Raw genomic sequence first — 60,948 nt, forward strand, 5'->3', positions numbered from 1 at the left:
ATATCACTGACAGGGTAAAGTCGTATCCCCTAATCAAAAGTAATATCTAAATCCTCTAACTAATGTAGATAGGGAAATAGGGTCGAACTCCACAGGGAAACAAGTCTTTTTACTCCTAATTATTTATTTTAATCTAAATTATCTAAGTAACCAATATTTTTGGGAATAAATTCTATACTACGAAGAATAAGTTTAGGGAGAAAAGAAACAATAATAAGGAAGCCTAGGGTCACAGGTTCACCAATAATTAATATTCCGGGATAAAACGAAGTAATTAATAATTAACAATGCACAAATAACATGATTAACAGGCTCTCGCAATTTATTAATCAACATAGATCTAATAGGCTCTCGCAATTTACTAGATCTAAGTTCCTATTGAAAATAGCCTTTAATATTAAATTAACATCTGCTCGATTCATCAATTCAATATTGCTAAACGTTCACAATCAAAATACATCTGCTCGATTCATAATCTAATTGCAAAGAATTAAAACAATTCAATAAGAAATTATCATGCAATATCAACAATCAATAATAACAAATTATCCCTTTATATTAATTATGGATCCCCATAAACCCTAGAATGAAACTACTCACGCATCATCATAACTAAACTAATCAAATAATTAAATAAAAGCATAATCAAAGAAGCAAGTAAAATAGCTGAAATTAAAAGGGAAGAAATTGTTACCAAAAGAAAACTGGATTAATGGAAGCAATTAAGAACAAAAGTTGAGAGAGAATTTAAGAGAGAGAAAATATTCTAAGTAGAGAGAGAAAGTCTAAGAAAGAAGGTAATCTAAAATTCCGTACAAAATCGTACTTAAACGTTTTCTAAAATAGAAATTAAAACTAAACTAATCAGGTCCTATAAAAAACGCGCGCCCGATCGGGCGAAGGGCCGCCCGATCGGGCCCGCCTTTTTCTTCGCATTCCTTTTCCGCAGCATCGCCCGATCGTGCTAGACGCTCGCACGATCGGGCGCGCTATAGCACGCACAGCACCAATGCCTTGCCGCGCCCGATCGTGCTAGAGGTTGCCCGATTGGGCCCTTGCTTCACTTTGAGGCTCGAAATTCGATTGGGCTTGATTTCTCGGCCCAATCCAGATTTCCTCTTTGGGTCTTGAATACTCGGTCCAAAGCCTCGGGATTCTAATTACTGAGCCCTTAATCATCGGCTCTCACCGATCCTGGGCTTCAAAAGTGGTTGTGTCCTTCTAGCTTTCGTAGTTGATCCATAAAGCCCGGGAAAATGCTCCAAGAGTGCACTTTCCTGTAAAATACAACTAAAACTACGAAAAAACTAGAAAACACAAATTAGTAATAAAAGTGGCCCGAAAGAGCCGAAAACACTACTAATTACGACCAAGGGACGGGGGTAAAATACTATATAAAATAGACACATCAAACTCCCCCAAGCCAAACCTTTGTTTGTCCCTAAGAAAAGATCTCATCAATGAATCAATAAACATGCTTCACCCCAAAAGTAAAAATCAAGCACAACGATCCAGGGTAAATCAAATAAACATGTTTCAAAATCAACCAATCAAATCCATCTAATTACCAATCTTCCCTAACAATTTTCAAACAGAGCAAACCACAAGAGCATATAGAATTCAAGACTAGTGCTCACGCACTCAACTCTCATTTTTGTGGCGAGTAAAATATGTACTCGATCGCTCTCCATCCAACCCCTTTATGTGAACAATGCCCTCCCAACTCACACTCTCGTGTGTATTAAACAATGAACGCTCAATCCTACTAGTCGACTCGAAATATGTCAAATCATAACTTGCATTGATAAATAACACTTTTACATTCATACAATTTTATGCACAAAGGTCGGAAGGTCTTTAAAGCTTGTAATGTAAGGCTAGGGTAAAGGGTAGGATAAATTTGGGAATAAGTGAGAGAAAAGCTATGCTTAAAGGAGCCATATCCTAATAAAACCCATGATCAAAATAAATAATGATCATACATCTCCTACATAACCAACTCTAACATCAACCAAATATACTCCAATCATAATAAATAATCCCAACTCTTACAATTTCACTCATAAGATATAATAATGAAGAAGTAGAGTGAATAAACAAACTTTATTTTCAAACTTGAATATTTTTTTCATTGAAGCTCTATTTTTCTTTTGATCAACCTCCAACTAGAGCATTTGAACATTTTTATTCTTTCGAAGTTCACTTATTTTTTTCACATTTTTTTTTTCTTTGAACTTCTCTTTTTTTTCATAATATCATGCTTCATTTTTTCAAGAAAATATAACTCTCAAACTCATCAAAAATAAACATGATCAACAACAAACAACTTCTCAAAAGCCCACCCAAGTTGTGCAAATAATAAGCACACTACAAGCTCCCTCACCTCACTCACTAATAGCTCCCCCAAGCCAAGCCTGAGACTAGTAACCAATGGGGCAAAAATAGGCTTGTAATGTGGCTAATAAAACAACAAAAAGTCAAGGCCACAACATGGGTAGCAAGAAGGGAACAAATGTATCTACAATATCTGGAGGCTACCTAAAAGAACAAATGCCTTCGTCCTCCTCAATGTGCATAATAATGAATCATATAAATATTACTAATAGTTGCAAACCAATACTCAAATTCATTGACATACCAGGAAATATGGAACTATCACACATTCCTAACCAAATCAACTAGTCAAGCACTATATTCACAAGTAGTTGGACAAAATTGACGCATGTTAAGGTTTCAAGGCAATCAAACATCAAATCATGATCAACTAATCAACAATGCCCATCATCAAATACCAGAATCAAAACAATTTTCTCAAGTAAGGGGCACAGGGAAGCATAATTTACAATTCATTGGAACGTATTTTTTATTTTTTTTATTTTTCAATTTTTTTATATTTTTCATATATAAGAAAGCAATAAAAACTACGCTAGGAAAGCAATAAATAGAGAGAAGAGAAAGAAAGTTACCATATATACAAGAAATCTCCCCCCAAGCCAAATCAAGCAATGTCCTCATTGACTTGGGAGGGTAGCTAGGAGGAGCTACTCCTCATCGTCATCCATCCTCTCATATCCTCCTCCATGACTCGAGTCGGCACCACCCTGGCTCGGTCCAGCACCACCATAACCCGAACCACCTGCAAAGTAGTTAGAGTCCACATTCCCCCCCCATACCCCCAAAAGGAGCATCACCCCCATAACCATGGACTGAAGAGTAGTCCACATAAGTACCATACGCACCGGGGTGAGAATACCCTCCTTGGGGGTATTGGAACCAATTGGGAGCAAGTGAATCGGGCATAATTATCATACATGGGGTATAGGCCCCTCCCGAGGTTCCTCTCTATGTGTCCTACCCGCCCATCCAAGGTGCTTAACCTAGAATCTAGGTTTTGCATCATACCCTCAACTCTCCCTTGCCCCATCTCGATATGGTCTAATTGGCTCCTAAAAGCCGAAAAGTCATAGGGGGCATTGGGGTCGACGTTATAGTAGACCGAGGAAGTGGGTATACCATAGGTGAAGGGTGGAGGTGGTGGGTAGTATGGTGAATGGTGATGAGGTTAGTGGTCAATGGGAGATTGGTGGGGTTGAGGTGAAGGGTGAGGTGGTTGAACCTCACCTTGACCGTTAATCTCGAAAGTGTAAGAAGGCTTCCCCTTCTCAAATTTGGTCAAGGTGGGGTTGGGTAAAGTGAAAGCATTATCCCTCCTACCCGATTCTCGTTGAATCACCCACCAAGTCTCCCTTCCCATGACATTAATGCAATTAAGGCCACCTAAATAGGGTAGGTCCATAATAGTTGGGTCGGCTACCTTACCGTCATCGTTAGGGACAAAGCTAAGGTGTTTGACCGCTATGTGTGTAACTAGGCCACCAAAATAAATGGGTACTCTAGACCTACCCGCCTCGGCCGCATTGGCCACCCGTTGGAAGTGGTTGGCCATTTTATGGACTATATTGAGCTTTTCACTCCTAGGGATCATGTACGACCCTAGTAATTCAAGCTCATCCCACCTAACATTGGCGGGTTCATGCCTTCCAAAAATGGTAAGGCCAACAAACCGTTGCCAAATCTTTGGCACGGGATGTTGTATCCAAGTGCCCTTGGCATGTTGGAGGTTCAAATTAGGATCCCCCGTAAGGGATTGATAGACAACGGCAATGTTGTCTTGGGGCGGTTCAAGGGGCCTATCCGATTTTAACTCAAAAAGTTTACCAAATTCTTTCAATGTCAATCTAACATCATTATTGAATAATCGAAATTGAACATGAGAAATTAAAGCATTAGATTTTATGAGATTAAAACTAGAAACGAATTCTAAGGTTAAGTAATCATAAGTATCATAATGCATGTTAAAGAAACCACTCATGCCAACTCCCTTGAACAACTTTTCTACATGATTATCAATTCCTAGTCTAATGAGGGTGGGGTGAAGAATGAAACGAGTGGGAATTACCTGCCTCGTAGTGAGGTTGATCATCCTTTGTTTTTGCTCTTGGGTGGTGATGACCACCCTCTCCCATCCCGGAACTTGCAAATCCGGGTCAATTCTGGCCTTTTGTTGCCTCGAGCTTTCCCCCCTTACGGTTCTTGATCTCTTGAGAGCCATTTGTGAGTAGAAAAGATAGGAATTGAAGACTTTCTCTCTCTTAGGGTTTAGAAAAAAATTGAGAGAAAGTGGTAGAAATTAGGTGTAGATTGTAGAGAAAGATGAAAGGATTAAAAATATGCAAAAAATTTTGAGTTCTAATGGAAGGATTGGAGAAGATCTTGAGAATAAGTGAGTTTGAAGGTGTAAAAATGGAGGTTTTAGAGAGAGAAAGTAATGGTGAAGAAGATGAAAGAAGAAGAAAGTGAGAAAAGAAAGAAGAGAAAAGAATTAAAAGAGGACGACCATATAGGCGCGCCCGATCGGGCAAGCCTCGCCTGATCGGACGGATAATGCTGACATCCAGAACCTTAGTTGCGCGCCCGATAAGACGAGCTCCGCCCGATCGGGCGCGAACACGAACGAAAATTTTGCCCTTTCACTCGCCCGATCGGGCGAAATTTGCTCGACTTCCAGCTCTCTTTTCGCGCCCGATCGGGCAGCCACGCCCGATCGGGCGAAATTAAAGCTGAAAATTTCCCTTGGTTGCGCACCCGATCGGGCAACCTTTGCCCGATCTGGCCCGTGCCCAGTCAGATGTCCTTAGCTCTTCTTCGATTTCTTTTCGTCTTCAAATTTTTCTAAGTCTCTTGACCTCTCAAACCTATGCCTGTACAAAAACACTTATAAATGATAAAATTTCACTCTCCTCGCCTCTCTAAAATAAAAACAAAAATAAAGAAAAAGTAAAACTAGTCTAGAAAGCAAGTAATACGAGTTGCCTCCCGCAAAGCGCTGGTTTATCAAGGTCCCGCACGACCTTCTTACCAAGTACAATAACTAGGACCCTTGGCCTAACGCTTGATTGGGTGGTTTCTCACCCGGTCTAGCGGTGTTTAGGCTGTGATGCGGCTTTCTGACATACCCTGTGGGACGCCAAATCACCTTATCTGGTGGATCCTCCTTAACTTGGATTGGGGGATCTTCAATGGTACGCATCAAAGATCCTTCTTTGATCGAGGATTGCTTCAGATTGTCATTGTATTCAATACTAGCAACTCGATTTGGCGGAACACTTACCGCAGGCTCGATTCGCACAACTTGCTCGATCGGTTCCAGCTGTTCATCCTCGAAACCGAGACCAACAGTGTAAAGCGCTCTTTCTATTGCATCGACTTCCTTCTTCCATTTGTCTATCTCATCTGAAAAGGACGCAACACAAGGTACCGCCTCCAAGAGATCTTTTTCAAGAGCTTGGGGCTTGTTAGAATAGTTTTCAACCATATTAACACTGAAACATTTCTCCTCAGTCATGGAGCTTTTAGGGGAATTATTCAGATTAAAAACAACTTTATCATCCCCTACTGATAATATTAACTTACCACTTCTTACATCTATGACTGCTCCTGCAGTGTTAAGGAATGGTCTACCCAAAATAATTGGGGTTTGCATATCCTCAGCCATATCAAGAACAACAAAATCTACAGGTATATAAAATTTACCTACTCTAACGGGGACATCCTCTAAAACACCTAAGGGGTATTTGAAAGAACGGTCGGCCATTTGTAGAGTTATATTGGTAGCGTTTAATTTACCCATATTCAACTTAGAACACACAGATAGTGGCATGACACTAACACTAGCACCCAAATCACATAATGCATTATCAATCAAGAGATTGCCAATATTACAAGGGATAGAAAAACTACCCGGATCTTTTAATTTAGGTGGAGATTTATTTTGAAGTACGGCACTACACTCTGCAGTGAAAGCTACTGTCTCTACCTCACTAATAGACCTTTTCCTCGTCAATATTTCTTTCATAAATTTTGCATACGAGGGGATTTGTGTGATTAATTCAGTGAAGGGAACTGTTACCTTCAAATCTTTTACCACCTCCAGGAACTTACCAAACTGCTTATCCAAGTTTGTCTTCAATTGACGATTGGGGAATGGAAGTTTGATAATTGGCTTTAGGGCATTAATGCCCTTATCTGGAGTAGCCACCTTCTCTGGAGTCGTGCCCTGTAAGGTAGAATTAGATGTGTTAGTACTATCCTTTAGCCCTGCAGGGCTATCAACTACATTGTTTGGTTTAACGGAATGAAGATTAGCATTATTTAATAAAACAGGTTCATCAACTCTAGGCATAGGGGGCCCTTCATAGTTTGAACCACTCCTTAGAGTAATTGCAAATGCTTGATCCGTAGGCCTGATCGGCTGTGCCGGCAGAGCTCCCTGTTGGCGGGCTTGTAGAGTAGCGGAAAGTTGCGCAATTTGATTGTCTAAAATTTTATTATGTGCTAGAATTTGATCAATTGTCGCATCTCTACTCTCCATATGCTTTTGCATATTAACCAACATTGCTCTAATTTCCACCAGAGAAGGGTCAGAAGATGAGGAGGGTTGTTGTGGTTGGTTCTTCTGGCCAGCATTGGGATGATAATATTCTGCTGCTGTTGCTGTGGCGCCTGTGGTTCTTGTGGTGGTGGATTTTGAACATTAGTACTCCGGTAGGAAAGGTACGGATGATTTCGATACCCAGGATTGTAGGTGTTGGAGTATGGGTTATTCTGCCTATAGGCTTGAAAGGCATTAACTTGCTCCACGGAACTCCTGCAATCCTGCTCCCAATGACCTACAATACCACAATTTTCACAGAAAGCCTCATTAGAATTATTATTAATCGCAGAATTATTATTAATAGCAGCAGTGCTAGTGCTCAGATTATCTAATTTTTGGCAAATAGAGGTCAGTTGAGCTTGTAAAAAGGATACAGAGTCAACACTATGTTTCCCCTTGTTCGCAAATCCTCCACGGAACTCCTGCAATCCTGCTCCCAATGACCTACAATACCACAATTTTCACAGAAAGCCTCATTAGAATTATTATTAATCGCAGAAACATTAGCTGCATTAGCAGTGCTCAGATTATCTAATTTTTGGCAAATAGAGGTCAGTTGAGCTTGCAAAAAGGATACAGAGTCAACACTATGTTTCCCCTTGTTCGCAAATCCTCTAGGATTCTCATATTGGGAATTGTGTATTGCCATATCTTCAATAACCTGACCTGCATCATCAACATTAAGATTCATAAATCTCCCACTAGTTGTAGAGTCTAAAATTATTCTAGAGGAATTTCCAATGCCGTTATAAAAGGCTTGGATTAACTGCCATTGCGCTAAATTATGGTGAGGGTATTCTCTTTGTAAGTCCTTGAACCTCTCCCAAGCCTCATATAAAGACTCATCGGCTTCTTGGGCGAAGTTCTGAATCGCACTCCGTAGTACGGCTGTTCTCTCTGCAGGATAATACTTGTTATAGAAATTCAAAACAAGAGTTTCCCAGTCAGTTATACCAAGTGCAGTTCTATTTAAGCCATTAAACCAAAATTTAGCTTTTCCAGTTAAAGAGAAGGGAAAGAGAATCTCCCTGATTTGGTCTTGAGTGACCCCGGCTTGCCTGATGGTGTTACAATATTGACAATAGTCGGCAATTTGAAGATTCGGGTCTTCACCCTTGGCTCCACTAAATTGCTTCCTCTCTATCATCGTTATAAATTGAGGCTTAATTTCGAATTGAACCCCATCAAGAGCCGAAGTGGGGGTGAGATGTGGAAAATCCGTAAGCGTTGGTTGTGAATAATCACTAAGCTTCTTTGGAGTCGTCATCTCTGATTCTGCGTCTGATGATACCTCTGAATCGCTAGAACCACTTGGAGGATCTCGGTGATTATTGTTATTATCACCAGAATCCGCCAGGATTTGCTTGTAGAGATTTTTCTGTCTATGGAAGGAACGTTCGATCTCAGGATCGAATGGGATGTAACCTGATCTGGAACACCTGGGCATAAACAAAAACTAGAAGCAAATATGAGATTTTCCTCAGAGAACTAATGTTCTCTGAGACAAAAAGAAAATAACCTAGACTACAAAAATAATCAGAAATAAAAATAAAACCGTCTCCCCGGCAACGGCGCCAAATTTTGACAGGGTAAAGTCGTATCCCCTAATCAAAAGTAATACCTAAATCCTCTAACTAATGTAGATAGGGAAGTAGGGTCGAACTCCACAGGGAAACAAGTCTTTTTACTCCTAATTGTTTATTATAATCTAAATTATCTAAGTAACCAATATTTTTGGGAATAAATTCTATACTACGAAGAATAAGTTTAGGGAGAAAAGAAACAATAATAAGGAAGCCTAGGGTCACAGGTTCACCAATAATTAATATTCCGGGATAAAACGAAGTAATTAATACTTAACAATGCACAAATAACATGATTAACAGGCTCTCGCAATTTATTAATCAACATAGATCTAATAGGCTCTCGCAATTTACTAGATCTAAGTTCCTATTGAAAATAGCCTTTAATATTAAATTAACATCTGCTCGATTCATCAATTCAATATTGTTAAACGTTCACAATCAAAATACATCTGCTCGATTCATCAATTCAATATTGTTAAACGTTCACAATCAAAATACATCTGCTCGATTCATAATCTAATTGCAAAGAATTAAAACAATTCAATAAGAAATTATCATGCAATATCAACAATCAATAATAACAAATTATCCCTTTATATTAATTATGGATCCCCATAAACCCTAGAATGAAACTACTCATGCATCATCATAACTAAACTAATCAAATAATTAAATAAAAGCATAATCAAAGAAGCAAGTAAAATAGCTGAAATTAAAAGGGAAGAAATTGTTACCAAAAGAAAACTGGATTAATGGAAGCAATTAAGAACAAAAGTTGAGAGAGAATTTAAGAAAGAGAAAATATTCTAAGTAGAGAGAGAAAGTCTAAGAAAGAAGGTAATCTAAAATTCCGTACAAAATCGTACTTAAACGTTTTCTAAAACAGAAATCAAACTAAACTAATCAGGTCTTATAAAAAACGTGTGCCCGATCGGGCGAAGGGCCGCCCGATTGGGCCCACCTTTTTCTACGCATTCCTTCTCCGCAGCATCGCCCGATCGTGCTAGACGCTCGCACGATCGGGCGCGCTATAGCACGCACAGCACCAATGCCTTGCCGCGCCCGATCGTGCTAGAGGTTGCCCGATCGGGCCCTTGCTTCACTTTGAGGCTCGGACTTCGATTGGGCTTGATTTCTCGGCCCAATCCGGATTTCCTCTTCGGGTCTTGAATACTCAGTCCAAAGCCTCGGGATTCCAATTATCGAGCCCTTAATCCTCGGCTCTCACCGATCCTGGGCTTCAAAAATGGTCGTGTCCTTCTAGCTTCCGTAGTTGATCCATAAAGCCCGGGAAAATGCTCCAAGAGTGCACTTTCCTGTAAAATACAACTAAAACTGCGAAAACACTAGAAAACACAAATTAGTAATAAAAGTGACCGAAAGAGCCAAAAACACTACTAATTACGACCAAGGGACGGGGGTAAAATACTATATAAAATAGACACATCAATCACACCAGATAAGTACACATTAGATTAAATAAACAAAAGTAACGTGAACTAAACAAGCCCTAATTAAGACTCTAAAATTTGAAAATGTTCATGGGGTTTTCTCTGCAGTTGTGACGTGCATAAATAGCCCGACTCGGTTGATTATATGCCAATATTCTCGAGTTGAGATACAACCTAATATTTTATTAGAACAAACCCATAACTATTTTCTTTATTTGAAATCAATTGCAATAAATTTGTTGGTAGTCTGATACCCATAAATTAATATTTCTCCCTTTTCACAAATGTTGTAACAATTATCATTTTAAGAAGTTTTACAAATATTGTGACATTTCTTTATTTGCACCTGATTTCTTTTTTTCTCTACTCATCACATGAGTCTCTATCTTTATTTCACTTTATCTATCTCCTTTTCTTAAAATTCGTGCCCCATCCTCATGTTGTTATATTTGGGGAATGGAGGATGTATATGTTTTACTAAAAAGCATAATAAGTTGATATAATGAACTTATACATAAAGTAGACTAATTAAAAAAATTAGTATGACAACAAGTCAACAACTCTCTCTCTCTCTCTCTCTCTCTCTCTCTCTATATATATATATATATATATATATATATATATATATATATATATATAGTAAAAATTATAATTAAAGTAAGTATGTGAATAGTGCAAAAGTCAACTAAAATGAACTAGTTGCCAAGTTGGGTCAACCAAATTCAGTAATATTGAACACTCTAGTCTCTAAATACCCTCAACATGGAAACCCTCAACATGGAAGCCATGCATCCACACAAATTCTAGCATCCAAATCATCCAAAAATATATATCAATGAACGCATATTCAATTCCATAAGTAGTAGCAACTAACATTAATCAGTTTTGGGGATAGTAAGTGTTGCCCTAATTTCTTGTTTGTTTTCATGCATCTGATAACTTATACTTTTATCCTCGTGACAATATTTTCTCTCATCCACTGATCTTCCTTTTCTTCTCTTTCAAAGATTAGGTATTATTATTGGTTTACAAGATTGAGTATTATTAATGTCGGACTCTCTCCTCTCCCTCCTCCTTCCTCTCTCCAAAACCCTGGCCTCCATTCACTACTACAAAAATGGCCAAAGAGACCTAAGATAAGAGACCGCTTAATTAAATAACTGGTCTCTTTGTTTCAAGAGACCCAATATTATAAATAACGGGTCTCTCTCATACTACCTTACGAAAGTGAAAATTAATAAAGACCCTTTACCAAAGATAATCGGTCTCTCTTGAATTTTTTATTTGTAATTTTTAAAATGGAGAGACCCATGTTCTTACAAAAGCGGTCTCTAGACTCCACCTTAGACCGCCTATTTAAGTTAGGCGGTCTCTGCATCTAGCACATTAGACCACATATTTATGTTAGGCGGTCTCTTGCTATTTTTTCAGGCTTACACGCTACTGTTTTTTTTTTTACTTTATTATTTTCTTTTTTAATCCCCTTTATAGCTTTTGGGCTTTACCCCAACCCATTTTTTATACTCCCTCCTCATTTAAAACCCTAGATTGCTTCCAGCCTCCTTCCTTCTAATCCCTCCCCTGATTTTCTCTCTCTATTTTTTTCAATTCATGCAACCACCTCTAACCTTTGCACTTCCATTAATCTCACTCACATTCCTTCACCCGTACTCTCTCCTTCTCGATCTCAGCCCCGCCAACATAACTCCACCCTATACATCCCTCATCATCGCTTGTCACGCAGCGGTGCTTCAGCAATCAACTCGTCATTCTCCTGCTCGAACACTCGACACTCTCTCTTTGGGTTCAAAGGTTTGTCTCTCTCTCTCTTCTCTTCATCTTTTATTTTTGTATATTATTTTTATAGAATGAGTTGATTTTCGATTTGAATGTGTGGGTAATTTTTCTTGAATTTTGTTTCCATAATTTATTTGATGTTTTCAAAAAATCTTGTAGTTTACAATCTTTAAATTAGATGACAATATATCTCAAAATCACAATTATCGGCTCAAAATCACAATGAATAATTAGATTTACTCTTGAAAGGTTATTTTGAAATACTATACGAAAGATCTCGTAAAAAAAAAACAAAAACAACCAAACGAAAGAGTGTGTTTAAACTAAAAGTCAGATCTCATTTCACAAAGAGGATTAATTTTAGCGAACTTGTTGTAATTTTTTTTTAATAAAAAGTTTCTGTTTAGCTATACTTTTTCTTTCATTTTTCGTAGGTTATTAATGATTTTATCAACTCAATTGGGGTATAATAGTTTTTTCTGGGCACTCCATTTGAATTCTGTTTTTTTTTTTTTTTTTTTAATTTACTTTTGAAATTCTGGATTTGGATTTTTTTTTTTTTTTTTTTTTTTTTTTTTTTTTTTTGAGGTGGAGGTTGTGGTTAACTACATTTTTTTCTGGGTTAAGCTAATGCTTATATGTTAATTGCATCTTATAATCAAATGGATCAGTTCATATTCAAAACTAAAGAAGAAGATCTACACGAATGAGTTGTTGAAGTTCGGGATGAAGAAGCATTTTATAGGATTAATGATTTTTATATATGTAATTATGGATTTTGTATAATTTTGTACTATATATTCTATACCATGTATAAATTAATTAAATGTATAAAAATCAATTAGTTATTTTGATGAAATGTAATTTTAATTTACGATTTAAAAATCAAATAAAATAAGTTTTTTTTTTTTTTTAAATGATGCCCAAGAGACCTGTGAAGTTAGATAAGCGGTCTCTGTTTTCAAAAAACAGAGACTACCTTAGGTCAATAGGCGGTCTTAGTTTTCCCAAAAAAGAGACCGCCTAACATCAATAACCAGTCTTAGTTTTCTCATTCTAGAGGCCGTCTTTCAGCAATAGGCAGTCTTAGTTTATTCATTCTAGAGACCGCTTCCATCAAAGCAGTCTCTTTGCCAAAGAGACCGCTTAGCTAGAGACCGCCTCTAAAGCAGTCTCTTTGGCTTTTTTGGACTGGTCTCTTTGGCCATTTTTGTAGTAGTGATTGTTGAATTTTAAAAGGGCTTCCATCGGTTTTAACCGGTGAAAAGCTCTAATCCTAGTTTCTTTAAAGTTTTTTTTTAGGTTTTTATAATAATGCTTCCTCCTTTTGGGAGGAACTTTTCTCCCTCGAAAAAAAGAGTTTTCGATCTCCTTCGAAAGAGAAGGCTTTTTCGACCTCTTTTGAAAGACAAGGTTTATCTCCTCTTTTCGAGGGAGAAATTTCTTAGTTTTGAATTCATAATGTTAGATCTAATGGATTGTCATGAAATTATTTCGTTGGTGAAAAAGTTATCAAGTTTTCGAATGCATACAGAAGAATTAGATGAAAAACATCCTCACAGCTACAAAGGATCGTTAGATTGTCTCTCTAACAAGACTGTATTTTCCAGCGATATAAGCTGGAGATGTTCCACACCGCAAAATCTACTCGACGATCGTAGTCTTTATGAAGAAAATTTTTATTTGATTCAATATCTTATGTATATTTGTTAACGTTGAATCTATAGTGTAGATGTCGTATGACTTTTAATTAATGAAATATTTTTGCTATTAAGAAACAAAAATCAGTATTATTATATGATTATGTTATCAATTAATTCCACGTAGTTAGATGAGTTAATACAAAATATTTTTCCTCATAACGGAACTACATATCCACACATGGAAAATTGTATTAAGACAATTATTCAAGAATTTGCCAGAATTTTAAAACTTAAGTTTTAAGATTCATAGATGATTTTTGTATGTCTTTGTTAGATTTGTTTTTATTGCTGATAAAAACCAATTGCATACGTTGTGTGGTTTTGATTATTGAAAGTGAATCCCACTTCCTTACAAACATAGTCTTAATGAGCAGCTTCAATGGAGAACTATTCAATGGAGGATAGAGAATTTCAAGCCGCTTCAGTAGAGACTAACCACACAACCATTTTCGGTGGCTTCGTCGTTGAATTAATTGAAAATTTAAGAAATAATGGAGAAATAAAGAGGCACGATTAGCCCCAAACCCAAAGGGTAAGTTCATCACCCTTATCCATTGAAGTTGCTCGTGAGCTTTGATTTCTCTATTGAAGTTAGGGGTGTCCATTATTCGGATAAAAACCGAAATCCAATCCAATCCATACCGAATTATTAATTCGGATTGGATCCAAACTTTAATTCGAATCGGATCGGATTGAATTTTTTTTTAAAATTCGGATTTTCGGGTCGGATCGGATTAACCTTGTTTGGTTGGATCCAAAAAATCGAATTAACCAAAATATGGAATCATACTTTACCTAATGTTGATTGTTTATATTAATCATGTAAAATTATATTGATAATTACATTAATATAAATTATGTAAAACTATGTTTTCAATACTTATATTAATAATGTACAAGTTTATAATTGCTTATTTATTTTTTTAAACCCTAAAAATTGACAATATATTTTAATTTGGATTTTCGGATCGAATCCAAATAACTGAATTGTAATTCGTATTGGATTGGATTGGATTGATGAGAAATTCGGATCGGATTGGATTTGAAAATTAAAAATCGAATATTATTTCAGATCGGATTGGATTTGACCAAAATCCAAACCGAAAACCGAATAGACACCCTTAATTGAAGTTGCTCATGAGCTTGTAATTCTCCATTAAAGCGGAAATGGTCCTTCTTTGACATATGAACATTCCTCGCCTTGAAGATCAAGAATTCCAGAGTAAGGTGAGTGATTCTAATGAAAAACATATTATTGAGATACTTTGTGAACAGATAAAACCAAGGCATATGGTAAATTACATTTCTTCCTAACATCTAAAAAGACCAATATAAAGCATAAACCTGACACATAAATACATATTTACCCCAAAACATTGTTTTTTTTTTAAAAAAATTTAATAATTTTTTTAGTTAGGGGGTGTATTCGGTTTTCGATTTGGATTTAGGCCAAATCCAATCCTATATGAATTAAAATTCGGTTTTTGATTTTTAGATCCAATCCGATCCTAATTTCTCATGAATCCAATTTGAATTAAAATTTGGTTATTTGGATTTTGATCCATAAATCTGATTAAAATACATTGCAAATTTTTAGGGACTAAAATAATTATAAAAATAAATATACAGTTATAAAAAGCTTAGTCTTAAATACATTTTTGTACACGATTAATACAAATATTAAAAACATAATTTTACATAATTTATACAAAGTATTAATGTAATTATCAACCTAATTTTACATGGTTTCATATTTCGGTTAATTTGGTTTTCTGGATCCAAATAAGGTCAATCCTATCCGATCCGATTCAAAAATCCGAATTTTCAAAACATTTCAATCTGACCCGATTTAAAGTTTGGATCCGATCCGAATTAACGATTTGGATTAAATTGAATTTTGATTTTTACTCCCTCCGTTTTTAAATACTTGCTCCATTTCTCCATGCGCAGAGTTTTAGGAGAAATTAGTAATAAAGTATGAAAATAGTGGGGTTAGTGGAAGAATAAAAAATTGTAAAAAATCAAAAGTAGTGGAGAGAATTGAAGGAGAAAGAATATGGAATTAATATTGTTGGGTCTACTTGGTAAGAGAAATTAATTAAATATTATAAAAGCTTTCCAAATAAGGAAATTGAGCAAGTATTTAAAAACGGCCGGAAAAAGAAAGTAGAACAAGTATTTAAAAACGGAGGGAGTATCTGAATAATAAACACCCTAATTTTTAATTTCACCATCATTTGTACTTTATTTATAAGCACCTCTTAATATCTTCCGAGTATATATAATAAAATAAATATCCTGTACATTAATACGAAACCGATTAAAATCCAAAGTCATTCGTGTGGCCTTGACCACTCTCTCCTTGGATAATTTTGTTAAGAGTCCACTTTCTCGTTTTCCATTATCATTTTTTTTTTGGGTTTAATTTGTTCTCTCTCCCTAACCAAACACTCACCTTATCAATTCAAAATATACCACCAACACCAAACAACAATCTCCAACTCCTTTCGATTTTCCGCCATAACTCTTCTCTCTCCTCCAATTCTCTCTTCCATGTCTGCTTCAATTCCTCATGCTTCGCTCTAGAACATGGCGTCTTCTCCTTCGATTTCAGGTACCCCTTCCATTCTCAATTTCGATTGTTTTTCCAGTTCAATTTTGAGTTCAATTGAATTTTGATTTTGAGTTGTTGTTTTCAGTTTTTTCGAATTGAATTTTGAATTTGGAAATTTTCAATGTAATTCGTGGTTTTTATGGTGAATGTTTCAGTTGAATGTGTGAGTGTGTGTAAGTTGAAGTTATGGAGAGGAGAAGGAAGTAATGGGAGGTTTTATTGTAGTGTTGTATCTTGTGCTTGGAAAGCTCCTAGGGCTCTTACTGGTTCTTTAGCTAGTACTACTCAGAGTTCTTCGTCGTTGTCGTCGTCGTCGTCGCCGAATTCTAATGGAAGATTCAACCGGCATATACATGTGAGCATCTTCCTGATTAATTGTATTGTTAAAATGGAGAATTAGTGTTTTATAATTTATTTATTTATAATTGAACAGAGATGTAGGGTTCCTGATGCTAGAATCAGTCATATGTCAGAGACTTCCTGCTTAATTGATTCTGAATGGATGTTAAAGGGTAACTTGCAGCATTCGAATTCAAAAAGATGGAGATGGCATTGCACGTCATCGTCTGGTGCTAATGCAATTGATGATGTTACAGCTGAAAGTTTGTGGGAGGTATGCTCGATTGCTCGGAGTATGACATGGTTGAAATATCGTTTTTTTAATGAAGCTCTTTAGTATCATTTTGTGTTTATCTTTCGTACGAACGTTTGCAATTATACTTTCTAGAGGATTGCTAGTTCTTGATGATAAACGTCTATATGAGAATGTACATGTGTAAAATTATTTGCTTTAATGCATTGAGAATCTATTAAAAATAAAATGAAGAGATGGAAAAGAGGTCCAAAGAACTTTTACTTATTGATTTGGCATTGTAAAATTTATTTCTTTAGGTTCAATATCTATTAATTTAATTTGACATGGTAGCTATTAAGGCCTTTTTTTGTAATGAGCTAGTAGCTGATTGACAAAACTAGTTAACTGGTTTGACTAGCTCGTTGCATTTGATCTTTTTAAACCATCTATTTTACAAAAAACCAAACTAGTTTATTGCAAGAATTGCAACAACTCTAACAAAAAGCTGAGTTAAGCAGCCTTTTTGAATCGGCTTATTGTACTCCAACCTTTTAAATTATCTATATTCCAAATACTAAAATAGCTAATTTTGTGGTCAAACCATCTGATTGCATACAAAAAGCTAATATCTCATCAATCATTACTTTATCAAGCTAGGCCTAATACTTCTTACTTTTAGTACTCATTTATTGTTATCTAATAGAATATATAATTAAATTATAAATACTATACTAGTTATTCAATTAATTTTGAATGATTGGTATGCGTCGATTTTTTCTTACGAGAAATGAAAGAAGCATTGTCTGGTCTAATAGTTGAAATATTAATGGTCTAATAGTTGAAGTATTAATGGCTGGGCTAATAGGTGTTTTTTTCCCTCATTGGATATGTAAACTGAAGTTGAGGAGAAAAGTAAGGCAGTGAGTTGACCTAGTCAAGAATTAATTGTAATGGTTGTTTGAAAATAATGAAGCTAACTGACACACTATTTGTAAAATCCGGGCGTTGGCTGATATATTTCAATGTAAATATTTCATAAGAGGTAGGCCAATTCTTAATGCTATAGACTAAGATATACTTCCATTTTTTTTAAAAAAAAAAACTGCAGTGTGGGGGGAAACTGGTAGAGATAGAAAGAGTAAAAAGGACTTGTGATAAAAACATAGATAGAGAGAATCATAATTCAAATAAACTAAATTTGCAATTAATTTGCCACTTCCAAAATGGAATATGCTGCGATTAATAAAGATCGGGGGAAGTATGTTAATGAGACATGTGTCATAAGATTATTCGGTGGTTATGTTTCTCTTGATTAGGGCATAATATTCATGCAGATGGGAACACTTCTTTGATATTTTTCCCTATATTTTTTTTATAGTGCTTTTCAATGACTTTTGTTGTATAAATTAACCTAGTTAGCCTGTAAAAACATGAAATCCGAATTTTTCTAAAATTTGCTTGGAGGATCTAGCTTTTTATGCAAACCTCAGCAAGGTTAGCTCATTTCAAATAGGTGTAGCAGAGAAAAGTAAAGGACCTATTGAGCTTCTAAGAATAGTATAAAATTTTCACTTTATGTTTTCTGGCTTTATTTGTGTAAAACTGAATGCCTTTCCTATAAAATTTTGGGGGGCATGGTATGACCATGAGCTTTAGCTGATATGTGCATGTTTAATCAGTTACTTATCCAGAGTTTGTAACTTTGTCTATTTCCTTGCTGCCCCTCAGGATCTTAAACCCAGCATCTCATACCTACCTCCTGGTGAACTCGAATTGGTTCAGAAAGCCCTAAAGGTATCACTTGCCTCATTGGTGAATTCTGTATTTTAGATTTGGGGATTCATGTTTATTGGCTGGCACAGCTTGCTTTTGATGCTCACGATGGTCAAAAAAGACGCAGTGGGGAGCCCTTCATTATTCATCCAGTTGAAGTTGCACGTATCTTAGGAGAACTTGTAAGTTGGCATAACTTTAATCTATGTTTTTCTTCAAGTTTGTGGTTCTATTTTATAGATTGTGATCATGATTTTAGGAATTGGATTGGGAGTCTATTGCAGCTGGGTTACTGCATGATACTGTTGAGGATACAAATCTTGTAACTTTTGACCGGATTGAAAAGGACTTTGGCTCTACTGTTCGTCACATAGTAGAAGGGGAAACCAAGGTGCTACTTCTAAAAGTTAGAGGTGATTAGCCATTTAGCCATTTTAAGTCATTGTTCTGAATCTACATCTGTTTCTTCTTTTGTTAGGTGTCAAAACTTGGAAAACTCAAGTACAAAGATGAAAATAGCTGTGTACAAGATGTAAAAGCAGAAGACCTACGACAGATGTTTCTGGCAATGACAGAAGAGGTAATTGTGCACATTTTGCAGATATCTCCTTATTATTTTGTCAATTGTTATTACCAGTTGATGATTAAATTTCTGATTTAGGTCCGTGTGATCATTGTCAAACTAGCTGATAGATTGCACAACATGCGTACACTTTCACACATGCCATCTCATAAGCAGGTAATGTTGAATTTAAGTTCAATGCATTGTTGTTACATTACTAATTTACTGCTCTTTCCTATTTGTTACATCCAGACAAGTATAGCACTTGAGACTCTACAGGTGTTTGCCCCTCTGGCAAAGTTGCTGGGAATGTACAAAATAAAGGTATTTTTGTTCACCTTTTATCAAAAGCTTTTTTGTGTCACAAATTTATTTGAATGTAGTGTTGCCTTATATGAGTTGGTGAACTATTTTTTATGTCTAAGATAGATTATCAAATGAACTTAAATGAGTAAATGAAGTTGTTGCCTTTCAATACTGTGAATATATCAATATATCTCAGAATTAGTAGCCACTTCCTTTGGTTAGAGTAGTTGTTGCAGTGATTGGGCCAGGACTTTAGGCCTATTTGTGCTTGCCATTAATTCTCCCTTAATGGGCAGTAACCGCAACGGATCTCACTAGTTTGGATGTAAAACCAAAATAAGGTTCCTTATATGTTGATGGCGGTATTGTAGTTAAAATCATGTCACATAGAAATTAGGATTTTGTTCAAGTAGCACATGATTCTTGTTTAGGTATGTAATTATAGGCGATTTTGTGGTTTTGAGAAGCACAAGATCTAACACGTGGCCTATGTAATGCAAGGAATTAGTACACGGTGTTGAACCTAGGGCATTGTGCAAGGGAAATCTTTGAGGGTTAATTACTCTTTCCCTGCATCTCATCTGAAGACTATTTCAGCTTGGGCTCAAGAGCTTTCAGATCAGTGGTCAACTGGTCATAGACAGGCATTCTAAAACGAGCACTTGAGCTGCACAGGCATTTTGCACAAAAATCTTTTTTAAAATTGAAGTACGATTTCCTTACAAAAGTTGTATCTCGAAACATGAGTACTAAATTGAGCTACAGTGTTCTAGAACTGTCTACAAGTATCAAGACTGACTAGATATTCCACATTCAGCTTGTCATTTTGATGCCTTTACCTACCCATCTGGGCATGCGCAGTTGCCAACTTATTTTGCTGTGTGATTTTTTGGGTTATTATTCCTGATCTAGTGGTGTATCTCATAGAGTTTTCATGAAAGCCTATTATATCAGATAAAGTACTTTATGCTTTTCCATTTGGGATCTAATTGGTGGGAATGTCTTTTCTGTGTTGCAGTCTGAACTTGAGAACCTATCATTCATGTACACAAATGCTCAGGAGTATGAGAAAATCACCAAAAGAGTTTCTGAGCTTTATGAAGAACATGAGAAAGAGCTAAGTGAGGTAATAGTTTTCTTTTCCTCCATGTAAATGTGTGATGATAATGTCTGCTAATGCTGTTGGATTTTTGTATGTAAGTGCCAGACTGCTCTGACATTGAGAAAGTCTATTATTTCCTGTTAAATTCAGTTTGGGGTCGTAACTTACTAGTTTTGATTGATCTATAAGATTTTGTTGAAAATTAAATTTGTTTGTATTACTTGTTTATTTCTTTTGCTTACTGTGCCTTTCCTTCTTTACAGGCAAACAAAATTTTGGTAAAAAAGATTGAGGATGATCAGTTCTTGGACCTTGTGACTGTTAAAACTGAAGTGCGTGCGGTACTTAAGGAACCTTACAGGTCCAGCAGTTCTTTGTCTTTATTTCTTTTCTTTCTTAATTTAAATTGTTAAGCCTTGTTGAGTTTGCCAATTTTTTATGTGAAATGCTGTTGCCATAGTAGTGTAGTACTTATATATGAGGGACTCTAGTGCCCGGATTGGCCTGATATGGATAGGGAACATATTATTTTTGTTTCCGTTGTTTGAGATTTCATATTAGTCTTGTGGATACAACAATCTCATGTTTGTGGTTACAACCAAATACCTGTGAATTTATTGTTGAACAAGAGATGCAAAAGTAGCTTTTAACAGATGCACTTTGTCAGGATCTATGGCTGTTGCATGACATTTATTTTAATAACCTGAATTTTTGAGATAATCAATCTGTATCACATATTCACTAATGCTGTCACTTTTATATTGAGTATTATACTTGGAAACAAAAATGAAATATTTTCATCTTCTGGTATCTGTTTTTATAAAGAATTTTGATATTGAAAATGAGAGAGTCTGTAAAGCTGATTGATTTTGATGAATTTGCAGTATCTATAAAGCTGTAACCAAAGCAAATGTTTCTATAAATGAGATCAACCAGATTGCTCAGGTGCTTTCACCTTTCTTATTCTATTTTAACTATCAGAACAATTCTAAATGTATATTTGGTGAGTCAACCATTTAGCGCCATCTATCTATTATTATAATTTTAGAACTTGCTGGCTGTTTTCAGCTTCGTATCGTTATCAAGCCTAAACCTTGCAGTGGAATCGGGCCTCTGTGTACTTCTGAGCAGGTGAAAGTATCATTCTTTGTCATATTTCCACAAAGTTTTTAACTGGGGATTTATATATTGTTTTATTTTTACTCTGTATTTTGATATTTAATTTCTTCTGATTTTGTGCCTTGCAGATATGCTACCATGTTCTTGGGCTTGTACATGGCATATGGACCCCAATTCCTAGATCTGTGAGTTTCTTGATCTCTTACAATAGGGTGTGTTATGGAAATTTAAGGAGTTCCTCTTTTGGAACATGTATCTTTTCTCCTTTTCCAATGCATTAAATATCTTAAAGCCAATGGCAGATGAAATCTTCTAAATTTGCTCTGTTAATGTCTTTCCTTCTGTGAACAGATGAAAGATTACATTGCGACCCCAAAGCCTAATGGTTTTCAAAGTTTGCATACAACAGTCATCCCATTTCTTTATGAGAGCATGTTCCGGCTGGAAGTTCAGGTTGCTAAAGAATCTCTTTCTCATTTTAATTGTCCGCTATATAAATTACGAGGGTCTGAGTACTCCATATAAACACATAGCTCTCTCAATTTCTATTGATGGTCTTCCCATCAATGTTTAATCACAAATTCACAACAGTTGATCTTGCAGGCCTTTGCATATAGTAAACTATTGATATGTGTGTGTGTGTTAAGTATATAATTAATCTTGAATTTTGCTGTTAAATTATATGCTCTTATCAATTGTATCATCTCATAATTCTCAGTGGCCCTTTTCTTCAAAATATTCAATTGTTTTAGATTAGAACAGAGGAGATGGATCTTATAGCTCAAAGAGGGATTGCTGCTCACTATTGCGGGAGAGTCTCTGTTGATGGTATAGCTAGGAATTCAAGAGGGAAGCCAGTCTGTTTTAACAACAGCAATGCAGCACTAAGGGTATCTTATCTGTCATGTATTTTAATTTGTGTTTATACCAGTCCCTTGTGAATTTTATATTGTGTTGGCTTCTGCTTCTCCTTCACCACCTCCTTTTTGTCGTGGCATTTTTCGCTAATTTTATGGATAAAGTCTTTTCATTCCTCTAGATTGGCTGGCTCAATGCAATAAGAGAATGGCAAGAAGAATTTGTTGGCAATATGAGCTCTAGAGAGTTTGTGGATGTTATCACGAGGGATCTGTTAGGCAGCCGTGTTTTTGTATTTACTCCCCGTGGAGAGGTAAAGGATGCTGAATATCTATTTGTGTTAGGGACCCTATAGTCGATAAAAATTATAATAATCGTCGATGTTTCAACAATGATATTGCTTCTTGTTCTTGACAGATAAAAAATTTGCCAAAGGGAGCAACAGTTGTCGACTATGCATATATGATCCACACAGAAATTGGAAACAAGATGGTGGCTGCAAAGGTATATATTAGTTATTAAAGCAGGCGTCTTTATCTTCGTGAATTTTTTTGTAATCAGATGGGCACTTTTCCTCAGGTTAATGGGAACCTTGTTTCTCCAACGCATGTACTTGCCAATGCTGAAGTTGTGGAGATAATTACTTATGATGTAAGTGCTTGGCTGTCCTATTTTTTGTCTAAATCTAAATTTATTATCTGAAGTCTATTTTGCTGAGATTTCATATCTTTTTATTCTGTCTAATTCTTGTCCCGTAACTCCCTTTAGGATTGGAAACCTTTAATTTTGAATTATAGCTGTTGTAGTGATGGAACTTCGAAATATATGGTCTACTGTAATGAGACTAATGACTACATCTTTTATGATATCTTTGGGGATTCATCTCAATATAGTATGTGTGTTAAGGGATTGTAAAACTATTATATGTAGGAAAGATTATTATGTCAAGGCCCATGCCCCTTATCCCTTAAAAAGGTACCTCTTCACATAATAAGTTACAGGCCTTGGCTTTACGATAAACTCTTCTCATGCATCACCTTCTTGTTGTTGATTGGGTAAAGTCATAGTGTCTTCTTTAATTTCCTGATCACAAAGCCTGGCTTGCTTGTTCTTAGATAACTTCTGTAATTTTGTCAAGAATCACTTGCAGAAATTCCAAACTGTAGTTTTTGCATTTCTTTTGAAAGGCAAAGGTTCATATAAAGGTTAAGCTCAAGGTCATTGTCTGGACATCAATTTGTAAGGACACTCATGATAATTTGTAGGTGTAGTGGCCAACCGGGGCTTTGTCTGCAAATGTTTGTGAAATGTGCTACAAAGGTGCAAAGTATGATCCGCATCATTTCCTTCGTTGTGTGGTGGCTGGTGTTAAAAAGCTTTTTTTATTATTATTTAAATATAGAATAAGGGTGTTTTGGTGTTATGCTTCTTTGATGGGCCAATTGTTGGTGTTTTTTTTTCGGTCTAGTGAGGAGAAAGCAATGTAAGTTGCTTTGGAGTTGCACATCTAAGGAAGTTATTGGTTGCTTTGGTTGAAGAGTTGATAATCAATGACATCCACCGTAGAAAGGTTAATGGAACAATGGAGTTATGAGGTGGCAGTGTTGTGGGATTCTTCTTTTTTCTATATATTTATTTTTTATTTTTACCTTGTTCTGCGGCGTCCAGTGTCTTGCCCACAGTCCAAATATTTTCTTCCCAATGTCCAGTGTGACTGGCGTTTTTTAAGTAATTTTTGGAAGGAGGATGGCTTGTCCTTCCATTTATATCTTCGTTTGTTACAGCAATTAGTATTTAGTATTTATGTTTCAGCAAGTAGCTGCAAATTGATTTTTGTATTCTCATCTTTTTGATTTTCCATGCCCTAGGCTCTCTCGAGTAAATCTGCTTTCCAGAAGCACAAGCAATGGTTGCAACATGCCAAAACTCGCAGTGCTCGTCATAAGATTATGAAAGTGAGTTTTTAGTGATTACCAGCTAGATTAATGGATTGATTTGCTGATATCTATGTTAACAGCATTTTGTTTGCACAGTTTTTGAGGGAACAAGCTGCATTGTCTGCTGAAGAAATCACTTCAAATTCTATCAATGACTTCATCGCTGATTATGAAAAAGATGTACGGGAGGAGACCTTGGACTTTTCCAGAGCGAGCAGGCCAATTTCAAATACAATGTTTGAAACTTTGCTGCTTCCTGAAAATCCTGAAGATCTTCAGCTGTCAAATGGTGCTCTTTGTATACCAAAGGTTAATGGGAAACACAATAAGCTTATAGAGCATTCAAGTTTAGATAAGGGGCAGCTATTATCACAAGATAACGATATTGCCAAGTTGATTATTGCTAATACTACAAGGCCTAGGGTAGTCCTTCCAGAGCTGGAAAGTTGGCAAACCAGCAAGATTGTTGCTTGGCACAGCATTGAAGGGAGATCTATTCAATGGCTCAGTGTAGTTTGTGCTAATCACCAAGGTAATTTTCTGGTTTTTTTTTTCTTTGCTTTGGCTTTTGGATCATAATGTGCTAAGTTCATGGGTCATTAAGATGTCTTTGCTCCTTATCTATTGTGAAGTGGACATTGATTGTGCATATCGGTTCAGGGGTCAGCCAGAAACAACCTGTTCTGGAAGGGGGTAAGGTTGGGTATATTTGATCCCTCTTACATGCCTAGGGCGGGATCCTATTAACAGGCATTTGGGTAGTGTTGATAGCATGATGTTGATATGGTTAATATTCATTGTGGAAAAAATATGCATTAATTTATTGGGCTGTCAAATTTAAATTACTTCCAAGGTGTGCTAGATTATTTTCATGGAAATATAACTCCAAATCCAAATGTTTGCATAATTTATCAGAGGTGTGATTGTGATCATTTCTGTATACAAGTGAAATTATAAGAGGATGATCAAAGGCTTGATTTATAGATGTATTATTAGAAGTATCAGAGTTTGAAGCCTGTAAACTTTGACTCTAAAATCAATATCTAAGAATTATAGGAAAGTATGTATAGAAAAAGCTTTTGAATGAAAGATGTCCTAAACTTTTGGCAAGGTTCAACTTCTATTTGATATTTTCGTTATTGAAAGCTATATATAACATTGACTAAATGACCATAGTAATTTATACATTAGTTTTTTCCACTTTAGGTGAACCTTACTAGCCCTATTAAGGCTATTATGTTGAGAGCAGGATTTTTGGTGCAGTTATATTCATGAGTTCACTTGCAGTCTGCTAAAGAGTATGTCAAGTCTTAAGTTAACTTGGGTAGTCAGATAAAGGAGATGGATCTATACATTTATTCAGTTTCATGTACTCTGAACTCCTTACTAAAGATTTTTTTTTTTTTTTTTTTTTTTTTTTTGGGTCCTACACTCCTCCTACCCAGTGTCCAGTGATACTCCTTTCTCATGGAAGTGATTTTCTAACTATAGGACTAGATTTCAGTGAACAACATATGCAGAGAGGACTTGAGAATTTCTCTGTTTATAATATGGTCCATTCAAGTGAGAAGTCATTGGTGGCTAATAAAAATAAATAATTTGACTCATTAATTTTGTTTTACATTATCGATTATGCATCAATTCCCTCGTGCTGGTTTCTGAACTTCTGTACACCATAAAATTTCAGGTATGATGAGCCAAGTCACAACAGTCTTGGCGTCTTTGGGGATCTCAGTGTGTTCCTGTGTGGTGAGATGAAGCAATCAACACGTTTTATATTAATATGAATCTTTTTAAGGAGTGTGAGTGACTTATTTGCTTTTTACATATTTCCCAAATAGGCCGAACTTGACAGAGGGAAGGGTATTGGAGTAATGCTATTTCACATTGAAGACGCTTCAAATAATCTGGTATATTACTTTGTTTTGTCTTGAATTAGTCAACTTTTCAAGCTTGTAACAGCTAACAATTTCTAAATTCATTCCTTTTCAGAATGATGCTTGCGCAAGGATTGATCTCATACTTGGTGTTCTGGGATGGTCCACAGGCTGTAGTTGGTTGAGCTCCCCAGAATTATAGGAAATGCTTATATTGAGCAAGTTATATATGGATGATTCAGAAAGAGGAGGGGGGATGTAAAAAGAAAGGCGTGGCTGGTTGTTGGTGCCACATAATATATCATTATCCGGTGTTCTTCACTGCAACCCACTATTTTTGTTCTCCAAGCAATTCCTGCCTTGCAGGCTTGTGAGTGGAAGTTGTGTGAAGAGACAGAGACAATTTCTGATGATTGGTTTGTTAAATCAGAATCCTGAATATTTTTGGTTAAACATGGCAAAATAGATAGCATGAGCCGATTTGGCTCATATACTAAGTCAGGGTAGTGTATATACAGAGAAGAGTTGTATAGTTAGGAATAGGTGTAAAGGGGGAATACAAGGCTTCATCCGCTGGGAAAGACAAAGGGAGAAGCCAACATATCCATGTGTTAATTTCCAGAGTACATTAATGTATTTACTTATCTATTCATTTTCTTCTGCTTAACTCTTGGAATCTTGAAGTCTGTTTCGAACTGGCGGTGATTGTGGTGTAAACTAGTTATGCTGCATTCTTTGCTCGGGAACTTGACTGTAATTCTTTGTTGACATTAATAAAGGGACAATGATACATTGATCCATATTGAAGGATTTAAAACCCACATCATGATTGATCATTGTACATTAAATAAGCTACTCTTATGGTCCCTTTCTCACTCTCTCTATAGGGTTGGTGAGCCTATTGGGTTAACCATTTTTGTTCCACATAAAGATGGAACCCATGTCATGATTGACCACTGTACCGGTTTAGCTCTTGTCATCATGTCATGGGATGTAATAACGATTTACACTGGTTGTCATTGGTGTACTTTAACCCTCCTCCTTTATCCAGGCTTGTGACTGGTAGCGAAAAGTCCATTGGTGGAGGGTTTTTTTTTTTTTTTTTTTAAATTTTTTTTTTTTTAATAATAAGACTAAGTCTTTGATTGATTGATGATGTTAATTTGGAATTAAAACAGCTATTTGGTAGTTTTTTTAAAAGGGGGGAGGGGGGGAATGCATGAGAATTGAGAGTTTGGGTTTAAAGTGCCATAGTGAATTGAATACTGAAATATTCTTACCTCTTTTTTTTTTTCATAGTTGACACGTATTACTTTTTAGGATTTTTTTTTTTTTTTTTTAGTTGACACGTTTATTTGTTGAGTAAGTTTTATGCTGGGCATTTACTAGCTACCCCACTTGCTTTATCATTATTTCTCACTCTTTTTCTCCTTAATATGTGTGCCTAAATTGAACGCGTTAACTAATGCTTTGCTTGGATAAAAATAAGGAAGGAAAGGAAGGGGAAGGAATTATGAGGAAGGGGAAAGAAAGGGAGGGGGAGGTGAACTCCATATTCCCTCCAAATCTCTCCAATTTTGAAGGGATTAGAGCACCAGTAGTGGCAAGGATTGTAATCCTTTTAGAGCCACTTTAGAATACTTTTTGGTATCCTTACCATTGTTGGTTCATCTAGGAGGACTCTTTTACACAAAGGAATACACTGTTTCCTTTCCATGGAAAAGATAACTTCCTCGGCCCAAGCGAAAGATTGAGCAAATAAAGACAAAAAGTGGGTCTTGTATTTGACAAAAAGTGAACGAATTTTACATTGCAACGGTAACTTAGCTGACATGCAAGGCATGTGAATTCATTGCATTGCAATGGTAAATTGAAGTTGTCGTGTCATGATATTATTGCATTTGAATTTCTTTTGCTTCAATTTTGTATAACGGCTATAATATGTAAACGGTAACTTATTTGGAAAAACTAAAAACACAACGGTCATGAAATTTTTTTTCTCTTTAAAATGAGTATAATTTGTCCATATTTTCACAAACTTTTATTTTCAATTAGAAATTACTCTCCATATTTCCAATTCATATTAGTTCCATATCTCCAAGTCATTTTTTCTCCATAACACTTCTACCGCTAGTTTCTTTTTTTCTTACCAACATATCACTTCCAATTTAGAAAACCCTTCAATATGGATCGTAATAATTCAAATTACGGGAATAATATGAATTTTCCAAATAATCCAAACTATCAATATAATCAAAATAATCCTCCTTTTGACCCAAATTCATTGAGTAATCCTCATTTTCAAGCTGCTTTGCAATGGTTTAATAATCAATCAAGACCAATAAATGTCAATAACACAATGTCAACCTTCTTGAGTTCTTTCCCTTTTCCTTAAAGTAGCTCGTCATCTCAACAATCTCTTGGTAATATGTCGGGTTTTCCCATTTATGAACATTTCACTCATAACATGAATCAATCACCGTGAGGTTTTGGTGGTAGCAATGCAACTCCAATAGAGGAGAGTGGTGATGAACATGTGGAACAATTAGTGGGGGCGCAACATCTAAAAGACATTGACGATGTTGATGTCGAAATTGTTGTCAACACCACCGGGCAAAGGAAAAACCAGTCATGGAGCATAGCTGAAGACAAAGCACTTGTATCGGCCTACATAAACACAGGGGGTGACGTAGTGAAAGGAACCAAGACAAAGAGAAGTGGGTTATGGGTTGACATCTATAACCGTTAGAACGTTCTAGAATAGAAAACCCCGATGAAATAAAGGTAAGAAACATTAAATCTATGAAAAAATCGATGGGATCATATCAATTTACATTGTAGTAAATGGGTAAATGCATATGGGTATCATTATCAAACCAAGGGTAGTGGTGAGTCCGAGCAAAAATTTGGAGAAATTTGCTGACAAAGATTATTACGCAACTAACAACAAGATGTTTTGTTTATTGCACTATTTTGAGGAATTGAGAAAATATCTGAAATGGGATCCATCTTTGGCCAAAGATCAATTAAATATGTTACCCGGTGGCCAACAAACGTCAACTGAAAGTTTGGGAAGCGGTAAACGATTACAACCTGATTCACCATCCGATGTTGGAAGAGGAAGTAAAAGACCTGCTGGCATAAAACAAACAAAGATGAAAGGTAAAGCATCTAATACTTCATCTTCAAGTATAAATCTTGAAGCGTTAAACACAAATTTTAATGAATTTGGTGATAAGTTGAATGATTTGGGTGGGCGACTACTGGATCAGTTGAAGGAAAAAGATGAACTTAAAAAAGCAAAAGTTGAAGAAAAGAAAAGGCAAAAGGACGAGGCATGAAGTTTAGAATGTTAGAAAGGTTAATGCAGAAGCCCGTTCTTGATGAAGTTGAATTATAAATGTATAAGAAACTTAAAGATGAATTCAGTAGTATATTTTCGATTTGATTTAATTTACCTGATTGTACCGAGTAATCATGATTTGTTATTACGATTATGAGTTGTATGTTTTATTATTATTGTAACTTTGCAGAATTATTGTCAATGTACCTTTTTAATATGAATGTAATTTCTATGTATTAATATGAACTTTCTGTTTACTAAATTGAGTTAAAGTCTGTTAATGTTACTTTATATTATTGTGATAATGTATAAGATTGCTACCCATGGCATTTCATCTAACCAAAATCTTATCTTCTGACATCCTTTGTTTTATGACCACATATCATTATCTGAAATCTTATCTTCTGACTAACCTTATCGTTTTTTTTTTCTAGACAATTTATCAGATTGCTCCCATGACATTTCATCTAACAAAAATCTTATTATCTTCTGACATTCTTTACTTTATGACCACATATCATTATTAGAAATTTTATATTCTAACTAACCTTATCGTTTTTTTTGTCTAGATAATTTATCAGATTGCTCCCATGACATTTCATCTAACCAAAATCTTATCTTTTGACATCCTTTGTTTTATGACCACATATCCTTATCAGAAATCTTATCTTCTGACTAACCTTATCCCATTTTCTATCTATAAAATTCATAAAATTACTCCCAATAACATTACATCTATTAATATCAACCTTATGTTCTCTTTAGCGTTTTTTTTTTAAAAAAAAAAACCCAAAACCTTCTATTTCAAATATTGTTTGGTAATAAACATAATATAAATTTCGATTCAAACTCTTCAAGTTCTTCTTCTTCATCTACAAGTTTAACTGATGAAATCTATGATCAAATGGTCATGAATTTTATCAACAAGAGTCATAGATTACAAGTAATGCAAAATGCAGTATTTGTAGCTGTAAACAATTCATTACAGCAAAATGAACAAAAAGAACGAAGAATAAATGTGCCGAGAAATCGTGAAGCAGCTCACGACAATTTAGTTTCAGATTACTTTAGCGACTAACCAGTATACGATGAAACCACATTTCGAAGGAGGTTTCGAATGCGAAGAGCCCTTTTCCTTCGCATTGTCAACACATTAAGTGCAACTAACCGTTACTTCCAACAACACCCAGATGCGACCATGCGTCTTGGTGCTTCACCCCTTCAGAAATGCTCAACAATATGTTAGCTTATGGTTGTTCTGCTGATCAAGTAGATGAGTATCTTAAGCTCGGTGAAAGCACTGCTAGAGAATGTCTTGCACAGTTTGTCAATGGAGTAATTGCTCAATTTGCAATTGAGTACCTTTGCAAGCCAACATTGGAAGATATCCAACGCTTCCTTAGAGAAGGGGAGGATAGAGGTTTCCCTGGCACGTTGGGCAGCATTGATTGCATGCATTGGGTCTGGAAAAATTGTCCAGCTGGATGGAAAGGAATGTATCGAGGAAGATCTAAAACGACGACTATTATTTTACAAGCGATTGCTTCCAGGGATTTATGGATTTGGCACGCCTGCTGTAGGACGCCTGGATCCTGCAACGACATTAATGTACTTCAACGTTCTCCGGTGTTTGATGATATAATAAATAATCGTGCTCCACAAGTTATGTTCATTGTTAACGGAGATAACTACAACAAAGGATATTATCTCACAGATGGGATTTATCCAAAATGGTCGATATTCATAGACGTTATTGCAGCCCCACAAACCTTAAAGGATAACACTACAAGAAAACAGCAAAATTGCGACGGAAAAAGTTCGTCGTAAACTATGTAAATTCCGTCGTAAAGTCGGTTTACGGCGGAATTCCGTCGTAAATGGTTGTCGGAAATCCCTTTGTAGGAAAATGACCATTTTACGACGGAAATTCCGTCGTAAACCGACTTTACGACGGAATTTACGACGGAAATAATATCGTCGGACTTGGAATTGGCCTTTGATGAAGTTCCGTCGCAAACTTCCGACGGAAAAAGTTCCGTCGCAAACCTTAGATTACGACGGAATTTTCCCTCGCAAAATACTATTTACGACGGAAAATTCTGTCGCAATATATATTTTGCAAGGGAAAATTCCGTCGCAAAAAATATTTTGCGAGGGAAAATTCCGTCGCAAAAAATATTTTGCGAGGGAAAATTCCGTCGCAAATTATATTTTGCAAGGGAAAATTCCGTCGCAAATTATATTTTGCGAGGGAAAATTCCGTCGCAAATATGTAAATTACGACGAAATATTCCGTCGCAAATTGTATTTCCAGCCCAAAACAAATTTTTGTAATTTTCTGCATTTTCAAACCTGAATTTTTTTAATGATAAATCGACGAAAAAAAAAAACTGAATATTGAGTCCTAAAATTGTTGTTTTAAAAAAATTAATTACCGACCTACGAAATTAGGGTTATGTACATATATATATTATAATTATGTCCTAGTACAAAAGATAGTCCACATTTTGGTATCTATACCAAACAAAAGCTAGGTTAGAGTGATTCTATGCTAGACTAAAGCTAAGCTACGCAATCGCCTGGAAACCCTAGCCTGCTCCACCATCACCCGGGTTGTTCCTAGGGTCTCGATGCTGAGGATGAATGGTGGAACATGAGTCGTTGTTGTTGAGACGACTCATCATCTCATCGAAACTCTCCTTATATCTCCTCTCCATTTCAGCCATTCGGGCTTCCATTTGAGTTTGGAGAGTTTGCACCCTGTGTTCCATCTGGTCTTGCATTTGAGAAATGACAGACGGCGTGTATTGCTGTGAAGAACGGGAACCTCGACCCTGTTTGCCATAGTAGAGCTCTGCACTTTGGCCAAGTCCCTTCACACGCCCCTTCTTATTGCGCCCACCCACCGACTCCCAGTACAACTCATTGGGACTCTTCTGAATCCCCTGACTCCTTGTTTCTTCGAGCTTCTTCTGGTAGGTGTCCTACAAAATATTGAAGATAAAAAGAAATATTGTTAAAAAAAACAACCAACAATATGGAATTATATTGCATACTTTTAGGTGCCTAAGGATAGAAATTAAGAAAATTAAGCACATAAGTCAATTTTCAACCCTCACTCATCCAAAATCATCCAAATTTGGGCTATATCGCTAAAACCATGCCTATTTTCTAAGTTTTCAAGCAAATGGACTCGTTCTTTCTTCTAACATTCCAATATCAATTGCTTTTAAGTGCCTAAGGATAGAAATTAAGAAAATTAAGCACATAAGTCAATTTACAACACTAACTCATCCAAAATCATCCAAATTTGGCCTATATGGCTAAAACCATGCCTATTTTCCAAGTTTTCAAGCAAATGGACTCGTTCTTTCTTATAACATTCCAATATCACATACTTTTAATTGCCTAAGGATAGAAATTAAGAGAAATAAGCACATATGTCAATGTTCGACCCTAACTCATCCAAAATCATCCAAATTTGGCCTATCTGGCTAAAACCATGCCTATTTTCCAAGTTTTCAAGCAAATGTAAGGTTTGTTTCTTCTAACATTCCAATATCAATTGCTTTTAAGTGCCTAAGGATAGAAATTAAGAGAAATAAGCACATATGTCAATGTTCGAAATTAGGGTGTGCCATTGTGCCTTGAACTCGAGGATTTTTAGCATGCCATGTCATTTCCTCAGAAATGTTTTTAGTTGCAAAAAGCCTTTGCAACCTAGGTGTGATAGGGAAATAAAATAGAACATTCAAAGGCACTAATCTACCTTTAGAAGTCTTCTTGTATCGGTCGCTGCCACACAACCTACATGTAGATAATTGAGCATCATCTTTCCAAAACAACATACATCCTTTCGGGCATGCATGAATCTTTTCATGGGGCAGCTCTAACCCCTTAACAATTTTCTTGACCTCATAGAATGTCTCGGCCATGTGGTTGTTGTTAGGAATCGCTTCATTAACCAAAGAAGCAAATCCATCAACACATCTGTGCGGCAAATTATACTCACACTTTAGGCTAGTGATTCTAGAAGCCATCTCTAACACAGACAATGAACTCCCTTCGTACAACGGTTGTTCAGAAGCCCTTAACAAATCAAAAAATGGCTTGGCTTGTGCATTAGGCTCCTCCTCTAATGAAACAGGTGGCTCTTTGGAATGGCCTTGATCTTGAGACTGACCAAAGGCATCCAAAACCATTTCACGATATTCATTTGACTCCCTTCTACGAGTTCCTGGAAACCCTTCCCCATGACACATCCACTCGTAGTAATTAGGTAAAAAACCGCTGCGATACAAATGAAGTTTGACCGTATCTGGATCCCAGAGACGTTTGTTTTTGCATTTAAAACATGGACACCTAACTTCATTCGGGTTGCTACTCTCGGGATTATCTTCCACATATTTAAGGAATTCATCTACCCCCTTCAAGAACTCAGGATTAATAGAATTCCCAACCTTCCTTTCGTACATCCAGCTACGTTCTTTTCGTTTCATGATTACAAGTTCTACACAACTAACACATATGCCATTAATCACATTAGTCATAAAGCACAATATATATTCATTATAGATCAAACTGTTATGGAAATGCAAATGAGAAGAGAAATGATTTCCAAGGGTCCTTATCACTCCAACCTAACCCATCCTTGTACGTTCAATCTCACTAGTGAATGTATGCCAGAATTTCAATTCTATGGAAAATCCGGCAGCATCTCCCTACAGTTCCCCGAGTACACAATATAGGCGATTAGAAACACCTATATATGTACCTAGAGAACATTGTAGAGAAATGACAAGCAAGGATCTTCCTTAGAATTAAAACAAAGGAATACATTCACCACCTAAGTGAGAATAAACGTACAAGGACAGTCCCAACCGGGGACTATTCAAGACATACTCCTAATGTGTATGCCTTGAACGGGTATCTAGGCATATGATTATGCAAATGATTTTTTTAAAGATATTAAAACTAAACTAACATACAAAAAATTATACAAATACATCATAATTAAACTTAACATAAACAAACATATCATAAAACCTTAACATTAATATAAACAAATCAAACCAAACTAAACCAAACTAAACTAACATATCATAATATTAAATATAGTAACATGCATTATAAAAAATTAAACTTAAGTAAGAAACATTATATTAAACTAAACAAAACTAAACTAGATTATAATGAACTAAAGTAATCTAACATACATCATATTAAACAAAACAAACAAAACGTACCTAAAGTTTCATAATATTAAACTAATCTAATATACTTTAGTAAAACTAAACTAAATTAAACCACATTATATTAAAATAAACTAAACTAAACTAACATACTTACAAAAAAGTAAACTACACTAAACTAAACTAACATACTTACAAAAAAAAAAAAAAAAAAAAAAAAGAGTAACTAAACTAAACTAACACACATTATATTAGAATAAACTTAACGAAACTAAGTTATGTTAAACAAAACCAAACCAAACTAACATATATACGTTATATTAGGGTTTGTAATGTGACTAACCTTTAGATCTGCACTTCTTTTTGACAATTAAACCAATTGTACAAATCCTACATACAAAATATTTAAAAAAAATAATTAAATTAAATAAATAAGGGTTTATTATTAAAAAAAAAAAAAAATTGGGGAAAGGACAACTTACCAACTGCTTCAGCCACGGCGAGGGAAGGGAGGAGGCCGGAGGTTGCGGTTGTGGTGGTCAAGGGAGGCTGCATTGTGGTGGTTAATAAATCAAATCATTATTACTAGTAGTAGTGCCGAAAAAAAAAAAAGAAAAAAAAAAAACAAAAACAACTTACTGAATTTTAAGGGGGAAGTGGCGTCGCCGGAAACAACCACCACCAGTCGGTTCAGTCACGGGTAGGGGACGGAAGTGCGCCGCTAGCTAGGCTGCATTGTGGTGGTTAATTGTTAGCCGGTGGTGGTTTTTTTGCAAAATTAAAAAAAAAAACTAATTTAAAGTTACCTAGACGTGGCAGCGTTGCCGGAAACCACCAGCGCCGTTCTTCTTCCTCGACGGCTCTCTCTTCCTCCTTCTCTTTCTCTTTCTCTTTCTCTTTCTCGTTCTCCTCTCTCTTTCTTTCACCCTTCTTTCTCTCTTTCGTTCTCGGCGGCGAGTGTGGGTCGACGGCCGGTGTCACCGTCGCTGATTACGGTCGCTGGAGAGCCGCCCTCTTTCTCTCTCTCCTTCTCTTTTTCTCTCTCCTTCTCTTTCTCTCTCTGCTGCTTCAATTGCTCTTTCCCCCTTTTTTTTAGGTTGAGCCAGATTGTTATTTTTCAAAAAAAAAAAAAAACCAACTTTTGCGACGGAAATAAATTCCGTCGTAAACATAATTTTCCGACGGAATATTCCGTCGGAAAATTATGTTTACGACGGAATTTATTTCCGTCGCAAAATTTACGACGGATACAACCTCATAACTCAACTTTTCCGTCGCTAAATTGCGACGAAACAAATTCCGTCGTAAAATGTGAACTTTGCGACGGAAAAAGGAGTTCGTCGCAACAATTCCGTCGCTATTTAGCCTATTTCTAGTAGTGTAAATTGTTCACTACACGTCAAGAGAGTGCTAGAAAGGATGTTGAGTGTGCATTTGGGGTGTTACAAGCTCAGTTTGCAATAATTAGGAAGCTTGCTTTGGCATGGAGTGCTAGAAAGACTTGCATCATCATACACAACATGATAGTTGAAGACGAGCGTGATACATATTTTAACTATAAAGATCCACTTGAATTCGCCCAAGAACAGCCTGAAAATATGTCAGGGTCGTCCTCAACCAGAAATGCAACAACATTTACCGTAACTCCTGGGCCGTATGATCCTGATAATTTTAGTAGATTGATAGCTTCGAGAGGGGAGATTCGTGATAGACAAGTTCATGAGGGATTAAAGAACGTCTTGGTTGAGCGTTTATGGGCAAAATCAAGGAGCTCGGTTGAAAATTAGCATTTTAATAATTTTGAATTGTGTGTGTTATTCTCGTTGCTTATTTTCATCCGTATATATCATATTTTTAATTTATGTCTTTTAATTCATATATTTCGTATTTTACTAATTTTTTATATTAATGTGAAATTGTAATAGTTGATGTATTTTTGTTCGATTAATAATAATAATAATAATAATAATAATAATAATAATAATAATAATAATAATAATAATAATAATAATAATAATAATAATAATAATAATATCATGTTTGGGCCAGACTATGAATGGTAAGACATACCGTAGTGTTCTTTGCTACCGGTTGGGTGTTCCATTGTTCTCCGTTTCAAGACCGTGTTCTGCTTGCTCAAGGGTTTTTGATGGGGATATTTATGGGGATCATGCAATGTCTTGTGTTGGGATTGTGGGTATTAAGCATCGGCACAACATTGTTCGTGACACCCTGGTTGATATATGTTTTCGGTCTGAGATTTCTGCTTGAAAGGAGGTTAACGTTGGGTTGACTGGAGGGAACGACGGGGCTCTTCGACCAGCAGATGTGTTGCTTTATTCCTGGGATAGAGGCCTTGATGTATGTGTTGACTTGACGGGGTCTTCACCTTTAACGCAATCGGGGTTGTCTGACTTTGTTCCTGGTCGTGTTGTGTCGACAGCGGCTCAGCGGAAGCGGGACAAGTATGGGGCGCGTTGCAGGGCTATTGGCTATGGTTTTCTTCCTTTCTCCTTTTCTTCGTTGGGGGAATTAGAGAAGGATGCTATTGCGTTGCTAAAGCGGGTTTAGGCATTCGCTAAGGCTCAAGATATTGGTGCTCGTGCAGCTACTCATATCTTAGAGGGGTGGGGGCCCAGATTGTATCTCGGCTCCCCACCAATTTCTTGTAAATTGATTGACTTTGTAGGTTTTTTGCAATTTTTATAATAATAATAATAATAATAATAATAATAATAATAATAATAATAATAATAATAATAATAAACATATTTTCAAACTTTAATAATAATTAAGTGTGTAAATAGGAGAGAGAATATATGGTAGGGTATATGTAAATAGGAGAGAGTAAATGGGAAAGGATACTCATTAACATTGGAAATATTTAAGAAAGAGGATAAGTAAAAGGATGGAGATAGTGGGAAGTGATGTGAAAGAAAGAGAGTGTGATGTGTCAAGTGGAGGAAAGGAGAGAGAAATTGGGAAAGGATTATAGCTTTCTCTTGAATGTTGGTGCTCTTATACTTATTAAAGAAAGAGGAAAAATAGATCCCTCCCTCTCCTTTCCCTTCCTTCCCTCAATCCTTTACCCAAACAAGAGAGTTTGTCCCCCTCTCTTTCTCTTCCCTTCTTTCTATCCAAACAATATATAAATAGAAACGAAGGAAGTATAATTTCCTGTTAAAACAAAATTAAATTCCATTACATCTGTACTATTATTTTAAATTAGGAATCCGGAAGGACACATGTCCTTTTTTTTTTAGAATATTTAACAAAATAATAATAATTATAATAACCTCATGCCTTTACAAAGATCTTAATTTTCAAACTAACTTTATACATGAAAATTGATCATGCCTTTACAAAACAAAAAAAAAAAAAAAAAAAAAAAAAAAAAAAAAAAAAAAAAAAAAAGTACACTTTTATTTTAAAAAAATTGTGTGGAAAAATAAAGTGTCATCTAACCTACAAAGTGTCATTTCAGTTCGTTTTAAAAACGTAAATATTGGGGATGTTAAGCCTAAAATTAGTTTTTTATTATTATTATTTTTTAATGAAAGATTAGTGTTTTTTTATAAAGCGAAGTTAATTGTTTATAAACCCACCCTATTGAAATAGTAAGTTCCTTTCTATTTTTCATTCCACTATATATATGTATGCATATTTTAAGACTCTTTATGTTATTAATTATTATGTATGATCAATTTATTTTTCAAATTTAACAAAATTGTTTTTTTTTTTTTTTTAATTTTCATAAATGTGATTGTGGGTCAACATTGAAAGTGAATATTAAAGCAGGCTACAAATTATGTGAAAATTATACCCTACATCCTAGTGTAGGATGGTTTACCTACACCCCCTGATGCTACGTCGTTTTGTAGCTTGCGGGGAATACTCACGAGCTACTTCATGCTTCAATTCTTTCCTTTTTTTTTAATTTTTTAATTCTTTCCTTGTTTCTTATTATTCAAGCTATGTATATAAATGATTTTAAACCCAATATTTTCTCTCTCCTCAATTGATCAATTTCCATTTTTGTACCTACATTCTCTCTGGTTAATTCATATTTTTCATTTGATTTTATACTAATTTTGCAGTTTATTTTTCCTACGATTTTGATAATTGTTGTTGATCATCAATGGCTAATTCTTCCTCTGCTAATTTCGATCGTGATTACGAAAGTGTGTTTCCATCTTCTAGAGTTCAATTGATTGATTCGTTTGTTCATCAACAATGTGAGTAATTACAATCATAATTTTGTAAATTTTTATCATCAATACATTGTTGTGTTATAATGCTCTGTTTATTTCAACTTAATTTATGTATTATTATTCTTTTCGTTGCTTCAATTTTCAAATTTTGATTATGATTATGATGAACGTTTTTGGATTGTTCATACTTTGTTATGAATATTTCATTGCTTCAATTTATTTCATTGCTCTATGTTTGAAAATTGCGTGATTTTGTTTGTATGCTTTTAATTTTTTTTTTTATTTTTTTGGATCATTTTTATATTTTAAATTAATCAATTATGTCTTATCATTTGTACTTATTAATTTTTTTATGTCATATATGTTTATTTATTTTTACCATTTTTTCTTGATAATATTATGTGTCAAAAATTTCCATATTGATCATGTGCAGTTTTGTTATTGAACATTGTATTTGTTAATTATTGTTCATTTTTGAAACTTGTTATGTTCATTTATAATTGTATATTAAAACTTTGTGCAGTGGGAAAAAAAGTTGATATTTCATATCTTGCTAAGGTTTTGATCTTATCTGTTTATTTAAGTGTTTGTAATTGAACATTTATATATTTTAATATGATAATTTAACTTTTATTTGGAGGCGAAGGATTTAGTGTTTAAAGGATTTAATATGATCATTTTTGAAACTTGTTATGTTCATTTATAATTGTATATTAAAACTTTGTGTAGTGGGAAAAAAAGCTGATATTTCATATCTTGCTAAAGTTTTGTTTTTCTTATCTGTTTATTTAAGTGTTTGTAATTGAACATTTATATATTTTAATATGATCATTTAATTTTTTTGGCAGTCAAAGGATTTAAATATTCCTATAAATAAAAGTGTTGATGGTGTTTCTGCTGCTCAAACTCAATGTAATGTTCCTATAAATAAAGGTGGTGTTGGTGTTAAAAATGATGCTTAAGTTAATCCAAGAGTACTAGTGCGTCTACAAAATCTCAAACTATATATTTTGTTCCACCCGTAGTTCTTGGCATTGTTCGAACTTCAACTCAGGATTGTTCAAACTTCGATCCATAAATGTTTAAACCCCATTCCAGAAATGTTCAATCAACAAATGTTTAAGTTATTCCTCCCACGGTTCCAATAAATGATCAAGGTGCTCTTGTTCAAAGTTCTTCAAGTGTTAAAGACATAAGAATTTGTTTCTATATAGTACCTTTTTTAGTATATTGTTTTTTTAAAATTCAACATATGTAAATGATTATTTATCAATTTGAAAATGAACAAAAGTAAAGAAGCAACAACCAATTTATAAAATCTAAAAAATATATATTTTTTTCATACAAATAAAGATTAAAATGAAATATCAATTACAATAATTTATTTAACAAATAAAATCTATAAGTCTATTTTCCTCCAAAAAAAAAAAATCTATAAAACTATATATAAGATATGATCATATACACATTCATAAATGAACATATACACATTCATAAATGAACATATAACATGTACTATTCATTTGCAAACTTCCTTGCTTATCTTCTATTTAACCTATATTTAGTGTTTTTCTTCAAATAACATCAGTTCCGCAACCTTGCTTCCTAATTTGGTCCACCTGTTGAACAAAATAAGTTAACAAATGTTAATTATTATATAGTATATACATTACTTTATAAATGAACAATATATCTTACATTATTGAACATTTATCACTTTTACACTATTTGGTTTCAAATCACAAATCTAACTCTCATTAAGTTTAGTAGTGAAGGTTTCTATATGCTTCATAATGTATACTCTGCAGTTTGTATAATCAGCGTTGTTAAGCCATTTTATTTTCTCCAAAACAACTACATATTCTTCAATTCCATGTGCAAATTTATATCAAATGTGTAACTTTGGACATCACTACAATATAGCTAGATTGGTTGTAAGATATTAGTTTTAATGCATACAAATGAACATTATTAATATTATACATGAGCATAATGTATAAAAGAAATGAACATTCGTTATTTAGGCATATAAATATATATGTAAACTGAAATGAACCAATATTAACATATATTTTAAAATGAACATTACTTTATATGTAAATGAACATTATGAATTTCATAAATGATCAAAAGATTTGATAGAATGAATAAGTCAGTTTCTCAACTCAAATGAATGATTATTTATGCATTTCATAAATGTGCATAACGTATCATAAAAATGAACATTTTTTATTTAGGCATATAAAGTCAAATATAAACTCAAATAAATTCAAATATACAAATGAACATTTATAATTCTATATATGTTCATATATTAACTCGGAATCGTAGAAATGTTAACATCTATACCATAAGACTTTTTAATATCTTTTAAAAGTTCTAAATCTACAACTTGAGACTTTTGTTCGCTGTTTTTTTTTTAAATTTTTCTACTCTTGTTTAAATAGGTTTTTGAAATAATACTTACGTTTCTTCAGAATCTGCCTTGTTGTGATCAACGAACATGATTCTTCTATGAATCATCATTCTCTTTATCTCTCTACTTCAAAACATATTTTTTCGATTCTACAAAAACAACACCAAAACATAGTAGGTTTTAATGATTTTTGCATAAAATAGTTCTAATCAAGTTAGATTATGTTTCTGAACATGTAATTTCAAAATGAAATACGTAGTAGAAAAAATAGGGTTCGTACAAAAAATTGTCGTAAAATTACTTACTCTTTCTGTGAATGTTGTTGCGATTGTTGAATTTCTTCGCAAATGTAGACATTTGAAGCAATTTAGCAGTATTTTGAAGCAATTTCGTAGTATTTTTGAGGCAATTTCGTAGTATTTTAAAGCAATTTTGGTTCATATTTTCTGGTTTTGATGAGAGAGAAAGTCTAGAGCAATGAAGAAGAAGGTTTTAAAGAGAATGGTGGGTAGTTACCGCAGGTTAGTGGGTTATGGGGTGTGGGTAACATAATAAACGCATCGTTTAGAGGGGGGTTTAGGTATCCCTACCTACACTAGGGTCTAGCGTATACCAATTAATTATGTTTAGGTGGGCTTGTTTCTTCAATTTGAAGTACATTTTTTTGAAAATTTTTAATTTGTAGCCCTCTTAGGTATATTGTATTAGGGTATACATGTTTGTTTATTTATTTATTTTTGCATGGTGTAGAAGAACGATATAGTTAGAGGCTGGAAACTTATATGCCCTTATAAGTCACAATATTGCTTAAGATAGAAGAAAAAGAAAGTTAAAAGAAACGTTACATATATGCAATGCATATTATACGATACTAATAGTTAGAAAAACTTAAAGAATATTACTATTGAAAAATAAAATTTGCAATAATTTGCAATTTTGGCTAAACAGCTAGAAGATGCAGTTTTAAAATATTGAGTAATTATTTAACACTACTATTAAAATATTTTTTTACAAGTACTATTCTTGTATGAAATTGAAAAGAAAAAAACAATTATTATAAAATGTTAAATAATTGTGCATCACACGAGTTTAAAGCTAGTTGTTTTTTTATTTTAAAAAAAAAAAAATAATAAAATAAAATCCCTAAACACCCATGTAGGAATGTAGGATTGGTGTTGGGCTTTAATTTTTATTTATTTATTTTCTAAACCGCTATTACCATTATTGTTTTAGACCGCACCTAACTAATAATAGATCTCTTTGCGTCCTTGGTTGATTAATAAGTTTTAGCCTAAAGCAAGAAAAGTGAGCATTGACAATTATACTAACAAGTTCAAAGAGACTGCCTAAAATTGCAGATTCACTAATGTTGTTAGCGGTTATAAGCTTAACCTAAAAACAAATCTTACTTCCTACATGAGAGAGGTTGTTATATACATCCAGGTGTACCGTACACCCCTAAATATTTGTTCTCATTTTGATGATTGTTTTTCATTTTATCATCAAATAAAGATAAAAAACTAACCTTAGGTGAGGTGGGTGTACGATACACCCGAGTGTATATAACAAATTCTGCTCACGGTATTGAAAATTTGTTTTTAAGACAAAGCATAATGGAATTTTTTTTTTTATATATATATTTCAACAATATTAAGGGAAAATCATTCGATTTTAAGCAATTTTTCCAAAAAAAAAAAATAATTAAAAAAAAATCCCAATTGATTAGTTTAGGGAGTTGTACACTTGTACTTCCATAACCGCAATGTTGAGACCCCACAAAAGTGTCTAAACTAGGGTCTCTCTTACTATAATAACAAGCTAAGAGACGCACACAATGCGTGCGTGTGAAACATAAGTATTCTACCAAGCTCTATATTGAATTATTGATGGTGTCATGTAGGCTAAATAATAAAATTAGATTTTCCTTGAAAAATATTTTTAAAAAAAAATGGAAGGTTTTTTTTTTTTTTTTTTTTTTTGAACCAAGATGGTAGTTACATTTTTAAAAAAATGGTAATTTTTTTAGTTGAGAAGGGTATTTTGAGAAAGTAAAATTTATCACCCAAAACCCCCTTTCACTCTATATATTACTCGTACTATAGATAGATACATGAGTAGTGTATAACTGTATAATCTTCTTTTTCCCTCCTCAAAATACTTATTTAATTCCTTCTTTTTCTTATTCTCCATTTCCAAAAAGCAACTTATAAAAAGCACCAAAAACAATCATTATTTCCTCTTTAATTCCACCACACCAATTCTAAGTTTCTAACCCCCCAAACTCCAAAATACGCTCCATTTCTAATTCCCAAATTATGAGATTATTCCGAGGCAAAGAAACCGCCGATTCCTCCCCGTCGCCGGAAAATCCTCCACAACCGTCGCCACCACCGCCGGCGCCGTCGGTAACTGGCCCAGCGCGGCCGATTAGGTTCGTTTACAGCGATGAAGATGGCAAGTTTCGCATTGATCCAGAAGCTTTGGCTGTTCTTCAGCTTGTTAAGGAACCAATTGGAGTCGTCGCAGTTTGTGGTCGTGCTCGTCAGGGCAAGAGCTTTATTCTTAATCAGGTTTCACTTTCTCTCTCCTCTTGAATTTTGGATTGTTAAAGTGGTTTGAAAATTGGAGCTTTTGATTTTGAAGTGGATTTTACTAGGGTTTTGTAATTGTGGTTGGTTGAATTTTTGTTGACCTTTTCTTTTTTTGGGAGTGATTTGATTATTGATGTAGAATGTAGTTTGTAAATTGTGATTTAGTAGCATGCAATTTGACAATGTGATAGTTTATATGTGCTTTAAGAACTGAATTCGACAGTTAGTTGTAGAGTAATTTTCTTGAATTGATGCTGTGGATTTCTAGTTTAATTCACGCGATTATAATGGATTGATTTTGACTAAATGCTATGTACCTTCACACCGTTTGACTTTTACACTATTCACACACTACACTTTGACTCGCTTTTGTGATTTATAAATATGATAACTATAGTCATGTATGATCTTGTTTGAATCGTATCCACTTTTTATAATTTTACAATGTTGATAATTAGAGATATTAAGCGTTAAAAATATGCGTTGGCAAGTGTGATAACAGAAAGGTATCAACTAAAAATAACACAGCTAGTATATGTTAGCAATATAGGATCTTGAAATTGAAATTCTAGATTATTTTTTTAGCTTGGAATCAATGTTCACTGTTTAGGGTCTTGCTACCAATAGGTTTTCCCCAGACCTGATTATTGGGCGTGTCGCGTCAGGTCACATCAGTGGTGTATTCAGGAATTCAGAAGTGTTGGTTCGGAATCGTCAAAAAATAACATATAGGTTTGCGTTTGTTTTAATTACAATATTGGTGATTTCACGCTTGCCAATACACATTCTACAAGCTAAATATCTTAAGTTATATCAATTTTGTAAAAATTATAAATAGTTGATATTATAAAAATACTTTTTGAGACGAATCTGACAGGATCCCACTTGACTCTATATATTTTTTCCAATGTATGAATCACAAAAAAAAAAAAAAAAAAAAAAAAACGATCAAAGGAGTATGTGTATATATTGTAAAATTATAAACGTTGCCAAAAAAAAAAAAAATGAAGTATAAATTAAATTTTAATAGATACTTTTGAATTTCTGATTACAATGGATGACATATAACTTAATACAATACAATACAATTAGAAAAAGGATGTATAAAAGCATTTGGATTTTTATATACTTTGGAGAAGAAAGTTAGGGGAAAATAAGTTAGGGTAAAGGGGTTTGATGTTTGAGTCTTTGAATGAGTGTTTGGAATATTGGGAGTTTGGAGGAGAAATTTAAACAAAAGGGAGAAAAAAAAAAGGCTAAAATAAAATTAATGTTGCTGGGATTCGAACCCACGACCTTGAAGGTCAATCGCACAAAGTAAACTCCATTCTACCACTGGGCTATGCTACTTGTCCTATCTTCACTTATGCGGACAAATTGGTTTTATACATTTTTTTTTTCGCTTTTTTGTTTTTTAAATTTTTTTTTCAAAAGATCAGTGGGTTCAATGAACTCACTTGAACCCACAGGTCAAGTCAGGTCAATGTTGGTCATAAGTGGCAGAGAATGGTCCTGTTTCTTGTTAATAAAAATCTTTTGAAAGAATGATTTCTTCATATGTGTGGTGCTGTATTATGATACTGTATAAGTGAAGCTTACAGTATTTATAAATGGTTCTAGCTTCTTGGGAGGAGCAGTGGATTTCAAGTTGCATCAACGCATCGGCCATGTACAAAAGGACTTTGGTTGTGGAGTACGCCTTTGAAGAAGACTGCTCTTGATGGAACAGAATATAATCTTATACTGCTGGATACTGAAGGAATTGATGCTTATGATCAGACTGTCAGTGCTACTTCTGTTTTTGATTTATTCTCTATATTTATTTTACTTAACCATTACTGCATGGCATCTTTTTTGCTGTCTGCATGTTCCATGCTTTTCAGTGAGGATGTCAATAATGGATGACTTATTTATGATTTATGAGTAATTGTGTTTAGTTCACTTCCTTGCATTTTATTTACACAATATTTGTACAGGGAACATACAGCACACAAATATTTTCTTTGGCTGTTCTCTTATCCAGCCTGTTCATCTTCAACCAGGTAGGAAAACTTTTTAGAGATTGGTCGTTGTTCTTGGATTGCATAATCAAAGTTTATGCAGCTTTATTTGTTTTTTGAGTATTGTGTTAGCGTCGTTATAATAGTGGCTATTGGTGATTTCTTTTCTTAATATAGATGGGTGGAATTGATGAGGCTGCATTGGATCAACTTTCCCTTGTGACTGAAATGACTAAACATATACGTGTCAGGGCCCCTGGAGGAAGGACCACAGCTTCTGAACTTGGGCAATTTTCGCCAATCTTTGTTTGGCTGTTGAGGGTAAATTGCTTTGTGTCCTTGAACGTAGGCTCTTGGTTTCTTTGATTTACATGTATATTATCATGCAGGACTTCTATCTGGATTTGGTTGAGGATGGTCGAAAGATAACACCTCGTGATTATTTGGAGCTTGCGCTGAGGCCAGTTCAAGGTAGTGGGAAGGATATAGTTGCAAAAAATGAGGTATGTGTGGCAAGGTTCTTCTTGTTGGCAGTGAAAAAAGGTTGATATTTTATTTTTCTATTCTAGAGAATAAAAAATGATATTTGCTTTCATATATTTATGTCAACTTAATCATTAGAGAATTGGTTTATCATGTTTTTGATGCAAATTATACTAGTGTATTTGGCTGCACTGATATAATACCTCATGACTATTAGATTCGGGAATCAATTCGTGCTCTTTTCCCTGATCGTGAATGTTTCACCCTTGTTCGGCCATTGAACAGTGAGACTGAACTTCAGCATCTTGATCAAACACCAGTAAGTATCTTTTTTCTCCAATAAACTTTTTTGAGTGGACTATTCTTGCTCTCTCTCTCTCTCACTAACATTTGCAGATTATGTTTATTGTACACAGCTGCACAACTTTAGACCAGAATTTAGATCTGGTTTGGATGCATTAACGAGGTTTGCATTTGAAAGAACGAGGCCCAAGCAAATTGGCGCAACTGTAATGAATGGACCGATGCTTGCTGGTTTAACACAATCATTTCTTGATGCATTGAATAATGGTGCTGTTCCAACAATAAGTTCCTCTTGGCAGGCAAGTCTTCCACAGGATACTCTTGAGCAATTATCTTATAATTTTAGTTATGATGCTTGTTAAATTGATGATGCATTGATGTGTAAGAGGGGAGAGGATCCTCTTAAGGAGAGGAAATGGTAGTTTCCTCGTAATGGAAAGGATCCTCTTCTTTGGCTCTTGTGCAAAAAGTTTTATTATTTTTAGTTTTTGTTTTTAAAAAACCACTATATTAAAAAATAATCATATTTATGGGAAAGAGAATATGTGGTGGGGTACATGTAAATAAGAGAAAGAAATGGGAAAGGATCCTCGTTGTTGGAAAAATTAAAGAAAGAGAAGGAGGGAAAGGTTAGAGATAGTGGGAAGTGATATGGAAAAAAGAGAACATGATGTGTCAATTGGAGAAAAAAAAGAAAGGAAATGGGAAAGGATATATTCATCCTCTCCATTGCTGATGCTCTTAACCCACCATACACACTAAGGATTTTAATTTATTATTTATTACGTGATTAAGATAACAGTGTAGTGTAATTACCAAAGAATTGTTCTCAGTTTACATCCTATCTAGTAGCACACAGCCACTAAGACTATAGAACTAAAATGCTGAGCCTAAAGCTTGCCAACCATTATAAATGCATCAGTATGTCAAGATCTCCACCATACAAGAAGAATTAAAGCAAGGCACCCTTCATGTGCTCAGGTACAGCTAACACAAAAGAGACAGCTCCTTTCGTCAATACCTCCAAGCCTTCCTTCTCTAATTTTGTTGACTCAATTTGAATGACACAAAGATTTAGGCAATTCTAATGTTGTTGTGTGTTGTGTCAAAAAAAAAAAAAAAAAAAAAAAAAGTTGTGTGATGAATAGTAGTGGTATCTTTATTATTATAGTTAGTGGGTATCGGGAATTCTTTATTATATTTATTAAGTAGTGGGTAAAAACTAAAGAGTGAGGTGAGAGAAATATTTTTAAAATAAGTGTGGATCCATGCCATTTTTATGAAAAATAAAGAGAGCAATTTGTCAATTACACAGGGATTATTTTTATAAGGAAAGTGTGACAACTTAAGGGACGGAAGGAATATGTTTTCTTTAGGTTTACATTTCTAAATTGTTTTCCCTCCCTCCACCCCCGCCCCCCTGAAAGACGTCACTGAGCATCTTAATAGCAAAAGAAATTACTAAGACATGGAAGGATACAGGAAATTAAATAACTACTACTTTTTTGTATAAAGTTTTTCATCAGTCTGTAATGCTCTGTGAAATCCTATTAGACACTTTTGTTGCACCAATAGCCAACCCCATGAAGTTTATATACTACACAGTAAACCCCCACTCAACAATTAAGTAGAATTTTGATAGTTTACGGAGTTTTACCCAATGTGAAGTTACTTTGAGCATTTCCTCATGGTAGTTAACATTAGGTTTAGCCTATAACATAAGTCCAGTTTGTCAAATATATTACAAAATTATCATCATCATAAAGAAGATTTATAATGTGATTCCAATCCTTATGGCAGCTGCTATAGTGGTTTTTCAACACATGACAATTTGTGTATCAAGACTATCAACTTCAGGTTTCTAGAGTTAAGACCTTTCCCAGTCAACTTTGAGTTGGTAAAGAAAGTAGCCTATTGATTACACTAATTGCCCCCATCATTAGAAGTTAATGAGTAAGTTAAATCACAGATTGAGCTTTAAGAACACCAATGCAAGTAGGTCTTTTTTGTTTATTTTATTTATTTATTTATTTTTTTTTTTTTTTTTGTGAGGGAGTAGGCCTATTGGTTAGAATCCCTCAAGTAATCTTTTTTGTCTTTTGTGCCCTGTATGCATACTTGTTGGGTACCTCATGCATTTTAGGTTTTTAGGATGCTTGCTTGCGCTTCTCTCAACTCTGATTCTTCTTCCTTTCCATTTTGTAAAGATCACTACGTGAAAAAATGAAATTGGCACCGGTTCAAACCCGGCCTAAGGCACCGGTTTGAACCGGTGCCAATGTGGGGGGTGCCAATTACCCCCCTTTTTGGCACCGGTTCAAAACCGGTGCCAAAAATACTAAAAAAAAAATTTATCCTCCTTTTGGAACCGGTTAACCGGTGCCAAAAATGTCCAATTTTTTTTTTTTTTTTTTTTTTTTGGTTTTTTTTCACTTACCAATTAAATTTATCAATTGAAAAAAAATAAGAATCACAACAAAAATCGAATTGGTTTCAATATATATAATCCAAACTTTACAATACATAATCAAATCCAAAATTACAATATAGATCAATTACAACTAACGTATAAATAAATAAAAAAAAATTACATTATAAATCATAAAAAAAATTATAATATACTAGTAAATCAAAAAGAAAATTACTATATGAACATATCAATATTCTTGCATAATCTGTACCTGCACTAATTAAAACACAAAAAAAAATCAATTGGTAAAATCGAAATTATCGGAAAAAAATCAAAATCCAAGTTGAAATCGAAATAATTAAGAATTAATAAAAAAAAAAAACCCAGAAATTCAAGTTGAAATTACTAATTAAGAATTAATAAAAAAAAAACCCAGAAATTCAAGTTGAAATAAAACTCGAAATTATCAAAAACGAAAAAAAAAAAACCAATTAAAAATCAAAATCAATATCGGAAAAAAATCAAAATCGAAATTATCAAAAACGAAAAAAAAAACCAAAATTGAAATCGAAAAAAAGAAACCAAAAATTACTAATTAAAATCCAAGTTGAAATTACTAATTAAGAATTAATAAAAAAAAACCCAGAAATTCAAGTTGAAATAAAAATCGAAATTATCAAAAACGAAAAACCAATTAAAAATCAAAATCAATATCGGAAAAAAATCAAAATCGAAAAAAAAAAACCAAAATTGAAATCGAAAAAAAGAAACCAAAAATTCGAAAAAAACAAAATCGAAATCGGAAAAAAAAAAACCAATTAAAATTGGAACCCAAAAAACCAAAATCAAAAACAAAATCCCAGAAATCGAAAACAAAAACCAAAATCAAAAATCAAAATCAATATTGAAAACGAAAAAACCAAAATCAAAAACAAAATCCCAGAAGTCGGAAAAAAAAAAAACCAAAATCAAAAACCAAAATCAAAATTGAAACCCAGAAAACCAAAATCGAAAAAAAATCCCACAAATCGAAAAATAAAAAACCAAAATCGAAAATAAAAGGCAAAATCGAAAAAAAAACCAAATACGAAAAACGAGTGAGTCAATCTTTAAGCAAAACCCAGAAAACCAATCTTAAAATCTTTAAGTCAATCTTAAAATCGAAAAAAAAAAACCAAACCCAGAAAACCAAAATCGAAAAAAAAATCCCACAAGAGATTTTGTGGTGGTGGCGGCGGCTGTTGTTGTTGGTGCTAGAATTTGGTGGTGGTGGCGGCGGCAGATCTAAGGGAGAATATGAACGAAGAACGAAGAGAGAGAGAGGAGAGAGAAGGAGGAGAGAGAAGGAGAGGAGAGGAAATGGGGGACGAATGGAGGCGGATAGAACTAGGGGGAATGGAGGAGAGAGAAGGAGAGGAGAGGAAATAGGGTTTAATAATGCTTTGGTTTTTTTTTTTAAAAGGATGGTCCGATTCAGTGGCACCGGTTCAAACCGGTGCCCTTTGTATTTTTGGCACCGGTTCGATCTGAACCGGTGCCATTACTCTTGGTCTAAAATCCTGCCCATTTTTAGGGCGGTTTTTGGCACCGATTTGGTCTGAACCGGTGCCATTTGGGGGTTGCCTTTTTGTATTTTTCTACTAGTGGATGGTGCACTATAGCAAATAATAATTTGCAATGCACCTAAAATTGTATCCCTATTGCTATGGAAGAAAGCTTTCTTATTTGGATAATTTGAAAAAATGGTCTATATAAGCTACGTTGTCTGTCTGTCTGTCTTTTTTTTTTTTTATTTTTTTTTTTATAAATAGAGGACACAATTTCCTTAAACCTCTCTTTTTTTCTTTTTTTATTATTATTAAGAGTAAGTGTTACTTTCCATTTTTGGAAGCGTCCTACTATTTTTATTTTATTTTATTTATTATATCTGTCTCTCTTTTGGTCCCTACAGCTACATATCAAATATTTTCTCTACATGGTCCCCATTCCTACACCCTTTATTATTTCTCTCATCTAACATCTAAATTTTTAATTTTCTAACAAACAACCCTACCTTTATATCCTATACATATCTCATTAAACTCTGCATAGAAGCTAGTTTTTCACTTAAAAAATCCGGAGGGAGTACTTAGTAGTTGCATTGCTACCATTAATTTTTAATCAGCATATATTGAATAGTAATAATGCATTAATGCATATAACTAGGAATAATAATATTGGGTTAAGCTGAAGGACGTTGAGGAATGGTGAAAGTAATAACAAGAAACTGAATGAAATTTCGTTTGTGTTCAGGCTGATAAAAATGGTAATGGCCTGGACTCGGTATACACACTATATTCTTTGTTGGTGAGAATTGGGTAAAATCCAGAATAGATACTCGTTTATCTCAAGATATATGCTTTAGGAACAAGGAAATTAGGGAATTATCTAAAGTTCTTTTCCTGTCTTTGAGTTGCCTGGTTTAGTTACATTTCTGCCTTAGTATAGGATTTAAACCTTTATAATTCGACTTTGTTTCGTGCAAAAGATTAATTTCTTTCTTTCTTTTTTTCTCTTTTTTTATTTTTTTTTATATTTTTTATTTTTTTCCCTTTTTTTTCAGAGTGTTGAAGAAACTGAATGCAGAAAAGCATTCAACAGAGCTTCTGAAGAATATACATCTTCCTTTGACAAGTCAAAGCCACCTGAGGAAGTAAGGGTCTTTCCTGTATTGTACTTTTGTATTATTGTTTTATTTCTATTTATATTCTTATGCCTCATTGCCTTGTTTTGTAGGCAGCACTTAGAGAGGCCCATGAAGATGCAGTGCAAAATGCTTTGAGCATATATAATTCAAATGCTGTAGGAGCTGGTTCAGCAAGGCAGAAATATGAGATGCTTCTGCAGAATTATTGTAGGAAGGAATTTGAGGTAGTTAACGTTTGTTTTGGTTCATTGACATTTGCAGAATTAAAGTTTTACTCCGTTGAATGCAGGGTTTGAGTTCTCAATGTTATAATATTTCTCAGTTTTCAGTTACTAACTTACCATGATTGCTTTCCTTCACATAGCTCTTTGTTATATATTTTCTAATGCAGAATTATAGGAAAAATACTTACATGGAGGCAGATATACAATGTTCAACTGCAATTCAAAATATGGAAAAACAACTTAGAACAGCTTGCCTTGTCCCTAATGCAGAACTAGTTCAAGTGCTTAAGGTTAGAAATCTTTCCTTAAATTCTTGTTATTGTAAGGTCCATTTGCAAATTTCCAGAGCTTTAGGAACAAGGAAATTGGGGAAATTTCCAGAAAGATGTTTCTTTGACCATAGATGCCATTTCTGAACTGTGGTCATAGAAACATCTTTCCGTAAAAGGAGTTACAATGACATGAATATAGTGGCTTTGCGAGAGCATGTAGAATTGGTTAGACGTAAATGGAGGAAGAAATTCTTTGTGGATGATCATAGCAGACCTCCTCCCCCCCCCCCCCCCCCCCCCCCTACATACCTAGGTTACTGAGTAATTGATTGACTTGAGGAGAGAAGCTTATGGGAGAAGCACTAGCAATTATACGGCTTCCATCTAGCAATATTTTTTTTTTTTTTTTTTTTGGCTATGGATGCTGACAGTTATTCTGTATTAAGAATTGCTAAACAGAAAACAATGACATAATGGTCAACAGTAATACCTAGTATTTGTGTCTCTTCAGTATTAATTGTGATCTGAACTGATATATATAATCAATATTATCATAAATACTCTAATCTTGTTCAACGTATCTTTCTTTATATTTAAATTGGTATATGATAGGCATTGCATGTTCTGACTAATGCTTAACTAATAAATGTTAATGTACACGAATCACTATGCGACAAATCAACAAATATCTTGGGCAATGTACTCCTTTTCATGGTAGATATATATGGATAACTCAATAAATCCAAAATAAACAGAACTGCAAGTCCGGTTATTTCTTGAACATTGTGGCTTATGTGCGCAGGTGCTTGATGATCTTTTGTCTAAGTATGAAGCATCATGTTATGGCCCTGGGAAGGAAGAAAAGAAGGCTGTTTTTCTTCAGAGAAGGTCAGTGTTGGTTTTTGATTATGCTTTCTTCTCCCGTGGTAATGATTTATCTAATGGTGTGTAAATTTTCCCAGTTTTGAAGATCTAATAGCTGAAGTTGCTAGAAAGCAACTTGATAAGGTTGGAACGGAGCGAAGTGCCCTTAAACTGAAGTGCCAGTCCCTTGAAGAAAATGTGGTTTTGCTCACCAAGAAATTAGAAGCAAGTGAGAAGCAAAAGTCTGAGTACCTGAAGCGCTATGATGATGCTCTAAGTGACAAGAGGAAAATTGCTGATGATTATACAAACCAAGTATCTAACTTACAAAGTAAATATAGCTCTTTGGACGAGAGGTATTCCAGCGTATCAAAAACGCTGGATTCAGTCAAGAAGGAATCTTCTGGATGGAAAAAGAAATATGAAGATATCTTGTTGAAGCAGAAGGCTGAAGAGGATGAAGCGTCTGCAGAAATAGGTGTTCTTAAGTCTAGGGCTAGCGCTGCTGAAGCAAGTCTGGCTGCTCTTCGGGAACAAGCTCAGTCTGCAAAAGAAGAAGCTGAGGAGTGGAAACGGAAGTATGATATTGCTGCCAAAGACGCAAAATCAGCCCTTGGAAAGACAGCTGTTGTGCAAGAAAAAACAAATAAGAATATGCAATTAAGGGAAGATATGTTAAGAGCTGAATTTGTCAAGACTTTGACTGTAAAGGTATGACATACTCTGCAACTCTTTATTTAAATTTGTTAACCTCCTTTCTATCTTAGCTCTGGCTTTAGAGTCTGTCACATAGGAGTTGTCACAAATTCCTTTGCTCATAGTTATGAGCTATGTTACTTGGACTCGGATGAAGTGTCAAATTAGACACGGGTGTCCAAACATCGGACTCGTCCATTTTCTTGGAAAAAGTTGTGTTTTTAGTTAAAAATGAAGTGTCCAAGTGGCAGTGTCGGTGTCCAAGTGTCGTGTCGACACGGACACATGAGGTAAATGAAAGAGTCCTAGTAACATAGGTTATGAGATTCCTGTACTAGAGATATACTACCTCACCTCTGTTCCCAAAGGATCTTTAACATTACTATTTCCAAACAAATCAAGGTAATTGGAGAAAAAGTGTTGATATGGTGAGTGGTTGGAAGCAAAAAGTGGATGACGTAAGTGTTAGTGTAAGGAAATAGTAGGAAAAAACTAGGAAAGAGATGGAATCGTGTAAATATGGTTATGTTGTTTAAAGCAGAAGTGTAAACAACTGTCGGGAACGAACTAAAATGGAAAGCCTAAAGATTTTGCAGGAATGAAGGTAGTGCAAATGAGGTTTTTTGTTATTTTATTTATTTATTTATTTGCAAATAAAATTCAGGAGGAAGAGCTCAAGGAAAAGATGGCGAAGGTGGACCAGGTTGAACAACAGCTAACAACTTTACAGCTGGGGTTAAAGGTGAGTATATGCCTTGCTGTGTGATCATAGAAATTTTTTCAGCCTTCAGTAGATATCAAGTATAAGTGGCCACAATAATAGAATCAATTAATACTCGTGCAGTTTCAATGTGTAGTGTTAGTATTTCGAACCTTGATATTCTTGTTTGTTTTGCTTTCATATTTAGCATATTATTGGTGAATGATGATGGGCCATGGATTTAAACCTAATGATTGAAGTATTATTATTGTACCTAAATAAGGTTTTACCATAAATAAGGTTTTAATTTTCATAACTACTATGAAAAGAGTACTGATAGCTGTTTAAGTTTTACATCCCAGATATCACCTCTTTACTTTGTTTGTTTGTGTTGACTTTTTCCTTCAAGGGATTGATAATGGACAAATCTGGCCTGTAATGAAGCTAATTTCTATTGACCAAGACTCACTATAAATTTGAAGTGAAGGATTAGTGAAAATTACAAGAATCAGAGCAACAAATACCTTTCTGCTGGCTTTTCTTTGTCAGATACAGTCTAACTTCACATGAATAGTTAAAAGAAATTTTATAGTGAAGCAAAAATAAGTCGCTGATAAGTAGTTTTTTTTTTCTTTTTTCTTTTTCTCTTTTGGTAGAAAGAGCTGCAAGGGCAACAATGTAGATTGGATTTGATCTCAAGTCTTGGGTATCACCCTCCCGAGACTTTTACCAACTAAGCTATTTGATATCCACGCTTAGCTTGTGAAAAACAATGCTCATTAAAAACCTACCATTGTGATGATTTATAAAGTGTCATGGAGTACTTGATGAATCCTCTGTTCTAGACTGAATTGGGCACGCCTTTCATGGCCTCAATCTTTCTTTTCTCCTTTAAATTATTGTAATTTTGTGCAATTGTATTGACATGTAGCTTACATTTTTAATTTTTAATAGTTTGATTTATTGTTTTCTCAACTTTTGTAGGCTGCTGAGTCAAGAGTCATCAACTATGATATGGAAGTATCAGATTTAAAAAACAAGATAAAGGTGCTGGAAGAGGAGTTAGAAGCTGCAAATGCAAGAGCAAAGTCATTTGAGAGACAGTCAAAGATACTTGAGCAGGAAAAAACTTATCTGGAGGAGAAATATCAACCTGAATTCATGATGATTGATGAGCTACAAGAGAGATGTAAAGCTGCTGAAATAGAATCTAGGAAAGCTGTTGAGGTTGCTGATCAAGCACGAGCAGAAGCAGAAATTGCTCTAAAGGAAAAAAGTGATATTCAGAAAATGTACATGGAAAGATTGGCTCATATTGAGAAGGCAGAGAGGCAGATTGAGAATTTGGAGAGGCAGAAAAAGGATCTAGCTGATGAACTTAGTAGAATACATGCATCAGAAATGGATGCAAAATCTAAAGTGATATTGCTGGAGGCTAGAGTTGAAGAAAGAGAGAAGGAGATAGAATCTCGAATGAAGTTAAACAATGCTGAAAGATCCAGCACTGTTCAAGTACTTAATGAATTACTTGAAACAGAGCGTAGTGCTCGAGCCGAAGCCAATCGTAGGGCTGAAGCTCTCTCAGTTCAGCTGCAGACCACCCAGGGTAAGCTTGATCTAGTACAACAGGAATTGGCTTCTGTTCGTTTTAATGAATCAGCCTTGGAAGCTAAGCTTGAGGCTAGTAAATCTAATGGAAAACGTTCAAATGTGGAGGCCATTGAAATGAAGGTTGACTCTGCTGAGGATGATAGACTTATTACTCGAGTCAAGAAGAAGCTTAAGAGCATTGGCAGCCCTTTTCGGCAAACAGCATCACCAGAAGATGTCCATCTGGTTTTTGGGAGTGATGAAGATGTTGAACAAATAAATTCAGAAGATTATACCAAGTTCACCGTTCAGAAACTAAAGCAAGAACTAGTAAAACATAATTTTGGTGCTGAGCTGCTGAAGCTGGCAAATCCTAGCAAGAACCAAGTCCTTGCATTATATGAACGATGTGTCCTTCATAAGTATTGATCAGCTGGCTCACAGACAAGTAGTTATGGTAGCATATGATTACATGCCCTCAGCTACCATGTTCAAAAGGCAACTACATGACTCACCTTGCAGATTAATCTTCATTTTGATTGGTTAGTCCATTGTCTCAGTGTCCTGGAGTTGGATGCCGTTCTACTGGGACTGGGTTTTTCGGTAACATAATCCTTTCTTGAATTTCTTGCTGTGAATATAATTTGGTAGGCTTGCCATAAAGAATCTTCTGCAACTTTTTTGGCAGTTTGTTCCTTCAATGGCATAGGTGAAATGCTATTTAAGTCTAGCTGTGTGAATGTGAGTTTGAATTGTCTAATCTCTGTCAACTGTATAAATATTCTTGCAAGGGTGTTAATCTTTTGAAGGTCATGTTTTGGAATTGCATATTGATTTAGGATTTTAAGATAGATCGGAGAGATTTATATAAAATCGTGCTAATAGCTTGTTGGTGTGGAAGTTCTTCCTGTACTGTACATCTACTTTCTAACAATGTCGAGTTTTGTGAAGGCTTTGTATTTGCCTCTAACACGATGTTTGTATTAGCTTTATTTGAGTTCGCTCTCTTGTATAAAGTCTAATCAAGACTTGCCATATCACCAAATTAGGTACAATATTTCATTATAAATATTAATGTATGATATTTTATTTATTTCAACCAAGCTAGTAGGAAAGATTGTACTATCCAACCTTGACGTTGGGGTTTAATCCCCACAAGGAACAATTTGGGGGTAGGGAATTAGAGATCCTCCCCTCGCTTTCAAAGTGTCTAACTTGCAAATACCGTGAAGGTGGAGGATTAGGTATAGTATGGAATAGAGCATTTGTTTCACATTCTTGATAGGTGCCTAGAATGCCTCATCATTGAAACAATGTCCAAAAAAGTACAATCCAAGAAACAGGAAGATAAACTTCATTAATCTCAAATTCTCAATCTATTTAAAGGGTTGATCATTGGAAGAACGACTTCAAAATCATGATCATAATTCCTATTAGAAATCCTGTTGCAATTACTTGAGCCAATAAATTAAACTTATAGGGTGTTTACGTTGACAAAAGGTCCAACTTCGAATAGGCCAGGGTGCTCATTAGATTTAGCTATAGGAGCACCAGAGGTGCCATTGTTAGTATCATCTGGGAAAATGCAGTCATGTTCACCACGACCGGGGCTGTCAAGGTACACTTTGCAGTCATCGCTGAAACGTTTGTATGGCAAGTCGACGAGAAAGAAACCTTCATTATCCGTCACTGTTGACTTGATACGGAACCAGGGACAGTACACCTCTACTCTAGCCCCTGTCAATTTTCCACAATTTCTATGTATCATCAATTTTAATAATTGGAAATTGTTAGAGATATCGGAAAATATATGTGTGATATATTTTCCGTAGATATCATTTAAGAGAATAATATATTTAATTAGGATATTTATGTTAAGATATTATTTTGAGAATATATCTTTAAGGTTTATGGTTAGACGTATATCTTTTAGGAAGATTGTTTTCTATCTTATGAGCTTAGGTTTTGTATAAATACTCAAGCCATTGATGAATAATAATCAAGTCATTCTATTCAATTTCTCTCTAATTTGTCATGGTATCAAGAGCCCGGTGGGTTAGAAAATTAAACCCACCGGTTGGATAAACTTTAACCAAAGCTATAATTTTTTTTTTTCAATAATAAAGAATCATGCGTGATGTTTGCTTTTATAGAGACTAAGTTGTTTGTGGTTCGTGATGCTTGCTCCAATATAATCATGGGAGGAAGTTTTTGTTGAGTTTGTGTGACGAGGTAAAAACAAGGGTCTGAGCTTTGACCCATGATTTAATTAAAAAAAAAAAGTTTTCGGCTCTCTTGTGTCGTGAGACAAGATATATTTGGTTCTCTTTGTGCCATGAGACAAAGTTTGTGAGTTGATTCGAGCATGATTTTGCTCCTTGGATATGAGTGTGGTTTACTCTGAAAAACCAATAAAAGATTTGAGTGTGGTTTACTCTGAAAAACCAAGAGAGTTGAGTGTGGTTTACTTTGAAAAACCAATAAAAGATTTGAGTGTGGTTTACTCTGAAAAACCAATAAAAGATTTGAATGTGGTTTACTCTGAAAAACCAATATTTAATTGGAGTTTGGTTTTGCTCTAGAAAAACCAAAAATTGTTATATTTATAGGTTCGAAAAGAATGGCGTTCCTGTTTGATTGATGACAGATGGGTTCGAAAAGATACGTTCTCATCATTGAAGAAAAAAAATTGAAGGCGACATCAACAGAGAGTGCATCTCGACTTCAACAAAGTGAAGAATTTCCAATCGCAACGTTCGTGTTACTGCCGTTACGATTGCGGAGGGTGTTAGAGATATCGGAAAATATATGTGTGATATATTTTCCGTAGATATCATTTAAGAGAATAATATATTTAATTAGGATATTTATGTTAAGATATTATTTTGAGAATATATCTTTAAGGTTTATGGTTAGACGTATATCTTTTAGGAAGATTGTTTTCTATCTTATGAGCTTAGGTTTTGTATAAATACTCAAGCCATTGATGAATAATAATCAAGTCATTCTATTCTATTTCTCTCTAATTTGTCAGAAATCTATCTTACAACGTTTTGTGTTGAAGTATAGCGTTCTCAAACAACACATTCGAGTGTCTAGCTCCCATTAAGATTTTGAGATGGACCTCCTCGGACTAGTGAAATGACTTGAATATTATTAATTAGCAAACAATAGAATTGATTTTAAAAATACTTTTTCAGATAACGCGCATCAAATAAGAATAAACATATCGATTATTACTGCTAAAAATTAACGCTAAGAAGATTAACATAAACATTGTGAATATGTTATGGCGTTATGCAAGAACTCGCGTTATTTACCTTGAAGCGGAATCCAATGATTCCAATCATTGTTATTTAATACAGGCATATCTACGCTAAATTAATTTGAAAAAAAATTAAAAGTTTAAAAAAAAAAAAAAAAAAAAAGGGTTAAATACAATATCTTTACACTAAATATCAACAAAACATTCAGCCTAGTGGTGATTTCCCTTGCGCGCCTTTACCTCCCCTCTTACAAAGACACGGGTTTGAACCGAGCATAACCCTCGAAGACAAATAGGAGGTATGCGCCGCTTTAATGTTGCTTGGTTTCATAAATAAGATTGGCTTGAATATAGACATATAGTGTTGAGAAGGATGCAGCTTTCTGTTTTGTGTGCTATCTGTTCAGGGATAAAGATACTCATATGGCTGTTAATGATAACTTTGTTAAAGGGGGGTTTAGAGGATGGAATAATAAGGATTTAATTAATGTATTCGCGTTCCTTTTTTTTTTTTTTTTTTTTTTGATTCCGAACAGTGCCTAGATACGCCACTGGTATCTAAGAAGATATTAGAAAAAGAAGTCATTGCTGTGAGATTTTTAAACCCTTGTTTTTCAACCTTAAAAATTTTATATACTTCGTTTATTTCGTACACTATATACAATATTCTTTGACTTGTTATTTATAAGACTTGTACAAAGCTAATATGTTAACGTTTTTTCGGGTTATACGTGTATTTTATGATGTGCATGTTTACATTTTATTTAATAATAATGTGCTTTTGTATGTGCTGGATTTTTTTTTTTTCTGCTGCTCTTAGCCACGGCCTGCGGGCGAAGTTAAGTTCACGTTTGTTGCCGGCGCAACTAAATTATTTGCACAGCACTAAATTTTCATGCCAACTCTGATCACGTACTCATCGACCAACTAATATGCTAAAGTTGTCGCTTTAATACTATGAACGATGTGTCCTTCAGAAGTACCGATCAATAATAGATGGTTATGGACACGTAGTTAGTCGTCTAGCAAACAAAAATTATGCTTAGGCCCGGCCTCTCAAGGAGTAAGGTGAGGCGCGTAACTGTGATAGAATTATCACAGTACCAAACAAGCACATTTTTATATCAAAGTTACATATTTTGGTGTAAATCTATCATATTTTGGTGTAAATCTTAAAAAAAAAATAAAAAAATAGTAATAATAATAATAATGATCTTAGACATCAACTATCTCCTTAAACTTTTGATTGAGTTAGTATTTTAACACAAAGGTCACGGGTTCAAGTCTCATTAATCCCACACTTTAAAGTAGGATATTTTGCGCTGGGAATGAAGGGGGTCATGATGCATTCACACTTCAAGCCCAAAGGGCTCTCATGTAGGGAGGGAGGGAGGAGGCGTGATAGAGTATATATATCGATCCTGGCTTAAACCATCAGCTTAACTTTTG

General features: G+C 34.6%; 3 protein-coding genes and 1 non-coding gene across 4 annotated transcripts; all 4 read left to right on the plus strand.

Moving 5' to 3' along the window:
• The first annotated feature begins 7,773 nt into the window (after window positions 1-7,773).
• Window positions 7,774-7,880, plus strand: LOC145625936 (small nucleolar RNA R71). Its single transcript, XR_014110828.1, has one exon. It is a non-coding gene; the product is annotated as a small nucleolar RNA R71 (small nucleolar RNA).
• Window positions 7,881-15,933: 8,053 nt separating this feature from the next.
• Window positions 15,934-26,905, plus strand: LOC145624109 (putative GTP diphosphokinase RSH1, chloroplastic). The gene is made up of 24 exons (XM_081677068.1): window positions 15,934-16,145; window positions 16,301-16,500; window positions 16,579-16,758; window positions 18,448-18,513; window positions 18,582-18,674; window positions 18,752-18,883; window positions 18,971-19,072; window positions 19,154-19,231; window positions 19,307-19,378; window positions 20,379-20,486; window positions 20,726-20,823; window positions 21,347-21,407; window positions 21,531-21,593; window positions 21,710-21,766; window positions 21,933-22,034; window positions 22,334-22,471; window positions 22,621-22,752; window positions 22,857-22,943; window positions 23,019-23,090; window positions 24,308-24,394; window positions 24,473-24,908; window positions 26,064-26,125; window positions 26,218-26,286; window positions 26,369-26,905. The coding sequence occupies exons 1-24, from the start codon at window positions 16,121-16,123 to the stop codon at window positions 26,453-26,455; spliced, it is 2,607 nt and encodes an 868-aa protein (XP_081533194.1). The 5' UTR covers window positions 15,934-16,120; the 3' UTR covers window positions 26,456-26,905.
• Window positions 26,906-30,823: 3,918 nt separating this feature from the next.
• Window positions 30,824-36,575, plus strand: LOC145625290 (uncharacterized). Its single transcript, XM_081678351.1, has 2 exons — window positions 30,824-31,345; window positions 36,168-36,575. Exons 1-2 carry the CDS (start codon window positions 30,824-30,826, stop codon window positions 36,573-36,575), a joined length of 930 nt encoding a protein of 309 aa, XP_081534477.1.
• Window positions 36,576-43,630: 7,055 nt separating this feature from the next.
• LOC145624110 (uncharacterized) lies at window positions 43,631-57,220 on the plus strand. The gene is made up of 14 exons (XM_081677069.1): window positions 43,631-43,985; window positions 45,627-45,788; window positions 45,983-46,048; window positions 46,184-46,327; window positions 46,396-46,509; window positions 46,707-46,808; window positions 46,906-47,091; window positions 51,805-51,894; window positions 51,978-52,112; window positions 52,280-52,402; window positions 53,187-53,272; window positions 53,347-53,959; window positions 54,609-54,686; window positions 55,629-57,220. The coding sequence occupies exons 1-14, from the start codon at window positions 43,731-43,733 to the stop codon at window positions 56,661-56,663; spliced, it is 3,189 nt and encodes a 1,062-aa protein (XP_081533195.1). The 5' UTR covers window positions 43,631-43,730; the 3' UTR covers window positions 56,664-57,220.
• The last annotated feature ends 3,728 nt before the right edge of the window (window positions 57,221-60,948 follow it).

Source organism: Chenopodium album, chromosome 3 (genome assembly GCF_948465745.1).
Source record: "Chenopodium album chromosome 3, dcCheAlbu1.1, whole genome shotgun sequence".
NCBI lineage: Eukaryota > Viridiplantae > Streptophyta > Magnoliopsida > Caryophyllales > Amaranthaceae > Chenopodium > Chenopodium album.

Bases quoted from the DNA above. Each gene is read 5' to 3' on its own strand.
- LOC145624109 (XM_081677068.1), top strand. From the start codon at position 16,121: ATGGCGTCTTCTCCTTCGATTTCAG. The intron at 19,379-20,378 runs GTATTTTTGTTC...TCTGTGTTGCAG, and splicing joins TGGGAATGTACAAAATAAAG to TCTGAACTTGAGAACCTATC. The intron at 21,767-21,932 runs GTGAGTTTCTTG...TTCTGTGAACAG, and splicing joins GGACCCCAATTCCTAGATCT to ATGAAAGATTACATTGCGAC.
- LOC145625290 (XM_081678351.1), top strand. From the start codon at position 30,824: ATGCTCAACAATATGTTAGCTTATGGTTGTTCTGCTGATCAAGTAGAT. The intron at 31,346-36,167 runs GTTATTGCAGCC...TATTTCTAGTAG, and splicing joins AATGGTCGATATTCATAGAC to TGTAAATTGTTCACTACACG.
- LOC145624110 (XM_081677069.1), top strand. From the start codon at position 43,731: ATGAGATTATTCCGAGGCAAAGAAACCGCCGATTCCTCCCCGTCGCCG. The intron at 45,789-45,982 runs GTCAGTGCTACT...ATATTTGTACAG, and splicing joins TTGATGCTTATGATCAGACT to GGAACATACAGCACACAAAT. The intron at 46,510-46,706 runs GTATGTGTGGCA...CATGACTATTAG, and splicing joins ATATAGTTGCAAAAAATGAG to ATTCGGGAATCAATTCGTGC.